The sequence below is a fragment of the Lepidochelys kempii genome, chromosome 1 (genome assembly GCF_965140265.1).
Source record: "Lepidochelys kempii isolate rLepKem1 chromosome 1, rLepKem1.hap2, whole genome shotgun sequence".
In the NCBI taxonomy this organism is placed as follows: Eukaryota; Metazoa; Chordata; order Testudines; family Cheloniidae; genus Lepidochelys; species Lepidochelys kempii.
In genome coordinates, this window is record NC_133256.1 from 179,330,631 (window position 1) to 179,402,719 (window position 72,089).

The following is a 72,089-nucleotide window of genomic DNA, read 5'->3' on the forward strand; positions in this document are numbered from 1 at the left end:
GCAGCTCGCAGAGAAGATAATGAGGTGCTTCTGAACCTGAAAATTAGAAACTGCCTGCCATGACTCAAATAAAAATCTCAAAGTGGAAGCAAGCAAGTGAGTGGGGGGAGAGTTACAAGGTTCATTTTTGTTTTTGATTAAAAGGAAGCTGAGGAAAAGTATTTGGCAATCAGCTAGAAAAACAGGAAGGTGAACAGGCAGTTTGGGAGATAACCAAAGAAGTAAACCTGTACAACTGCCTTAAACAGGGTCATGTGACCTTCTTCAATTATTTGGTAGCCATGGAAGTCATTTTACATATGAGTAACTTGACTGGCTAGGAGGGCAAAACTGCTTACCTTTTTCCTTTCATGTAACTGTCACTCAACCAATCATTTAAGGATGTACCACACAGAATATATGGGTAATATAATGTTGGTATAGTCTTCAGTTTGCAATGGTGGTGTTATAGCAAATAGCAAATAGCAAAGTGAAGTGAATTAGATAGAGCTTCAACAATGAAAATCGTATAGAACCCCACATACATATTGTGTTAATCAAAGTATTTTTTGGCTTTTGTTTTAGTCTCACTTCCCTGTTTTCCTTTTAAGCTACAATACATCAGTTACTATGGAAACAATGGTTTCATTGGTACAAAGGGTGTTTAGTAAAATCCACAAATGTATCTAAAATCAATTTGTGTAATAGTTAAAATTTGATATGATGGGCTGTGAAATTAAGTAGATTATGAAAATGTGTTACTGAGAGATATGTATATGTTATATATACTTTCACTCATACACGCTTGCACATATCTAGAGACTGACTGAAAATAGAATAAATAACATAGTAATAAAAGTGTGAAGTCTACATTGCTTTTACAAACAGACCTTTGACTTTTTTTCAATTCAGGAATGATACTGATGGCTAGAAAATACAAAGATAAATGAATTTCCTTGGAATACACAGACATCATTCTTTAGTAATGATTCATTCCTCTCTCTGACCCTAGTCAACAACACACTTTACCTGCTGATAGCACCAGCACACTAACTCTGTGTCCCTTATAATACAAACATTAGCCTGAATCCCTCACAAATAGATGTATTTTTCCTTCCTTTATTAGCTTTCTTATTCCATAGACAAAGCACAATCAGTAAAGGAGTCATTCCTATTTTTTAGAAAGAAGTAATTAGTCCATTTCCTCCTGGGGGTTTGCAAAGTTCTTCAATAGACGTGACTGGAAGAGGAAGAGGCTGAAGATGGTGGCCTAAGGGAATAAACTGCTGACTTGATAAATCTTTGGGTCTTAAGAGGTCATCACTTGATGTCGAGAAGAAAGATTGACTTACCAGCAAATATGAGCATGAGCTGTTACTGCTTGTAAAATTTGAAAAAAAAGAAAAAGTGATATAGAAGACACCTTCATATAGGAGATACTCATATTTTAAACAGTTACTGAAGCCATGGTTTCATGTGTGACATCTTTAGCAATTCTCATGGATGTATTTATTTATATTTACCAGTTTCTCTGCTCACTGGTGTATTCTTTCATCAAGAAGAGCTGGGAATTTAAATGAAATTTTACCTTAATAAATGTAGCTATGTAATGTAACAAGAAGAGATTTGAAACCTTATGAACTTCAGTAAAAGCTGATAGAAATTAAATAGTACAGTAGCAGTACACTGTGATCCAACTGTTATTAATGAAATTAGAAAACCTCATAACAATATCTGTCTGGTACTTGTTTTACATCATCCAGAGTGGAGGAATCAGTGACAACTAGACTAGTACCAGTGAAGGATCTTACCTATTTAGTTTAGTATTTTGCAAATGGTTTAGTTTTCAAACTATGAAGACATAACAAAACATCATGAGGTAGATACAGTAGAGACTGGTTTGCCCCTCACTGGCACAAGGGAGGGCAAATTATTCACCTCAGACCCAGCAGGGACAACTGTGAACTGGGGGTGGGGGGTTCATTCTCAGGAGAAAATGTAGAGATATGTTTGTAGAAGATTGTAATTGAGAGATGCACCCTCATAAGGGACAATATTATGAACATAGGAATTTGGAGATGTGCCCTGGAGGCAAGGGTTGGGAACACCATGAGGCTGTGTGCCGCAGTTCACCAGAGACACTCTCCAGCTTGTTTTATTAAAGTTCCTTTCTCCTTTACTGGTTTATTATTTAATGAACACCAAGATCGTTATAGACAACAGAACATGTTTGTACTGTCCTTCTTGGATGGAAAGCGACAGTGGTGTTGTGACCCTGTGAGAAGCATTTTGAAGGCACTCAGAGGATGAATGAGCCAGACCATACCCCATCTCTGGCTGTGTTTGCTGGTTGCAAGTCCCTTGATGGAGTCGACAATGTAGCACATTTTGTTGCTGTGATTGGTCCAACTCAGCTTCCTGACACTGGCAGCCTTGAACCCAGAGTATGTCCATGGAACCTGGCTGGGGAAGGAGGGGTAGGAACTGAGTCCAATAGTGTGTTAAATAACTAGGAAGCTTTTTATATATTTACAACATCTGTGTGTTGTCAGCAAATGCCATTATTCCTATTTTACAAATGGGGAGGTGAGGCACAGAGAGACTAAGTAACTTGCTCAAGGTCACACAGGAAGCCTATGTCAGAGCTGTGAATTGAATCCAGATATTATCAATCTCAGGCTATCCCCTAACCACTGGACCTGGCCTTCATTTCAATCTGACATTCAAGAACAAATGCAAACTTACACTGATGGAATGTAGTGTTATGGAAACACAGGCTGACTGTGAACTGGCTCGGCAATCTACCCTATTTCTCATTCTGTATTGTTCTTAAACTTGTGTATTCTGAGGGTCATAAGTTAATTCTGAAATATGGACAACTCTTCCCTATGTTTCTGACAACAAAATAAATGAAGTAGATTGGTATTATTTTAAAATACTTGGTTGTGTCAATGTAGGTGTTTTCGATACTTTAAAAAGACATTTTATAGGTTCCCCCCTGCAGAATGTACATTCTGAGTCCAGGTCGTGACTGCTGTCTCTTCACTGCACTTGCCTCCAACTCTCACGGTGCTCCATGTCAAAGGTTTATATTAATCAGATTGGCAGGGATGTGCTGATCACTCACCGTGCAGGAGAGGACCTGATGCAGTAACAGTAACATGAGGTTTTCTCTGCTTATTTAAAAAAAAATATTGCCAGAAAACAGTGTTAGTCAGCACCATACCTTCTATTTGGAGCTGAGAGGATCAGTAAAGAACAATGTAAAATATACAGTTGATTGATATTTTCATTGCAACCCAGTGAGTGGTTTTAGTGCTGACGGTAAAGCTACAAATGGACTTGGAACAAGGAGATAAAAAGAGAAGTATAAGGAGAACTTATAGTTCATATGAACTCGTAGTTCATTTTAGTCCCATAGCTCCTTGGAAGGTCAATACTAATTTTTGGCTCACCAGAAGAGAGTGCCAGACTGAGGCAAAAAAACCAAAAAAAACAAAAAAAAGAAATAAAAGGGAAATTGATTTTTTTTTGAGTATTGGAAAAAAGAGCATCAATAAAAAAGAGACTTGCATCTACAGAAACTTTACTGAGAAGAAGAGGTTAATTGCCATTTTCAGGAGGAACAGTGTAAAAAATGTAATGGAAATATACGTAATTTGCAAGTGCAATCTGTATTTCTAGTTCAGTAGTTCATTATAGGCGGTATGCTCTGCCAAAATGGTCAAACAATATAATACTTTCAAAAATTGACACATGCAAAAGGAAAAAGAAGTATTAATAGTAAGCATTGCTAAATCAATTTTAGCCTACATGGATTAAGGTCAATTGTTTTGGAGTCTAAAGGTTGAGTTTGATAGATCCTTTTATGATTTTTTTTTCCTCCTGGGCCCTAATCCTGTAATTTGTTGTGTGCAACCAGACTGCAGAGTCCATGGAGAGTCCCACTAAAAACAACAAGTGCACAATAAATTGCAGGATTGGGACATAAGTGGAGAACAGTATATAAAATAGGGCTGGCCAGAAACTAAAAAGAGAAAGAGAAAAGAGTAGCCAACATCTCTATCTGATCTTGAGCAGGAATTTAACACGGGTCTTCTACAACCCCGTCAAATGCCCTAACCACTAGCTTATTGACTCCCTCCTTCCCCTGAGAAATATTCTCATGAAACACACACATTTTCACAAAGCATTTCAGTTGTGCTGAAACAGCATTTTTGAACAGAAAAATTTTTTTGCTGAAATTCTTTTCACCAGCTCGATTATAAAAAGCATGAAGAGGGTTATTAAATCCACAAAATTGTTGCTGCCATAGACTGGGATCACTACTATAGCATGAAACATCCTTCAAATGTTTTTTACAATGCGCACTGTACTGGTAGCTGGTGTTGTATGTACCTATGTCAATATCGGGGAGACATTAGGATTCCGCTTTCTGGGTAGTGCACCTTTCACTGTCAAGAGTCTCCCTGCCTGTCCACTGTGGAGCACCGCTCTGAGTCAGTGCAAGAAGTCTGACACAGAATGAGCATTATTTTTTTATATACTGAGATACCACCTACAGGCCTCAGCCAAGTCAGGAGCCCATTGTGCTAAGCACTGTATAAATAGACAGAAACTGACCATCCCTAGCAAAGAGTAACACGCTGTGCAAACTCACTCTCTCTCATGTGTGCAGGTTCTGGTCTTGTGTACAATAGGGACATTTTGTGCATGTATCCCACTATTACTAATGCTAGTTCAGTTCCATTGTTGTTAGCAAAGTTGTGATTGTAAACTGGCTGCTCTGAGCAGGTGTAAATGTGAAAGTACTTAAAACACCAGCAGCTGGTCTACATTAAGGCTCCCAATATTTCTGACAAAATTTAGCAGAACTGCTGTTACTTATGTTGGAAATGCCTCTGTAAAGGTGAGAGAATAGATTAGTCTCCTTGCCCATTCAATTCTGGCCTCAGAGACTGCCCAGATGGTTGTGGTGAAGTGTGTTTTTGGTAACGTGGACACCCGTACATGGATTGAAACCAAACCAATATTTTTATATGTTGGCCAGCTGATACAACAGATAAGAACTTTTGGTCATTAATCTCCTAGGTTAGATTCACTTGGAGGCTTAAGGATGCATTCTAACCCCGCATATGCCTGTTTTTTTTTTTTTTATACACTTGGTAAAATTCCATTGACTACCAGAGAATAACTAGTGATTTATAGAGGCGTGCAATCAGGCCCATAGTGCCTGGACTTTAATGACTTTATCCAATTATCAATTATCTATACTTTTATATGAGGCTTTTTTATAGTTCTACTCACCATCATTCTTTTAATGTTACATTTTTGTTTTAGGGTAAAAATGTCTCAGTTTTCATGACTGATTGTTGACTTTGTTTAACATAAATCTCCAAGAATTAAAACTTAAAGCATTTAAGATTTTGAGTTTCAAGGCCTTGTCTACACACAATAGTTTTGTATTGGTTTAACTATGTTATGGATGTGATTTCTGTTTCTTCACTGAAACAGTGAAATCTATACCACCCCAGTGTAGATGGAGTTATACTGATTTAAAGGATCCTTATACTAGCATATCTTAGCCCAATAAAGATATGGGAATAAGATATACCAGTGTAAACACCTTTTTACCAGTTTAACTGCATCCACACAAAGGAATGTTGCGCTTTAATGATATTGGTTTCAAACTAAAACAGTGTAGACAAACTCCTAACCTATAATCTTACTCTAAAAGATACTTAATAGGGGATGCAGGGCTCTTCTATTCAGACTTCCTGATACCACATGCTTGAACGCTGTGTCAATGAGCAGTCTAAGTACTACTGAGTCATAGTGCACACCTGGTTAACTCCAAGCAGGGTATAAAAGGAGATCCATGACAGGAGGTAGGTGATGGAATAGAAGAGGTTCTGCAGGGAAACCCTAGGAAGAGCTGACTTTGAGAAAAAGTTTTCACTGAGGTTTATGTTTTGTTACTGTTTATCTGAATTACTATTACAGCCAAGCCTAAGGAAGGGGGTAATTTTGGACTATATACTGTGTGGTGGGGAGTATATAATGTTGGGACCAGGCTGAGAAATCCACTTGTCCTCTTAGTTAAATAGCAAATGAAGGAATTATACTCCTTCAGACATGGACTCAATACTACAGCTAATAGGGAAGAATAGCATTAGTTTAGTATCTTAAACCAAAAAGGTTTCTATCAGTTTGAGGCAGAACACCAGTTTCAGTGGTATTCACCATCTTAAACCTCAAAGAATCTTTGAAAATGGCAGAATTTTTATGTCTGTGACCATTGTACAGCCTCTATTTGGAGAAGGGTTGGACTAAATTCTGCTCCTACAATGAGATACAGCTGATGATCTAATAGGTCTTTTCAGTCTCTTATGTTCTATAATTCCAATTTGTTTTAAATAACTTAAAAGTGATATTTTTATTGCTTACAAAACTTTAAGCTTGTAATGTATGAAACAGCCAAGGCATAATTACAATGAAGTTTGCTTTAGGAAACTATATTTTCTAAGGAAGCTATCCTCAAAGAGAGGAGAACTTGATTCTGTAATGATGCCCTTTTGTATTACTTTGTTTCTGTTATACTAAATGGCTGATGTAGGTGTGAACCTTCTGTTTGATGTTGCTGCAGCAGAATGAAAGTTGATCAATATATCATTATTGATCAGTTTGCTTCTGCTTGGTTAAGCAAATTTGTATGCTATGTTTGGCCCTACACAGACAGTCAGACTAATTTATCCACAAGTAGATTTGAATAAATGTGTCCCTTTGCTGATATAGTGAAAAACATAGCAAATATGTTATATAAGCCAACTGAATAATAACACGATTACTGATGGACCAGAGCACTTGAATATGTGCTTAAAGTTAGGCATGAAATAACGTGACTAAAGTTAGGCTTGAGATTAATTAGGACCATGGTAATCAAATGTCAGTCTCCGTGCCAGTTTCTGAGTCGCCCGATTTTCATTGGCATAAAGAGACTCTTGCCCATAAAACAATGTTTTTAAACCATGCACTGTGTCTCTATGAGTGGGCTGACCTTTAAATTAATATTTTTTTTAACTTCTTGGATTAAAATTAAATATTTTACATCTTTAGCAAAAACACTTCTGGTAAATTTGAATAAACTGCAACCTGAGTAGTGTAATTCTAATTGCATCATATTGTGCATTATTGTTCCATTGATGGTCACAGTCCTATCTGCTTTCGATGTATTCCTCAAGTCTCTCAAATTCTTTCTCTCTTTCTCTCTCTCTGAATCACATTCAGGGAAAGATCATGTTCCTGTGATCTTGTTCTCAATGTTATTTGATGATCCATTTGGCTCCCATGCTTGAAGCAGTCTGAACTTTTTTTTACTGATGGCATGCCAGCTTAGCAATGTGATTTTGTACTTGTACTCCATCATGATACTAACCAGTAAACCACAGTAACTTCGTAAACTCAGAGTGTCTTGTTTGCCCAAGTTCAAATCTCTGGTGGGCACTGGTAGCATGTTGAAAATCTAGTTATGTTATCAATTATGTGTCTTTCCCTGCCCAGTTTCTGTGTGTAATGACATCTGATTAATGAAATTGGGTTGAACTAGTTCTCCCTCTATTTCTTTTCCTATTATCACAGTAGTTCAGAAATGCATCAGGAGGAGGGATCAAGGAGCGGGTGTGCAGCTCAAGTTAAGAAGTCAGATTAGGTTTCTACAACTCAGCTGTCCCTGGTTTAAATGAATGTAATTGCATTTTTTATTCAGTTAGGTAAATGAAAAAAAGATCTCTTAAACTGATTGGCTCTGTGTTCCGTTATTAGCCTGCCTAATCCTCATGTTCTCAGTGTAGCTTTTTATTGGAATATATGTTAATAAGCCAATTTTTTTTATTCTGATAGAGCTTAGTTTTTAGCCACTGTACACTGATTATATGTTTAAAATCATATTTTGGGGGGGAAATGGACATGCAATGGCAAATCCTAAGGACTGATCATTTGGCATCTGATACAGCTGAAAGGTGTTCCATAAAGGAGGTTGTAAGACATTTTGTAGTTTTCATATTCTCTGGTACCAGTCCATTCTCAAGAAGCAATTGAGAGCAGCTGCAGGGCTGCCTCAAGCTGCAGTGGTCCCTGTAAATCTGGTTTGCGCCACTGAAAATCTGGCCTATATTGTATATTTTCAAGTGGCAGGCATTTGCCTGGGAAACGTACAGTATTTCAACACAAAATATATGCATAAAAACAATAATTGTGTAAAGAGCACAGAAGTCTGGACCAACAATAGTTTTTATTTGTAAAAGTAAAGGTCCTTCTAGATCCTGAGCTCTGGTAAATTCACATGACTTATCAAAGTTCTCTCTGGCTCCTCTCCTTCTTTATGTTTTTATTTAGGGCCCAAACCAGTGCCTATTGTGAATGAAGAAAAGGGCTGCTGGTTGTCATTTTGAAGCATCAATGGTTTAATTTGCTTCATTTAAAGTACAGTTCTACTGTAAAATGTGACTACCTAATATGGGTACCTTCTTATACAAACAGAGCTGCTCCTTGTTTTTAGTCAGATTTCTAGTTGCTATTAGTGACAAAAAATAAAAGGCAGTAAAAACTTATTTTTATTAATGAAGTAGAACAATCAGAACTATGGGAGAGGAAAGTGGATTCTATTTCTTCTTGTGCATCTTCAAGAGAATAGTTTACTAAATTCTGCTTAGCTACACTTCCGCAAACCCCTTGAAGGCAATCATCAAGTGACGCAATTTACTGAGAACCTGAGGTATGGGTCTACTCTTTGCAAACTGAAAAAAATTAAACCTAGTCTGTGCCCAAGTACTGTGTGCTATGCAAGTGGGAATGAGGGCGCAGAAAGCGCCACCCTTACTTCCAACACTGTATCTCTAGTATTTCCAGCCCCAAGAGTTCAGAAGTGTTTGGGTATTTTTCAACAAGAAGCTTTTGTCAGAAAATGCTGATTATTGAAACTGAAACCTTTTGTGGGAAAGGATCAGTTCTGATAAACTTTACAACTAAAAAAAAAGGTGTTTTTGTTTTTTTTTACATTTTCTAATGAAAAATACTGGTTTGTTTGGAAATGTAAATGAATTATAGTAAATTTTTATAAAAAACATTTCAAAAAGGTCAAAACAGAATGTTTTAATTGACCAACACTGACTTTCTGGGGTGTGAAAAATTTTGATATTTTGAGTTTTCAGCCTGATTTGGGATGGGAATTTTTTTTCAAAATCTCCTCTCTCTCCCTCTCTCTCAATAACTAACTAACTAACTAAATAAAATAAATATTACGGGATGGAAAAACCATTTCCTTCCCATTGCTGTTCAAAACTTGAGTCAGCACCCAAAATATCATGGAATTGGCTTACACATCATGAGATTTAAAAAAATAATAACTTTTTTATTTTCTGGGTATTGCGCCTTTGGGGTGCACTTGATGCATTTTGCAATCTCTTCTCCATAATCATGTGGAATAGAAATATTTTTTAACTGAAAGTCAGTATTTCCATGTAGGGTTTACTGCCACAGTCCTTACCAGTAGGGTGTAAATTCTAATGTGCCATAGCATGTTGCATACTATCTGGCCCAGGTACAATCTGCTGGCATAAACTGAAAGTGCCCTAGTTCACATTAGTGTAGTCCCATTTCAATACTATGTTAGTATGCACTAGAGAACTTTTAACACTCACCAGCAAGCTCCACATGAACCATAAAAATACCAAAGATTGTGAGATATGATAAAATTATGAGTCTTCTTATTCTGTATTTGTGTTGTCTGTTTGTTGATGTTTGCAGGAAGCCATCGCTAGAGAAACCAAACAAAATTTACGAACACTGGAATTTTAGCCCATTCAATATGTATCTGGATTCAGGTTTTGAAAAGCCTACCTCTAATAAATGCGGTTAAAATAAAGGTCCAAATATACAGAGGTTACCATTAGAAAGCTATAATTTGCCAGCAGTTTTCAGGCCATGCTGTTCCATACAAAGGACGGATGTTTTATTCTTTGTCCACCCAAAAGTTCCACTGAAGTCACTGAGAGATCTGGATGTGAAATATAGGATTGGTGCCTCTTATCATTATCTTGTTTTAGAAGGGGAATTTTCTGTGGCAGCTCTGTTCTCTGGTGCTGTGTAACTAATTGTGTATTCTTTCTGGAGAAAGGTCTATATTGCAACCTAGGCTTAAAGGATTACTTTCTGGAATTTCATCGGTCATTCTCTGAGAACTGTTTAATATTGTTCCACCACCTTTTCTGTCATACAGCTGTTAATCATCAGATATTCCCAGCCACATACAGAGGGCTTGACACGGTAGTGGTAGCAGAACTCTTGCATGTGCAAAAGATGATTTAGTTTTATCAGGGAGCCATAATTGGAGGCTGATGGCCAGCATCAATCACTTCCTGTTACAAGTGGTGTCCTCAGTTTTGGCCACCTTCAAACATGGCGCAACTCCATGATCTGCTGCCTAAAGTTCAATGTTTAGTTGATTTAAACTGTGATTAACCAGAACCATGTGTGATTGTGCCCCCCATAAGGCTTTATGGAAATATACTTATGAATGTATATATGACATAACTAGAATGTGTTTTATGCTACATATACCATGTAACATATCTCTGCAAAGGTTATGATCTACTGAATCTATTAATCCTATTTGTATGTATGTATCATTTTTGTATTCAAAGTTATGAATTTTGGCTGCATAGTTCTTTGATTCTAAGGAGGTTTTAATGAAGCAGTTGGTTGCTTCCTGAGAAAAGATTATTCTCAGTAAGTGCCCAATCAGGAAGCCCTTAAGCCAACAATGAACTTGGAGATGCCAGTCCACATCTGGGCTTTCCCAGGAATGTGGCTTGGCTGGTAAGGAACTCAGTCATGCATGGACATGTGACTTGCCCAGGTGACTCTATAAAACTCCATTTTGTAACTGGATTTTGCATAGAGAGAGGAGGAGGTCTCCATCCACAAGAGAGAGTCTATTTAAACCCCTGGGAGACCCCTCCATTTTGTCTTCAGCTGGCTAAAGAGAGAGCCTCTCCACCCCCAAAGATACCTGAAAGAAACTGGATCAAAGGACAGTAATTACAGGGGGTGTGAGTGATTGCTGGACCCAGACTAGAAGGAGACTAGTCTGTAAAAGAAAGCTTACTGGAACTGGTGAAGTTTTTATCTGTATTCAGTTTTATTACCGTACTAGACATAGGCTTGCGTGCTTTATTTTATTTTGATTGGTAATTCACTTTGTTCTGTCTGTTACTACTTGGAACCACTTAAATCCTACTTTCTGTATTTAATAAAATCACTTTTTACTTATTAATTAATCCAGAGTATGTATTAATACTTGGTGGGGCAAACAGCTGTGCATATCTCTCTATCAGTGTTACAGAGGGCAAACAATTTATGAGTTTACCCTGTATAAGCTTTATACAGGGTAAAACAGATTTATTTAGGGGTTTGGACCCCACTGGGAGTTGGGCATCTGAGTGTTAAAGGCAGGAACACTTCTTAACTTGCTTTCAGTTAAGTCTGCAGCTTTTGGGCATGTGGATCAGACCCTGGGTCTGTGTTGGAGCAGACTGGTGTTTCTGGCTCAGCAAGACAGGGTTCTGGAGTCCTTAGCTGGCAGGGAAAGCAGGGGCAGAAGTCTTGGCACATCAGGTGGCAGCTCCCAGGAGGGTTCTGTGATCCAACCCATCACACCATGTAGCAATTAAAAAGGCACATGTCAAAGGAGCTAGGAAGTAGGTCCAGATTTTAGACAGGATGATTCTGCTTGGCACTTGAAATTGATGCGAGTGCTGGAACAATGGCCATGAGTGAGAATGGTAAGGTTTAAGAGCAGCAGGAGAGTTTGTAGTTGGTAGAGAGGGACTACACAACCTGGGTACTCTGGAGAAGGAATGCTGAATAGGGGCAGATCTCTAGTCTCCATCTGGTCAGCTTTCAAATTCTATTTCTCATTGTTGCAAAGACAAAGAACTTGTGTTGTACCGAACATTGGGATTGGCAGGGCATATGTAAGGACGATGTTTTCATAGTGATTCCAAAACTGAACCTTCTCCCTCCTGCCTAACAGCTACCAGCACAGGACAGAATTGTCCTCCTCAAGCAAATAATCACTGGTGCTTCACCTCTCAGCAGAAACATACAATCTTCCTCTGACAATGAGAAGCACCCAACAGACCCAGGAACTGTGCACTCCCAGCAGGAATCAGAGCAGGGTCCTCCTCTGGTGTCAGACACCAGTGCCACCTCCGTATATATGATGGACCTTCTGTGCCCATCTGCACCTAATGAAGCACAAATGCTTACATCTTTCAAGCTTACTTCCTGCTACGCAGGGACAGAGTTTTGCCCCACCCCACTGTGACTTTTGGAGATCACCCAGACCAGTAAGGGGTTCTATCATCATCTGCCCTGTAACCTTGGTTGCCTTAATGCTCTGTTGCTGAGAGCTGGAGCCCTGACACCTATAGCCAGCCCATAAGTATAAAAGTCTTACCCTGGCTTCTTCCAGCCTAGTTACTCCTTTCAGTTCTTAACTACCAGACATTCAGACTTTCCCTTTGGTTTGTCACCCTTAAGGCTTGAAGTCAGCCTCCTCCCGGTTGTTATCAGTTCACTTTGGCACGCTCACACTCCACACAGTTTACGCAACAGAGACCTGCTTGGGGTAAAAATAAACAAAAGGTTTATTTAATAGAAAAATCACAGATAAAGTAGTAAGAGCAAACACATAGAAGTTACACAGAAAATAAACACTAAGATGCAACTTTAGACTTTACACTTCTACATTAGATAAATTCACTTTTCTACTACAAGGTACCTATTGCCTTTAAACAGTTTCATTTCATGGAGTAACCCTTGCCCTAGAGGAGATCCAGCATTTCACCTGCTCATGTTTAATTGCAAGCATTCAAACCATTTTAAACCCATTATAGCTGAGCTGAACATGGACACATGTGTATTGTATATGAGGCCTTTTGCAGGAAGGTGGGTGCAAGTGGTATGTAAGACAGGAAAAGTCCATTTCAGAAACTGATTTAGATGGATCTGCTCTATGTGTTTCTTCCCCAGCCCTCCACATTGAAAAGAATTTTATAAATGAGCCACCAAGCAATGCAAACCTATGAATGCCCCATACATCAGACTGAACAGTTTACATGGCAGCTAGAGTCAGACTCACAACCTGACTTCTTTCATTTATTCTGGAAATGAATTTGTAAATCAATGTTTAGCTAATAACCTGCCATTAAATCAACAAAGGATATCACTTCATCTCACAAATGCATGAGAAATAAGACTATTTCTTCCCAAATTATAGCAGCGATTTATGCAATAAGATAGCCATTTGCTTGATAGCACTCTGCAGAGATGGAATTGTATATTTTTGGCTGTACAATTCTTTAACATCACTTTCCTGGTATACCTTAGTACAGATGGTGAAGGCTAGTTATATCAGAAACTCACCAGCTACAGGATTATTGTCAATAAACCTGAAAATGTAATTTGAGCAATAATGAAAGAACATTTCATTGAGAACCTCCAGCGAGTCTGTTTCACAAGATATAATTGGAATTGGGCTAAAAGCCTCCTGCACCAATTTCCAAACAAAGCATTTTGATGTGTATGTTTTAAAGATGTGTATGTTTTAAAGCTATCTAGGGACAAAAAGGTAATATACTCAATAACAAAAGGAGATTAGACTACAGTCAGGCATCTGTCTGACTTATGAAAGGACACCCTCCCAGCCCCCCAGCCTTTGCTTGAACCAAAACTGATCAGAGAAAAGACTTGCAGAGAGCAGTGAAGGGCAGTGGGAGACACACCTAGACCCCTCCTGACAAGGGTGATAGGATTAAGGCAAATCCCTTAGCCTCATCTGCATCAAAGATGGGACAGGGCGGCATTTCCATTAGCATACAGAATGAAGAATGGAGATTCCAAGGCAAGAACCACACTGAACTCTGGGACCAGAAAAGCAGGGAAGAACTGCATCATGGGGAATCTCTGCTCCAGATGTTAATGAACCTATGCCTGCACACACCCAGCTCAGCAGTTATCAGACCAATTCTAGTAATGAATCCTTGATTGATAACCAAAATACTGAAGCTGCCTAATTGCATTGTGAGCTCCCTGGAAGAAACACGACCCATAGTCAAGAGTGATCAGCTCCTGTTGTCTCGCCTAAAGAAAACCCTTGTGTCATCAGTTTACCCATAAACAAATTTAGTGTTCTCCCTTGAACCATTGTTATTTCCTGACAAAAAAACCCTAACCACACTCAAGTACGTGTTCTGATGCACGGATCCAAACTCTTCATCAGTTCCACTGGGATTTCATCTCCTGACTGATTGTGCTGGGGGCTCTGAGCTAACACCATCACCTTGGAACCCCGACCAGTTCAAGCTTCATGGAAGCGGTGAGATCCCTCTCTCTCTGTGTTTTCTTTTCTACCTCAGGTATAATTTTCTAACCTGGACTTGTTTGATCAGGTACAGTTTTCTAAATATGACTTTTTTCACCTTTAATAATGTAATTATTATGTTGGTTTAGGCTCTCCTTGTGTAGTTATCACTATTATTCAATAAATAACCTTTATGGTTAAGCTGGTTGCTTCCCTCTCTCTCTCTCTCTCTTTCTCAACTTTACTCTTTTGTGTTTTTAGCTTCCCTATTTTCTCTGCAGCAATGCTTCTCTTTCCTAAGCTAAAGATCCCTAAGCTAAAGATCCCTGGAGCACCCAAAAATACTGTGGGGTTTGCTCATCAAGGGGGTTACTGCCAGTAAAATTGTAACGTGAAAGTGGGGATAGGGATGTGCTGAACCTGTGACATACGAGGGTGGCAGCTTGGAAGTGCTGCTTGACCCAAACTACTGAGTCCAGGGACATAAAAGGGTGACAGCTTGAAAGTGCTGATTAACCCAGTCCACGCAGACTTGCTCTGTTAATGTGTGTGTGTGTGTGTTCATCCAGTTCTGGGGCTGGAGGAAACCAACCCTGGGGAACCTAGGTCTTGCAGGATAGCTCCATTGCGAGGAGACTTGCAGAAGGGAGAAGTAGAGCTCCATATGAAAACACAAGTGACACAAGCAGTGCATTAATAGAATTACAGAGTAACCCTAATAAATGAAGCGTACCCCAAAGTAACGGGAAAATCTGGTAACAATGTAGCTATCCCAGTTTACACTAGCTAAGGATCTGGCCTTTAAAGTTTCCAGCCTGTTCAGCTTTTGTTCTAGAACTGAGTTTGCATATTTCCTGGATGGTTGAAAAGGAAAATTGAAATAATACAACAAAGATGTGTTCAGAAATGTTCTCAAATATTTCTCCTCATTAGGATTTTCTGTGATAAAGGTGTTTCATTTTTGGATCAAAAAACACTCAGCAATAGCAATATTATAAATAACAGGTTGGATTTACAATTTTAAAATGAATATTTTGCATTTAAAAACTTATGTTTTAGCTGAAGGTTATAAAAATAAACTGCCAAAATCCCTGCTAAATGTAGAAAATATTTGAAGGAGGAGACATTGTTTATTATTACCAGTTGGTAAAGATATTCTTTGTTTAAGATACTGAAAATCCAGAACACTAGATTTCTTTTTAATAGTTCTCCATATTATAAGCAATGAATTTCTTTCTCCATAATCCTGATGTCCCTTTTCCCCATTCTGACTTCTTGTGGAAAGAAGTGGATGGTAGGAAATGGTTGGAGACAGAGTTGACACGTTAATTCAAATAACAACTCAACTATTGTACCTAGCTACAATGCTGGTATATTTCTGAATTTGCATTTGAACACCAAGAAATAAGTGTTCAACAGTGGGGCTCAGTCTTTGCTAGATGGAGAGCCTCTGTGTGATTGAATAATGTTGCAGAAAGCTGCAAAATATTCATAGCACAATGACCTCATATTGGCCATCTTTCTATCATGTCTTCCTGTCAATATATGTGATGTTACAGCACTGGAAGTCAGCATCACCCATCTTACTGCTAGATCATGTCCTTTGTGGAATTATTTACACATGAGAGGTATGAAAGTTATCACAGGCCCTTTTATTGGTTCCCAGGACAGTGTTCTGGTTCATAGCATGGCTGCTTTACCCTCAAGCTCTGCAGCGTGGTGTTGAGGATTTTGTACTATAAGGTGTAACCATGCAGCCACACACATTGCATCAAAGCACATTAACTTTTATCTTGTCTACTACACGATGCTATACTATTATTTTTTATGTAGTTTGTAATTGAACATATGTCTATGGCACTGTAGTTGTGTGTGGCATTTTGCATTGTGAATAGAACTATGATCCCTGCCTGGAGGAGTATGTAATTCATTCACAGATTCATAGAATTTAAGGCCAGAAGGGACCATTAAATCATCTAGTCTGGCTTCCCATATATCACAGGCAATTAACTTCCACCCAGGTATCCCGTACTGAGCTGAATAACTTGTGCTTGGCTAATGGTATCTTCCAAAGGCATGCAGTCTTGATTTGAAGACATCGAGAGATGGAGAATCCACCACTTCCCTTGGTAGTATGTTTCAAAGGTTAATCACCTTCCCTGCTAAAATGTGTGCCTAATTTCTAATTTGAATTTGGCTGGCTTCAGCTTCTAGCCATTGGTTCTTGTTATACCTTTCTCTGCTAGATTAAAAAACCCTTTAGCTCTCAGCATGTTCTCCGCAGGAAGGTACTTATACACTGCAATAGAGTCATCTCTCAATCTTCTTTTTGATTGGACACCAGATTGGATGCGGTATTCCAGCATTGGTCTCATCGATGCCATATACGGAGGTCAAATCACATCCCTGTTCCTCGTCACTACTTCCCTCTTTAGACAGCCAAGGATTGCATTAAGTTCTTTTTGCCACAGTGTCACACTTGGAACTCACACAGAGTTGTTTGTCCATTCTGACCCCTAAATTATTTTTCAGAGTCACTGTTTTCCGGATTACACTCCCCCATTCTGTAGGTGTGGCCTGCATTCTTTGTTCCTAAATGTATAACTGTGTATTTGGCAGTATTAAAAAAAAAAACATTTTATTTGAATGGGCCTAACTTCCCAAACCATCAAGATCGCACTGTGGGACTGTTCTGCCCTCATCACTTATCACTGTGCCAATCTCTGTGTCATCCAGAAATTCTATTGGCCATGATTTTATATATACTTTCATTTCACTGATGAAAATATTGATTGACAGGCCCAGCACCAATCCCTGTAGAACCCCACCTGAAATACCCTCACTCAGTGATGATTTCCCATTGACAACTACTTTTTGAGGTCTCAGTTGTGCAGTCTTTGAAAGTGATTTAAGCTAAACATGAACAAAACACTCTTATTTCAGAAGAAGAGCATCCACACATGGAGTTGTTTGGGAATAGCTCTTGTGCTTTAAATTCACACCCTACCTTTAATCTGAATTAATTTAGCAAGGCCTGAGAATTTTCTGTTTTATTTTGTGAATTTTCATAAGTGAATGTGAAGAAAAGTGGGGTCAGACTGATATTTGGGAGGTAAGGGCTCTGACTGACTTTTTTTTTTTAGCATGCCCATCACATTGGTATGTGAAAACCTGCTCAAACTGGATAATTAGTTTACAGGATTTTTAATGGTATTATTTTTATGTATTTGAATTATTGTAATGCCAAGGAGTCCCAATCCTGGACCAGGACCTCACTGTTCTAGATGCTGTACAAATACAGAACAGAAAGACAATCTTTTTGTTCTGTTTCCCCAAGGAACGCTGCTCCTATTTTATCCATTGGAGACTTACTTTTTTTAACACTTTTTTTTCACCCAGGTTTTGCATACAATATACTTTTTACATATAAGAGAGGCAACAGTTTGGTTATTGAGTTCAGTTTCTTCACTTTATAAACAGCTGACTTCCCTTTGCAACCCCAGTATTCATTAATATTGGGATTTTGTTTTCTTCATAGTGCCACTCAGCAACCTGTGGCCTGTCAGACACTGTAGGGGCACAAAAAGATCTATTTATCGTTCCCTGTCAGTGGCGATCAAACAGGACTTTCCATTGCTAAGACAGGGAAGTCCAACATTGTAACAGATACTTGAGAATAGGCAGCTGTAACAAAAGGAAAAAAATCCCCAAGACTCATGAGAAGGAATAGAAAGGCGGACTAGGAAAGAGGTAAGCAGACAACTTTTGTTAAAGAAAAACTCAATGTGGGAGAAGGGGAGGGGGTGGGAGGGAAGATCACTATAGCTAACAGCTCTTTGTATGAGACTATATTTCAGTGGGCAGATGGAAGTATGGTACTATTCAAAATACATTATTAATCATTCTAGTTTTCCCAGCAGCAAAGCTTTGATACGTAAGATAAAATCATGTTCTTAGAATGGAACGTATTCATGGTCAATGCCTCTCTCCTTTATTTACTATACTTCTCTGTATTGGCACCATTGTGTGATAAAATGTCTCCTAAGTGGACGGTGGATATTTTCTTTCTTAAGGATCTCTTCAGAGACATGGGAAGTAGGGTCAAATTCCCTTTAACAAAAATAAAAATGAAACATCACTAACTCATTGATTGCCTTCCCACTTTCAAAATGAAATTTTTTTTCTACCTCAGCATGATGATTCTAGTTTACAAATACCTCCATAATAGGAGTCTAGTGTGCAGGAGTATAATGCTTCATTTCAATGACATCCTGGAGTAAGTTTATTATACATTCAATTCACGGCTGTGAGTCTGTGGCTACAGTTACTGGGAAGAGCTCTCAATAAAGGATTTGACTCTGCATGGAAAATCATGGACCAAATTAATCCCTGTTGTAACTCAATTGCCTTCATTAGACTTACATCAGGAAAAGATTTGGCACAATGCATTCAGCCATTACTCTGCAGGGGGATGCCTTTCATAAAAGCTATTTTCCATTTTGTTTCTCTGCGACTTACATATTTCAGTCTCTGAGTAGTGAACGTGGGTGATGATGATGGATATTTGGGGATTTATTCCTGTTACAATGAAGTTCTTGTGCAAAATAATTTCATAACCTTTTGTCATAGAACAAGGTACCATGCCTAATAGACTCAGGTTCTGCTGAAGCAGTGTCAGGCTTTACTCCAAGAACACAGCACCTAGGAGGTAGCAAGACAGGCAGCCATTGCATTGGCTGGCTGACTGAATTCTTCTATAGCCAGCATGGGTGGCCTCTGTTGGGCAACAACCAATAGTGGGTAAGCTGCACTAATTCAATTACAAGCCCTACACAGGGTGCCTGAGTTCCTTACTAATAGGATCAATTATAGGTCCTGCATAGGCTGCATGAGTTCTTTATAGCCTGAAGATTCTGATATGAATCACAGGAAGTGCAAAGAACAAAGTAGAAATTCTCGTGTAAAGAAAGTGCAAGGTACAGGAGGTAAAGAAAAAATCAAACAAATGTGTTATTGTATAAAAATATCTCCACCAATTCAACAGAAAATAATATTACCTAGCATTCAGAAAATCGGAGGCGAAGGAGGAGCTGCTGATAGTACCCAGTGTTTAGGAGGCTCATTCAGGGTGTGGGAAATACAGGTACAATTCCCCACTCTGCCTGATGTTGAGAAGGGATTTGATCTTGGATCTCTTGTATCATTGCTGATTACCCCAAGCGCTGGTCTACAGAATCACTCTCGTTCTCACTCTGGTTAAATGAATATTTGATTAGTTATACACAGTGGAACAGCTTAAAGAGTAGAGGCTGAGAAAGCCCCACACCAGTCTATCCCAGTAGTTAGGTGACTCTTCTGTAATGAGGAAGACTGAAGTTCAAATACATTCTCCACCTCAGGCAGAGTAGGGAATTGAATCTAGCTTTTCCACTTTGGGTTAAATGCCCTACTACTGGGCTAAAGGCTACAAAGATCATGTGGCAGCACCTTCTCCACCCAAGTCCTCCCCAAATTCATGTCAAATTCACTATTTTTTTCAGGTTGTCCAAAACAGCAATATTTGGTATATAAACTAGTCTTCCAGAATATTTCCCCCAGCTCTAGTTGGGATCAGTAGTATATTCACAATAAACTGCTTTCATGTTTATTGAACACTGGTAGGTTGCATTTACCTAACCTGAGTGCCATGTATGGCATTTACTCATTAGCAATATGTCAGTGTGATAATGTTTTCTGTTGTAATAGCTTTGACCTATTTTGTTGTTTAACACATACATCATCATACAATTAATTCTCCAAGTCAGAGAGAGTTTTTTAATGAAAACTGATAACAGTAAACTTGCTCTATTTGATGTTATATTGTATTTTTTTCTCATGTGTCTGAAATAGTCTCCCAAATAATCAGATAAGGGTATCCTTTTCTTCCAACATATTTTATTACTTTTACTGCAGATGGTGCAGTGCAAAATTTTTTAAGAGATTCATTCAAAGAAAAAAAATTAGGTCCGAAAAATGTGAGCGATGTTGTGTTATATAAACAAATGTGATTGATGGGGAAACAACCTTTTTGTATACAACTATAGCTCTAGAAAATTATGTTTATAACATGTTTGTTCTTTCTGTAGAATTTGAATTAAGTTACAAATTGCAGCATCTGCTGGGAAGGTTGCCTGACAATACCATTTGTTGGTATCCAGGCAATAAAAGCTAAGGAACCATGATTCTGATTAAGCACAAGGCTTAAGCATATGCTTATATTTAAACAGATGAATAATTCTATTGGATTTAATATGACTATTTACATGCTTCAAGTTAAGTATGTATTTAGCTGCTTTGGTGAATCTGGGCATTGGAGAGGTCAAAGTTTGAGGGCCTTTTTCTCTGTTGCCTTGCATAGTAATTTACAGCAGTATGAAGCTTGAATAAACCACTGCCATTCTGACTGGTAGCACTTTACACTTGCTTTGCATTCACTTTTAGTTGGTGTGAATGAGTGCACAAAGTTCAGGGAAACTCAGAATCAAATGTTGAATTTTTGGGATAGAGATGCAAGCCTTTCTGACTCTGTAATTCCTGTTTCCTTAGTTCCCCCAAGTACTAAAGTTGAAAGATGTCACATGTGTAGAAGTTGACAGGCACTAGAGAGTGGGGGAAGACAATCTTGAATGAAGTGGTGGACACAATATATCCATGTTCAGAAAGGTCTGAATTCATTTTATCCTCCCATTTGGATAGCTAAAGTACATTTGGCACAGAACCCAACATGAGGTGGTTTATGTGGATTGAGGGGGAAAAATGTCCTTTGATGGTGGAGTCTACTTCAGTGGCAATTTTTTTTAGGGAGAACATGAAGATTGCTAAAAGTCCGAGCTGAAGCCCACTGAAGTCATTTGAATGACTCAGTTGATTTCAGTGGTCTTTGGATCAGGCCCTAATTGAGATTTACTATAATATGATGATGAATTTTGTAAATAATTTTCTTCAACACATTTCTAATTGGTAATTGAGCATATTAAAAGGACCAGATACACACAAAAGATTAAAATGAAACATAGTGATATAAAGTGTGTTGTAATATGAAGTAGTACTTATATGCTGTATCAGAGAAGGAACATGTAAAATGCAAACCATCCCACATATAAATAGATGACTGGGATGGAATGCATTGAAATGTTAATAATAGATCATATTAGCAAGTTGTATGTTGACATGGAGCTTCCATCCCCATGGTATTGATTTTTATTTCCTCTGAAGCTCTCCCAATGAGTTGTGACTAATCTATGTTTAATTTGAAATATTCAGTTAAATGTCCCACATCTCTATTTCATGAAGTCCCTCTCCTTTTTCTGCAGTAGCTTTTCCATACTCTATAACCACACAGATCATAGTTAAACATGCTGTACATGAGCCCTGGGAGAGATCTTTCAAATGACTCATAATTAGTTTGATAGCCAGTACTATTAGACCATCCACAAGATTTTCTCCCCTACTGGTTAGTTTCATGATCTGTGACACTTTCACAGGAATTACAGAGACTGAGATTGTAAAAGATGCATTTAGATTAAATTGAATAATGTTTTCTACCTGTGACTGTAATTGCTTAAGTATTGGTATCACATGACCAGCATGAATGCAGCTGTCTGAAACCTGTTCTGTTCAATATAATTATTGCCTCCGTGGAATATAAAATAGGAGGACAGCACCAGTTTTAAATTTCCTATATTTTCCTAATTATTTAATTAGAAACTGTTTGATAAATCCAAGCCCTATAAGTACAACCGTTTGTAAATGGGGTTCTTTTGTTTGCTCATTTTTTCCCCCATTAAAATGTTGACCTTTCTTTGAAAGCCCAGAAATATTCAGCTGTAAACTGAAAAGTTGTTTGTTTTTTTCAATTGAAAAGTAAAAATGTTCCTTGAAAGCAGTCATTCTCTCCCTCCTACCCCTGCACTCCTCCAAATGAATCACAAAGCCAATTAGTTTAAAAAAGTTTCAAAAGAATTATTTTATTAGCCCTATTTATAAGCGTGCACTGCTCAGCTTGTCATGAACATTTAATGCTTCATAAATTAGAAAGCCTTGATGTCTCTTGCCCATAGGGTGTTATAACACAATTCAACATTTGACACTTCATGGTATTGAATTTGTCTCTGGAAGGATTTTTGTTTTGACGTTATTGATTTTTTTAAAGTTTTGTAGGTAAAAAATGGTAGGGTTCCCAGGTTTTTGCCATCCCCCATCGTATTCCTGGGGCTTGATAAGGCTCAAATGTTGTAACTTGCACAGGTGGATAGCAGTGCCTAAGTGGCTGTTCCATTGACCACAGACACCAGAGAACAGTATGTTTCATCCCCTCCCCTTCCCTCTCCCAGCCAACCTTAAAATGCTGCCTATACTAAGGAATAGGGAATCTAGAAAGGGCTGGATCTACACTAGCTGATTATTCTTCTGTGTGAGGAGAATCTTTCACTGCTTCCTTAAGGCAGCTTTGTATCTTCTTTGCACTGCTGCTGCAGCACAAACAGAGCTTAAGAGGGCCTGAGTATCTGGTCGATAATGCTTGACCCAACTTTCTAGGTGTCAGACAGTCTGGAGTTGCTCACGATCATTGACTGCCAATCTCAGGGAAGACTTTCAAGAAGCTGGGCAAAAACCCAGATGGGTTGTATGTTCTGTGATTAGATTTCATCAACCCAGTCTATCTTGCCACCCAGGCAAGCTGGATTTTTGTTATCGATTTTTTTTACACCAAAAAATCACATCAATGTTCTGGTTACTCCCAGTCCCAAAGGACTAGTCACTTACTGCAGATCAGCTGTACTTCAGATCTCAAATCAAAGACAAAGCTTGTAACCAATCCTGTAATGAATTAACTAAAGGTTTACTAACTAAGAAAAAGAAATATGAGAGTTATTTACAAGGGTAAAAGTAGGTAAAGATATACTCACAAATGAGATACGGTCTTAGGTTCCAAAAGATGATGGTAGCTGCTATAATATGCATGCTTTGTAAATCCCTTAGGGCTAACACAAGCTAAAGACCTGGGGACTCCTTACTTATGCTTAGAAATCCTTACTCCTCAGAGCCCAAGCAGAATAGAAATAACAATTTCTCCTTAACAGGCATATTTATTCCCTTCCCCCAGCATTCAAGCTGGGATGAGAAGACATGTGCATGTACCCTCTTCATGGATCTTGAGGAAGCAATCAACAATGTCTTTTGTCCACTGTGGCTTATCTGATGTATGCAGATCTTCTCCTGTTGGGGAGGAGATAACACCTCTTGCAGTGATGTAGTATTTCACACTTGGGCCTGGTCTACACTGGGGGGGATCGATCTAAGATACGCAACTTCAATTACGAGAATAGCGTAGCTGAAGTTGACGTATTTTAGATTGACTTAGAATCACTTACTTCGCATCCTCGCAGCGCGGGATTGACGGCCGCCGTTCCCCTGTCGACTCTGCTTCCGCCTCTCGCCATGGTGGAGTTCCGGAGTCGACGGCAGAGCGATCAGGGATTGATTTATCGCGTCTACACTAGATGCGATAAATCGATCCCCAATAGATCGATCACTACCCGCCGATCCAGCAGGTAGTGTAGACGTGGCCTTGGTAATGCTTCTCTCCTGACTGTGGGGGATTTACAGTCTTAGCAGATATTTAAACATTACTTTATAATATGGAATACAAATATTATAAGTAGGATTAATACATGCAGCTTTCTACGCTAAACACATTCTTATAACACTAATATGTATCTTAACAGTACTAACACAGAGGTGAGCCACACTGGTTTCCAGCTCTGCATTTGTCAGTATTCAGTAAGGCCTTGGCATGAGCTGGCACCTAGTCTGGCAGCATCACATTAGGCATTGCGAGCATCTAGCACGTAGTTTGGTTCAGTATTTTGGGAGTTGGTGTCTTGTAGCAATCAGGAGGAAGGGAAGATGGATAAACAAGTGTAAATTGTACTACATACGTCAAACAAAAAGGGCTTTACAATAATTGATATAAGCTCCAGAGCCACAAGACACAATGATCGTTTTCTCTGCTGCTTCTATGGGGGAGAAAGGAAAGGGACAGTTCTGGCTAGCTTCATTTTCATGAATTATAATGTTGCTTATCCAGAAGTCTGCACATTGAGTTTTATCGCTTTGGTTAGAGCTTGTTCATGTTTCCATTTGTAAATGTTATTGTGATGTTCTGACCAATGTCAACTCTGAGAGCTGCTTCCTCCACTGGAAGTGGCTCCTCCCTTCTCATCTCTGGAGACACACTGTCTCCCTGTGCTAAGCCCAGGCCAGGTATGACTCCTCCCCTCCCAGCTGTTCCTCTCTTCTCACAATTGCTTCTGGGATTACCGAAGCAATTTTCCTTTTTACTGCAGGTTACGATATTAACAGCTTTAGATATAGTTAATATATCAATACCAATGAGAATTTCTGCTGGAAAGTAAAGCAACACACCCACTTTTAAAATGCTATCTGCACCTTCCCACTCCAAGTGCACTTTAGCCAAAAGCACAGTGGTGTTAAATTTTCCCAGTGCCAGGAGTTCTACACTTTCCCCATGCATCATATCAGTCTCCCTGACCATGCCTTCTCTATCTGGGCACCTGTTTCTCCACCCTTGGCATTCTTTAATGAATTCTTCTTATAAAAGGTCATCAGGAACACCTGAGCATCTCTGTGGGTTCTGTGTATGACAGCCACATTGACCAGGGCATAGTGGGGTATAGGTTTAGATTCCCTTTGTTTAGGGCAATTGTCCCTCAGGTGCTTTGTGAAGTTACATATGAAATTACTTCTTGGACTGTCCTAATGTGAAGGGGGGAGGGGGCTGTCTGCAAATATGATTAGCAGGAAGAGGTCGCTTTTAGGGAGGTGAGTACCTGGGCTCCCAACCACCTTCCTTTTTCCCAGGGATAAAACAGGGTACCCCCTTTACACAGGGCTTGCACATAGGAGTCAGCCAGATCTACTGCTTCCGGTACAGAACCTAGAGTTTTATCCCAAATATCTTCTCTAATCTCCTCTAAGCATATACTCAGGAGACATTCCGGCACAAAGAGTGAAAATAATTGGTCATCATTCTCAGCTCCTAGCCCCTTTGCTCATTTCCTCATCAAATCACACATTTTACACACATTCTTTATGACTTTATCACCTTTTTTGAGGTTTCTAAATCTCATTCTCAGGAGTAATTTGAAACCTTTACAACACAGCCTTTTAAAAGTCATCGTATTTCAAAGACTGATCAATTTCTATTTCATTAAATAGACCTTTGCCATCAGTATGGGGATTCTGTGGGTTTCTGGAATTCTGTGCAATTCAGAGTCTTTCAAAAACTGTGAGGTATTCTTCAATACAATCCACTTCCTTGTACGCAGGGCACATCTTAGCCCCTCTGAGTGTTCCTTGTGGAGAGGGAATACTCAGGAACTGTGGGATCAGCCTCTGCCTTTCCCATATGCTCAGGTTATGCTGCCTTTTCTTCTCTTTTTCTTGGGTTTCCTTCTCTTTCAGTTCCAAGATTTGCAGGTGTTCTTCTTGCCGTTGCTTTTGGCCTCCCTCTCTTCAGCTATCTTGTCAGCCTCCCATTTTTGGTATTCTCATTCCTTTTTTTCTTTTTTTGGTGCAGCTTCCCATTTCTGATGCTTTCTTTAGCTTTTTGATCATCCTCTTATCTGGCTGGTTCTAATTCGTGGTCACTTCACTTACACATTCTTCTTTTCTGTTTAGTTAAATGAAGTAAACAAACAGAAAACAACAAACTGTAACATTTTCTGACCATTCCCAGACATTTCACTTCGAATCACTTAAAAAATCTAGTTGTCCATTGCTTGAAGGGTGAAGCTCACTCAACCGGTCAGCTGTGTGTATATCCTACAACTGCTAGGCCACTGTGACATTCTGTTCACTTGTTCAGGATACTCAAATTGTAAGCCACTGTGCTATCCCTCTGCATTAGCGGGTTGAGGGCTTTGCTGGCAATTAGACCATGTTAGTCGTGGCACACATTTTGTTCTTCAGCCTCATGGAATATGCTTCTCTGAGACAGCGTGCACTGCATTGACAAACTGGTTGTAATTTTTTGGCATTGGCTCAATCCTTCTTACAACAGGATCGAGGTTGCTGGTGAAGCCCTCCGATTCTGCATTCTTAAAATTAAAGCAGTTCTTGAATGGTACTGAGTTTGTTGTTGTGGCTGCACTGATCTGGATGGCAACGGCAAGGTGCTGCAAATATGGAATCAGACCCAAAATAAGCTTATTACATGAACCAGTTATGCTGCTGCCCCCAAATGCCAGATCAGGGTTTTAACTCCATTTCCATCAGCTGCTGCTGAAAAAAGTGAAGAGCTTAAGGTGATGGTTTAGTGGTTAAGGTGATGGTTTAGCCCTCACCCCAACCATCTGCCCCAGCCCTGAGCCCCTCCCACACCCCAAACCCCTCATCCCCAGCTCCGCTGGGTCGCGGGCATCAACAATTTTCTTCAACTGGGTCGCCAGAAAAAAAGTTTGAAAACCACTGCCGTACAACACACACAGTGGCCTGGGTTGGGGTGGGGATTGCCCTTGTAACTTTTAGCCCCCTGGTGAAAGAACTCAGCCAGGATGTTGGAAACTGCAGTTTGATTCCCTTCCTCTGCCTGATAAGAAGAGATTTGAACAGTGATCTCCCACCTCTCGGGTGAGGGTCATAACCACGAGACTATAGAGTCATTCTCATGCTTTCAGCCCTCCAATGTATATTTAATTATTTCTTTAATGTGGAGTGGCTTGAGTGGGAGAAATTGAAAAAATGTCCCTCCCCTCCATCAGAATACCCCATAACAATGTGGTTAGGGTATGCACCTGAGAGCTGGAAAACCCTTTTTCAGGGGTGAATTGAACCAGGGTCTCACAAATCCTGGTTAAGTCCCCTGGATACTGGGATAACGGTTATAAGGGAGAGCCTCCCTTTTGCTCTGTGGGAGTTAGACATGCCCAGAGCATGCCTATTGGATCAGGCCCTGCAGGCAAGATAGGCAGGGGAATGCCCTTCTTCACCTAGTCTGAGGATCTCGTTGGTGCTTAGGCAAGATATAGACATAGGTGCTGACTTCTGCTGGTGCTGGTGGGTGCTCGACCCTCCCTCTATCCCTGGCCCTGTCCTGACTCCACCCCTACCACACCCCTTCCTGGCCCTGTGTCTCTCCCATTCCAACCCCTTCCCATAAGTCCCTGCCCCAACTCTGCCCCCTCCATGCCCCTATTCAACTTCTTCCCCAAATCCCTGCCCCGGCCCTGCCTCTTCCCTGCCTCCTCCCTTGAGCATGCCATGTTCCCACTCCTCCCCCTCCCTCCCGGAGCTTGTTACTCCACGAAACAGCTGTTTTGCAGCGGCAAGCACTGGGAGGTAGGTGGAGGAGCGGGGATGCAATGCGCTCAGGGGAGGAGGCGGAGGTGAGGCGGTGGGGTGGGGCTGGGAGCTTGGCTGCTAGTGGGTGGAGAGCACCCACTAATTTTTCCCCGTGGGTGTTCCAGCCCCAGAGCACCCACAGAGTTGGTGCCTATGCATAAAAGTGTTCAGATGCCTGCCCGAGGCACCAGTGTGCATGCCCAGTGGCAGAAACTTAGGTGCCCAGAAGCTTTTACAATGGAAATGTAGGCACTTAGTGAGTTTAGGCATCTACAGGGTAGGGTGACAGCTGATCAGGGATTTTATGGATTTCAGTGGCACCTGCATCTGGGAGTTAGGTAGCCAAGTCCCTTTGCAGATCTGGGCCCTGGTTTTCTCCTTACCCTTAGAATTGTTTTTGACTGACAGCCAGTGAAACTTAATCCTTTACTGCCTCCAAAGCCAGCTACAGTGGAGACAGTAGCACACACCTTCCCAACGGTGTGCAACAGCCCATTATGTAATAGCTTTAGTATCAATCATTCTCAGCATAGCATTATGTATGTATATGTGATAGGAACAGGCTTTTTCTTTTGGGATGAGTTTGCAGTATTGCCCTTCTTTAGTTGAACAGAGACAATGGGGTATCCAGAGAGGAAGGTTTCATTGGGATCTTTTTGTAATATTACATTTTGCCAGTTGTAAATTAAATGTATCCGGCTAACTTTCAGGGAAAGTTAAATCCTCTGGTTACTCAGAAGCCAAGTACAACTGGGGCACTCTTCCCCTCTGAGTGTGCCCAACCCACTGCCTAGTAACTTTAACATGAGAGAACCACCTGGTAGGGTCAGAAGAGAGGTTTAAGCCCTTGCCTATACAAGAAGGGTGCAGTGGTTTCACTTAAATAGTTTTTTAATCACAATTAGTTAAACCAGTGCAAACCTTTCGTGGAGACTCTTATTTAGGTTTGAGTGGCTTATTTTGATTTAACTCAAGTTGACTTCTAATGGATTTAAGCTAAACTGAAACCAATCTGCTTTAAACCAAAAGAAGAGTTTTGCACAAGTTTAAATCAGTTTAAAATAACACCTTAAAGTAAGCCAGTGTAATATTCCCAGGTAGGCAAGGCCTGAGGCTCATTGCTTATTCAGTCCATACATACACTAACCAGGGAGAAAGAAAAGGAGTACTTGTGGCACCTTAGAGACTAACAAATCTATTTACAAGTCTCGAAGGTGCCACAAGGGCTCCTTTTCTTTTTGCGGATACAAACTAACATGGCTGCTGCTCTGTAACTAGGGAGACTGCCAACAAAAGTGCAGTTAGTGCCAGACACAAAGCTTCTATCTGCCATTAATTGTAGTAATTGGCAGACTCTGCAGGCAGACTGTAGACTAAAGGGCATGGAGATTGAACTGCTTCTCTCTCCTAGAGAGGGGAGAAGCACAAACCTGCTGTAGTGTCAGGAAGTTTATCCTTCTATTTCTCTTGCTGTTTCGATTCTCTGAAGTGATGGACAATTTCGCTCTACAGTGCTTTTGAGCCAGCATCTTCAACATACTAAAAGAAATTCACTTTATTAAAAGCTACTACTTTAAAAAAAACAACTATAATGTTGACTACAATAAAGCAAATATTCCTTAAAAGTAGCAATCAATATTACATGGAGAAAGACAGTCACTTTGTTATTTGTTAAGAATAGACTCAATATTTACTGAAAACCCTGCATGACTATCCATCGTATTATTTAGAAGACATACTGTATTCCCTTCTGTGAGCAGATTTGAAAGAGTTTCTAGTAGAGAAGAGAGAACTTATGGTGTATATGAGAATCATTTATATAATACTGTTAATATCTGTCTTACATAACTGGACATGAAAATCGTATCCTGTTAGTTGCTTTTGCAAACTGTTGCTGATCGCTAAAAAAGCAATGGTTTAATCTATGTTTTTATATTGCTTATTGACTATATATGGTTCAATATTGGTTATAACCATTTTGTTATATTGTACACTTTATTAATATTGTGATAGGAAAATACAGTTTCAGATATATTTGGATACATAAGGCTAGATGTCTTCTATATTGTTTCTTTTATTTTGTTTATATTCAATCTCATTTAACACTTGCAGATGTCCCTATACCTTGGCACGTTACGGGAGGTGAAATGCACCCCTGTGCAGAGATTCAGCACATGGCCTGTGCCCACCACTTTATTCCCACTTGATCCCTCAGAATTGGCCTTGTGTGAGATCTCTGTACAGGGACAATTCTTTGCTCAGTGAAAAACTGAGCACTAAGAGTAATCCCATTTACCAAGATGTGACATGATGTACGGAGATAGTTTTGAAATGTACACACAGGACCCCAGGTGAGATATGATTATGCAACAGCAAAAAATGCCTCCATAATTAGTGATGACGGAAAACTGGGTTTTTGATTAAATACAATTTTTCATGAAAAATATCTGATTTCTGCAGAAATTTAAAGGTCCAAGAGCACTGGGAGCTGTTAACTATCTCATAGCTTCCCCCACCTCAACCCTAAAGCCTAAAGTGTTCCGTGTTAATTCTCTAAAGCCCTTTTATTCCAGAGAATTAAAGGTTTGTCAGTTTACAGCCCAGGGAGGAGATGACGCTGAGTGGCCTGCAGGTGTCTACTATGAAGGAAAAAGTGACAGTGGGTGGAAGAGGTAAACCTCTCCGTGACCCTTGGATGTATGCAGAGACAGCAGATCAAGGAGCTGTGTGCTAGCTTCACACCGATGTTCTCAGCCACCCCAGGACAGACCGAACGGGCATACCACTCCTTTGACACAGGTAATGCTCACCCAATTAGAGCCCAAGCTTACCGGGTGTCTCCCCAATACAAAACTGCTATAGAACGGGAGATCCAGGACATGCTACAGATGTGGGTAATCTGTCCCTCAAAAAACTGTCTGAGAGGGAAAGCCACTGGTCAGTCACTGAAAAGGAATGTTACGTCATTGTGTACGCTCTGGAAAAGCTATGCCCATACGTTTGGGGACGGTGTTTCCACCTGCAAACCGACCGCGCTGCGCTGAAGTGGCTTCACACCGTCAAGGACAATAACAAAAGTCTTCGGTGGAGTTTAGCTCTCCAAGATTTTGATTTTGAAATACAACACATTTCAGGAGCTTCTAACAAAGCTGATGCACTCAGTTGATTCCCAGAATCAACTGGTTAAAATTGTCCTTGAAATGTGGAAAATATTGTTAGTTTTTGTTTAATCAGTAGTATATCTAGAGGTGCATGTGTCTTATTAACTCTGTTTTTTCCTAGAGCTCCAGGAAGAAATCGCAGCCAGTGTGGAGTAGGCTGTCCAGCACCATCTGTGATTTGGGGGGGCGTGTCATAACCATACAGCTAAAGGGTAGCATACAATCCCTCCTTTACCTGTAAGGGGTTAAGAAGCTCAAATAACTTAGTTGGCACCTGACCAAAAGGACCAATAAGAGAAGAAGATCCTTTCAAATCTGTGGGGGTAGGTTTTTTGTTTTGTGCTTCGATGTTGTTCTCTTGGGACAAAGAGAGGGACCAGGCAGTAAAAAAAAACAAACCCTCTCCTAAAACCATACCTGAAATAAGCCTCTAAGATTACAAATTGTAAGTATAGCAAGAGAATGCGTTAGTTTATCTTTTGTTTTAGCTTGTGAATTTTCCCTGTGCTAAGAGGGAGGTTTATCTCTGTTTTTTGGTAACTTTGAAGTTTTGCCTAGAGGGGAATCCTCTGTGTTTTAAATCTTATTACCCTGTAAAATAACCTTCCATCCTGATTTTACAGAGGTGCCTCTTTTACTTTTTTTCTTTATAATAAAGTTCTGTTTTTTAAGAATCTGATTGGTTTTTAGTGTCCTAAAAACCAAAGTGTCTGGTCTGTGCTCACCTTGTTTATCTGTCTGGTTGGTAGATTATTCTCAAGCCTCCCCAGGAAAGGGGGTGAAGGGGCTTGGGGGAATATTTTGGGGAAACAGGAACTCCAAGTGGTCCTTTTCCTGAATCTTTGTCTAACTCACTTGGTGGTGGCAGCAGTACTCATCCAAGGACAGGGAAAGATTTGTGCCTTGGGGAAGTTTTTAACCTAAGCTGGTAGAAATAAGCTTAGGGGGTCTTTCTTGTGGGTCCCCACATCTGTATCCCAGAGTTCAGAGTGGGGAGGGAACCCTGACAGTCGTCATTAATCATTTTGCATCTGATCAGTTTATCAGAAATATAAAAAAAGTTAATATGCTTCTGGTCTCTTTTTATGTAATGACAAGCAGTGGGTTAGGGTGTAGGGGGGCAGAAAATTGCTGTGGCATAAAATGAGAAATTCAAAGCTCCCTCCTCCCAAGTGTAAAGTTGCCTCTGACCCTGCCTAAAAGAGGAGATGCATCCTTTCCATAGTACTAAAGACCTCATTTGCCTCCTGGATACCACTTTCTACTCCCTTACCATATCAGATGCTAGAAGCCCTAACTGTCCTCTACCCAGATTCCAAAGATTCCAGCTTCTCCCCAGTATCTTCTCCCACTGCCAATCCTAAAATCTGCAGCATACTGTCAATTTGTGTGAACGTAAAACTAATTGAATTTAATTTCAAAATTAAAACCTTACACAGAGGAAATTATATTGGTCGGACTTGGTTGAGAGGCCAAGAAGGGGAACTTGGGAAGAAGGCTTGCAGGGGTTCAGTATCACACAATCCCAGAGTCTCTGCTTCACAACTTGTTGTATCAACATGGGGCTTCCAGAGACTGATCATTTCTAAGGCCAGAAGGGATCACGGTGGTCATCTAGTCTGACCTCCTATATAGCATAGGGCATAGAACTACCCTGAATTAATTACTGTTGGAACTAGAGCATATCTTCTAGAAAAAACATCCCATCTTGATTTTAAAATTGCCATTGATTTATGGATAATCCACCACAACCAATAGTAAATTGTTGCAATGATTAGTTACCAGTACTATTAAAAATGTGTACCTTGTTTCTATTCTTAATTTGTCTAGCTTCAATTTTCTAGCCTTTGGAATAAGTTATACTTTTGTCTGCTAGATTGAAAAGCCCATTATCAAATTTCTGTTCCCCATGTAAGTACTTATGCACTGTGATCAAGTCATCCCTTAACCTTCTCTTTTTTTAAACTACATAGATTGAGCTCCTTGCTGCAATCACTATAAGGCAGGTTTTCTAATCCTTTAATCATTCCCATCATGGCTCTTCTCTGACCCCTCTCCAATTTATCACCATCCTTCTTGAACTGTTGGCACCAGAACTAGATGCAGTATTCCAACAGTGATCGTCATGTGTGTAGTTTGTGGGGGGCTAGACAGGACATTGCCCCCCCACAAACAGAGGCAAGGCATGGGGGGGCACACAGGGTCATATGCCTCTCCCCCCAGATTTCTGCAAGTGCTGAGTTGCCGAGGGATTGCTCTGCTTGGCCTGCCAGGGGCTCAGTCGTTCCCATGCTGAGCCTCCCCCCAGCACATTTCCAGCTCACTTGGCCCCTCTCCCCGCAAGCCAGGCAAGGGCCAGGAGTGGAGGGAGTGGGGCGGAGTACTTCTCCTGCCAGGGGAGGGAGGGTAGCCACTCTGGGTTGCTGCCTCCTGGGTCCTAGTGCCAGTTTATTTCCCCTTCTGTGTGTGCTGGGCACCCTGCATGGCCACCATCCTATTTCCTGTATAACAGTGAGTGCCTACGGTAGGGCAGGGCAAGGAGGCGGGGTGGGGCAGGGGAAATGAGAGAGCAGTGATGAGGAGGTGGAAGAGGCAGTGGGGAAAGAAGGGGGATGGTACAGGGGCAGGGCAAAGAGAAGGGGGTTGGAGAATGTGGGAGTGGGGGCAGTCGGGAGAGGAAGGCAGAGGGGATGGGGAAGAGAAGGGGATAGGGGACTGCAGGGGAAGCGGGAGCTCAGAATGCGTCAGCTGCTGAGGCTCCCCTGTTAACCCCCACCCCCCAGCACTGGCAGCCAAGTACCATTTCATGTTGGTGGTGGTGGGGGGGAAGCCAGAGATCCAGGCTTCTCCAAATATAGTAGTCAAACTATGCCTATGGTGATCATTCAGTGCCAAATACAGAGGTAAAAATAACCTCTTTACTCCCACTCTAGACTCCCTGTTTGTGCATCTCAGGCTTGCATTAGCTCTTTTGTCCATATCATTGCATTGTGAGCTCATGTTTAGCTGATTATTCATCATGATCTTCTTTGTTTTCACATCGTGCTAGGTCCTTGTTTTTATTTTCTTTGTCATGATTTTTAAAAAAGTAAAAATAATTTTAGAATGCCAGGGACTGTATGTCTTTTATGTACACTTGTATTATTGTCATTCTTTGTTAGCTGGGTTTCTCCATTGCTTGCAGTTTGTTCAGAATGTGGCAGCATGTTTCTTTGCTGTTCTGAGCCTGACTTTGATGAGTATATGCCCTCTGTTCTCAGCTGCATTTTAGGGATGCAGCCATAGCATTTTAGGTCAGCAGGTGATCATGCCTTTGCTATGATAGTCCCCAAAGTGTGGGACTTATTCCCTCTTGAAAGCTGTATAAGTCACTGTCTATCAACTTTTAAGAATCATTAATCATTAATCATTTTTTTATTCCAGTGGTGTTTTGATTCTGACCACCACTGGTCTCAATTTTATTACCTCCCTCTCATGATTTCCCCTCCTTCTCCCTTTTTTTTATGGTCCTAAATTTGGACTTTGTCAATAGATTTAATTTACTTCAATAACATTTACTTTAATGCTTATATGTTGTATTCTGAATAGTGTCATGGAAGTTGGAGGTGAGGTGGAAGAAGGGAAGAGAACAAAACTATTATTGAAGTGTAATTATACAATTCAATAAAATTCCATTTTTTTATAATGGACAAATGCCATCAACTGGCACTGAGCCAAAGGCCAAATTCTGAGGTTCTCATTGAGTTTATTCAATACACTCTCTGATAAATTGAAACTAAAACCAAGGACCTCAGGATCTGATCTGCATGTTCAGCACTCAGGCCTTATAAAAATATACAGGAATAAGGATAGTACAAACAGTCTTTATGAAACCTAAGGAAAACTGACATGTGTATTCCGTTGCAGGTAAAGAACAACTTTTGTAAAAGTGTACTTAAGAACAGAAGAATGGCTGTAGCAGATCAGACCAAGGTCCATCTAGTCCAGTTCCCTGTTTCTGAGAGTGTCCATCACCAAATACTCAGAGGCAAGCCAAAGAACCCCTGTATATTATAATAATTTTGCCGTGGGCAGGGTGAATGTTGGGTGACTCCTCTGTATGTGAAAAATCCAGCATAGCAAATTAGGGATATGGGGAAAAAATCACTAAAAGAAACATAAAAATCAATACAATTCTAATGTTTTAAATACTGGACTGTTAGTTTAGAAATACAAAATAAGGACTTGATTTTACAAGCCCATCTTCACATGAATAATCCCTTACACACAAAAGTAAAAGTGAGAGAGAAAGTTGGGAAACACAGCTCCCGCTCTTCTGCTAATGTCAGAGGGAGAATTCCTCCTTTGCCTGCGCTGGCCTTGGAGAGCTGCCATATTGGGTGGGCTGGGGGTCTCAGAAGGAAAAAAAAGGCAGTAGTTTTGAGGAGAGACCTTCCCTGCAGGAATGTGGCCACACACCTTTGATGGTTGCTGTGTAGAGCATGGCGACTTGATTAGAGCCCAACACCTGAACACAAAGAGAACTAGCAGATTGATAATAGCAGAACAACACATAGAAATCATCCTTGAAGGGTGCAGTCTTAGATGTGTTGACACCGGTCATCTTCAGCAGCACCAGGAGGCATATCTGGAGAGATAAACGATTGTGGTCAGGGCTGCCTACTAAATCTCTGAGACCGTCAGTTTGTCAAAAGGGGGGAAAAAAGGACTTTGTGACACCAAGGGTGCGATGGGGAAGAAAAAAAAGACAGAACAAAGGGGGTGGGGGGACGCGGCACAGGTCTGTGGTGCATGTGTGTATTTTGATGTGAGAAAATTAGGGCACATTAAGAGGTTTTCTTCTTATGGAGATTCAGACTGAATGATGTCAGCAGTTCTTTGACATTCAGGGTGTGTACTGTGCTCATACACCTGGGACAGATCATGGTCATCAGCCTGGTGCCTTAGTGTGTGGGGAAACTTAGTGAGAGTTCAGCTATATTCCAGGAAGTGGAAATTTACAAACATATTTTGGGAAATAATCACTGGCTAATTCTGGAATTTTTCCTGGTGCTTCAGGGGTCAGCGTAGACACAATATTTGGGAGACAGCATATCTCAAGTGCTAATGGGTTTGGATTATGTGAGGTTCAGGTTAAACTGTCTCACAGCTTTTTTTCTCCAAAAATGCTTGTCAGTATGCGGGAGTAGATAAAGCATTTTAGTGGTGGATTTCAGTGAAAGACAAATGTATTGTGCTGCTTTCTGGAGCAGTGCCAAGACAGTAGTCAAACATGATGCCAAATTGCAGCACAAGGCTACTTTGAATGGCAGCCTAAAGCATGTATGAGGATGTGAAAACAGGTGGTCTGGGATATCTGGTATCAACAGAGCATCTGGTCACTGAAGTGTGACTGCATTATATTTTGTTCTCCTAATCCAGAATGGTATTAGCAATGAGTGAAGTAGCTGGCATCTCTCTGAAACCTCTCATTTTGTAATGTACCCCACTATCAGTATACACTAAAACTGTATTTTATGGCTAAAAAAATTGTCCTTCTATAATTTCTCTACATAATGGGCATTTCTTACATCATTGGAAGCCATATTATCTTCACATATGCCAGAGTATATGTACAATACAGCTTCGCTTTCATTTGTGAAGACGCACATCTGTTACAAGGCTTATGAATGTTTTTGGCCTCTTTGTTCAGCTACAACTGATGAGCTAAAGCAAACAGATATTTATTCCTACTTATTGTTACCAAATATATTATTATTAGATGTGTTCAGATAGTAAAATGACTGTAGTAGTTTTTATAACTGGGTACCCTCCTCCCCCTTTAAAATATGCACTTTTATACTAATATGTATCCCTAATGTAAACCAAATAGCTGCAAAACTTCCTATCAGAGGTTGGCAATGTTTGCCTGAGACACCCCAGCCTGCTAGCAGGATTGATACAGCAGGAAAACTGGTAAGTATTTTTGTTTTTGTTTTGCTAACTCACTGTGCAAATGGTTTATTCTCCAGTATAAGGCAGGTAGGATTAACCCTTAGGCAGAGAACTAACTAGTGTGTTAGCTGGGATTTGGGGACAGACAAGTTTTGAGGGAAGGAATCATACTAGCAGTGCTGTCTGGGGAGAAGGCTTATGCTGTGTTTTGTTGTGGTAGCATTTTAGAATTATAATTGGGTTAATAATGAGACTCCACAAGGTATGTATTTATTCATACTCTGACTGTGTAGTATTATTTGGAATGAGTTGATGACTCACACAGCCTGGACAAAGCACCACTAACTCAGGAATTCTTCATAGAAGCAATGGACAGTGTTGCAAGTCAAGATGAATGGATTATCCCCCTGAAATCAAATGGGACATCTATTGATTTTAAGTTGGATACAGGTGCACAAGCAAATGTGGTGCCAAAAAAAAGAGTGATATTAGCTCTGAAACAAAAGCCACAGGCAGTAAAAGCCGAACAGGTAAAACTCAGACTCACAGTAGAAAGCTTATTCCCACGAAGAGAGTTTGTGAACTAAATATACGGGCAAAAAACAAACCTGAAAAGATAAAATTTTTAATAGTACCAGGGAGAAGAATGCCCATTACTGAGTTAAAAACATGGCAATCCTATGCATGATCTCATCAAGAGGATCTACACTTTGGAGGATCAAGGGACCAAATTAATGAAGGAAGAGTTTGAGGACATCTTCCAAGGGATAGGGAAGCTCTCAGAGTACAGGATAGAGCTGAAAGAGCTCAATCATTTCATGATCTGTGCCCCTAAAAAAGTTCCCCTCACCATAACACAGAGGCTAAAAGAGGAGTGGATAGGTCCATTGCTGTGGGAATCATAGAACAAGCAGAAGAACCAAGAATGGTTTTCTACAATGACTCATTGGTCTTATGGAAAGACACAAAAGAATTAAACATTTAAAGAGAAAACATTTTTCACTACCTAACTAGGGAGAACTTTTAGGGACTCTGGCCGGTGCCTTTAGAAAAACAGAGTGCACATTTATTCACAGTCAATATTGTGGAGATAGTGTTTCCACAGACTACATTATGTTGTTCAGCACCTGTGGTGTTTCAGTAGAAAATACAAATTTTTGATAGTACAGCTAGTACTAAGGTTCTCAGATGACGCTATGATCTGGGGAAAAGCATGAGCATGACTAGAGGCTCTGAGAAGTTTTGGAAAGAACCACAACTGCTGAGCTAAAGCTACCCAAACAAAAATGTAAATTCTGTATAAAGGAAATAAGGAGAGAAGATGGGAGAGAAGTTAGCACAGCAACATGTACAGGTAGATCACAGTAAGCTAGAAGCAGTCATAAACACATCTGCACTGCTAGAAATTGATGTTAGTCTCTGGGGACTTAGACTTATAGAGAGACAAATAAGGAAAAACAGAAAATTCATGGGAGCTGCCACCACTATAGGAAAATGTTACTGTATGTTTGTGTATGACGGGAAATAATAGTCACAAGCAGAAGTGGTATTACAAAAGGCTTCGAGCAGGGGGTTGGACTAGATGACCTTCTGGGGTCCCTTCCAACCCTGATATTCTATGATTCTAAGGTAGCCTTACAGTTGTACGAAGTTGTCACCCCACACATACTGTCATCTCCAAATCCCAGAAGGGAGGGAGATGAGGAGCATTGAAATGGCCATCTTGCCTGAGAGAGTCTCAGACAGGCAAAAACCACAGTAGGCTAAGACAACAGAGTCCCAGGTGGAACAATCAGCAGACTTGCTACCTCCTGACAGAAGTCATGCTGATGTCTCAGGGAGACCCACAGGTCCCCGTGACAGTGCAGGGCACTTTAAAGACTAATTGAACATTGTTAATAAGTTTAGTTATTAGGCTGGTTAAAAATATTTGTAGTTGTGTTATAACAACTTTGGGGGGGGTGTTAGTGTTGTTGTTATTAAGTTTTAGCTTGGAAGGAAGATGCGATATTAGAGGCTGTACCTTTAAGGACTGAGCTTCCCAGACAAAGAGTCTGGGTGGGTTGCTGTGAAACTCTTGTTATTATGCACAGCCAGGTGGAACAGGACTCAGAATAAAGCAGAGTCTTACATGTGCATTAAGCACTGATTGATCACAGAACACCAGAGAAAATTTCTGTTTTATTACAATGGGAGTCTGAGAAGGAACTCATAATTTTTTAAATAAAGTTTCCAATCAATTTATGCAGTATCCTTCTTACAATGCTTCCCACTTCTGTTCAAGAGCACACGACCTGCAGGGATTCCAGGAAATTACCTGGGATGCCCTTGGCCACATCTAAGCACAGATTTTAAAATTTCCTCTGGTGTTAATCAGGCCTGTCTCTTTAAAATGTATATTCATCGCATTCTCTCTTTTCCCAGGGGGCCCATGGATGCTAGCTCTGTACCTTGGAAGCTAACAGCTTGTGGACCCAGTGAAAAAGAGACCCACAAGGACTTGTGGTGCCATTACCACTGTCTCCTTCTGTGAGGCCTAAGTAGAATAATGTGCTTAAATAAGATGGTGATGAGCATGGTATAAGAATCTATATAGAATAGAACAAAGGAACTTAGAAGGAAATCAGCAACACCAGCTTCCGCTGTCACTCTCCTCTCACGTTGGGAAGAACATAGTCAGTAGAAAATGGCCAGCAAGCTGACAAACTTGCATTTGCTTTTAGGAGAAGGTAAGACTTGCTGTACAGTAGCTTTCCTAGAGGGCTAGATTTGCAGCTAGTAAATCAGTGTAACTCCGTTGACTTCAACAGAGCCAGTTTAAATCACCTAGAGATCTGATCCAATATGTTTAATACAAACTTTGGATTCTGTATATTAAGTATAGAAGCACTGTATATACCAGCGATCGGCAACCTTTGGCCCGCGGCCCTTCAGGGAAATCCACTGACGGGCTTGGACAATTTGTTTATCTGCAGAATCTGCAGGTTCGGCTGATCACAGCTCCCACTGGCCGCGGTTCTCCGTTCCAGGCCAATGGGGGCTGTGGGAAGCGGTGCAGGATGAGGGATGTGCTGACTGCCACTTCCCACAGCCCCCATTGGCCTGGAACAGCGAACCGCTGCCAGTGGGAGCTGCGATTGGCCGAACCTGCGGACGCTGCAGGTAAACAAACCGGCTCGGCCCCTCAGCAGATTTCCCTGATGGGCCGCATGCCAAAGGTTGCCCGTCCCTGATAAATACCATGCTATGAACTCAGTGCTAGGAGTGCCTACAGGGTGGGGCTCAAGATATGTTAGACTCTGTAAAATGCTGAGCAGGAGTGGGGTCCTAGCCTAAGTCTAATCAACTTTTGGGATGTTCTTATTAAGAAAACATGAATTCACTTCTTTTAAAGATAGCACAAGGTGTCAGGACTACCAGAGCAAAACAATAGGGTGGGGAGTGGAGCTTAGAGTGAGGTAAAGGAAGGGTACGTACTATTGCCTTTATTAAGGAATCCTTTCTAAAGTTGCATTATAAATAACCATGTCTTGTTCTGAAGGGACTTCACTGTGGTACAATATCAACATTAAAAAGTCAATAATTCACACATGCTTCCGCGCACTCAGAGCAATATATTTGAAATAATAGTCTTAACCTGTTCTAACTTCAGGACTGTAACACACTCATATGTCTTGGATACAACTGTGCTTTCATGTAAATGTTTTCATGATTTCTGCTTTTGGTAAGTGACTGACTGAGGTATTGCATATCATTCCCTGTTGATGGGTTCCAGGCTATTGTGTCAAAAGCTGGGTATGAAATGTTTTGTTCAAACAGAAAATGTGCTGAAATGCAGTTTGGGAGCAACCCAAACTAATTACAAATTTGGGTCAAATTCAACATAGTTTCAAATGAATAAAAAATGAGGATTTAGTTTTGAAGAAATGCTTTGGAGAGGAAAGCAAAAAAAAAAATCAGTTCTCTGTTCAAAATGAAGCACATTTTGGATTAAAAAAAAATCAATGATTTACTCACCTCTAATTGTGTCTCATCCTATGTGGAGTGCAACTTAATAAATGTAACCAAACTAATAAAAGGTAACACAGCTTATAGCACAAGGAATATTATAGTTGTAAAGGCTATATGAGCAGCTCTATAGGAAATGCACTATTCAGATGTACAGTAATGGATACAATAAAGAAGTTTGAACCAAATCATGGGACAAGTCCCTGGGACTGTGAACAAGCTGGAATCAAGTGCCACTGTATGGTGTTTGCCTGAAATATACTTTTCTATCCCACAAAGTACAGTGGGTAATTTATTGAAAAATAGACACACTGGGCCAAATTTTGGCATATATTCTTGCCCCTTTGCACTATCAGAGGCACACAAAAGAGTAATAAAGCTACCTTAACTGGTCATCTGGGAATTCTCTTTGTAAGCCAGTTCTGTGCCACTGTCTACAGCATAGGATCTGCATTTGGGGCAGGAGGAGGTACGGTTGAGGCTTGCTGTTCTCCAGTGATCCCCAGCCAGTAGAATGGCCCTTTAGGATCTATTTCTGCACAAACTGGAGCAGCCCTGAAGATCTTCTAATTTATGTCTATGAGCCAAACTAGTCCCTGACGGTCCAAGGAGTCGACAGGGGTGAAAAGAGAGCTAAAATGAATGTGTCCACTTCTGCTTCAAGAAAAGGAGTACTTGTGGCACCTTAGAGACTAACCAATTTATTTGAGCAAAAAGCTTTCGTGAGCTACAGCTCGCTTCACCAGATGCATACAGTGGAAAATACAGAAGATGTTTGTTTTTATACACACAAATCATGAAAAAGTGGGTGTTTATCACTACAAAAGGTCTTTTGTAAAATATTCTTCATTAATTTTGCTGGAATTGTAGTAAGAATTAAAACTTGCATGGAAATTTAACAGCCAAAGTAATAAAAGAGTGGAACCAGAATCCATTTTCACTCCTAAATGGGACTTCTGTAATAAATGGTAAATTGTAATGCCATTACAGAAAGGTTACCATCTTTTATTACACAAAGTTAAGAACTTAAATTTTACTAATGGTGCAATTTTCTCCCTAATTCATCTTTTACTTAATAGCATATAATTGTTTAAATAATGTTTTAGACTTTGTAAAAAGAAGGCATTGTTAGCAAGGAAAATTTAAGTCTTAGGTACTTTAGGAAAACCACTACTCCTTTTTTTAGATGCTCAGAAAAATTACATGAGTTTGGCTCAGTTTAAATGTTTTTTTCTGCTGCAAAAGTTCATATAAGTTTAGTGGATAATATCTCTTTTTTCTCATTTTTCTTCAAACTTTATTGTTTCTAATTTTTTCTGAAAAACTTAATAAGATGTTGTGAGTATAATGTCTAAAATGACTAAAGCTTAAATTTAAGTCCGAGAAGAAAACTCCGTGAAATCTATAGCTGTGCATGGTAAGTACATTTGTTCATCATTGGGTATTTGTTAAACTTCCAGTCTTGAAATCTTCAGTTCTAAAGTCAGCTCTGCTCTCAGAGGTCTCAATTCTGATGTCTTGCAAGTTCTATTTTCCAAAATGACTTAAGGCCAGTTTTTTAAAAAGTATTTAGGTGCCTAAAGATTCAGATAGATAGGTTCTTATGTGGTTTTGAAAATCCCCCTATGCACCTAAATTCCATGAGCCTAAATACTTTTAAAATCTGGCCTCAAGTCACTTGGAAAAATGGAATTTAGGCTCCTAAGTCTGTTGGCATATACAAACCCCATTCTGAACCCAAAGGAATTAAAAAGGTAATACTGGGCCCAGGAAGCCCTGCCCTGCCTTGCCCTGTACCTCCAGATCTGCTGAGCCCGTTTCAATTGGAGGAGCAGGTTGAAAGGAGCTCAGAAGCCCAGCCAAAAGGTGGTGAAGAGACTGAAGGAGTTTCTGGTGTTGCTTTCCACAGGGGTCTGGGCTGGATCCTATTTCACCCCCATATGGGGTGAGGCCCAGGTACAGGTGGAGAGCAGAAGGTCCTCAACCGAGGACCAGGCACTGCTAATGACCTGACTGGCAAAAGGCTGGAAGTTGGGTGTGCTAACTGCTAAGCTGCCTGGAGCATCCTATCACAGAGGCTTTTGAAAATTTTACCCTTGGTCTCTTACTTTTGATAGGAATTTAACTGGGGAAGGGCTGCAGGATGTGGGATACAGTTCATATGTAACATGCTTTTGCGATTAATGCTTTGCATGTGTAGATTGAAGGGTGAGTAAGCATTTCACCGGAGTTTAAATTCACACTGTCATTACTGACCTCACAAGCTTTGATTCGAATAAGTATCCAAATGTCTGGCTGTTTACCTGGATGACTTTGGGTTATAACTGCTCTGGAACGGTCTTAAACAGGTTTTCTTGAGCGATTTCTTGTTCTCACCAGGACATAAGAAGTGCAAGTATAGCTTTTCGAACAGCATTTTGTTAATTTTGGATAATGGAGAGATAATGCAAACATTAGATAACTAAACTCTTTAGACCCTCCAGGATGTCCAATTTCAGCTTAGGGGAAGAGTCTGTGTTTTTTTTAATGACTATTTCATTTTATCTGCTACAGATCACTCCTTCCAAATGTTCATCGAGGCATGTCTGTCTAGCACCATTGAGGAAATATCCCTCGCACAGTGTTCGAGATTTTGTTTTGTTCCCAATTGGAGTAAACCCCTGAATTTCCACATTTCCTGCAAAACGGAATATTCCAACCTGGGATCATGATGGTGCTACCGCTACTTGTCCCAGGACTCTCTGTCCACTTGTGCTGCTTCTGTGGGTAGTGGAGAATCCCATTGCTAATGATGAGAAGGTACGGGGGTGAGGGAAACCTCTGGGCTGACAATAAGAGGACAGCACAGAGAGCTGGGGATCCCTGGAAGGAAAGACTTTTGGGGGCCTACACTTCCCAGCTTCTGGCCAGGTGAGCTGCCATGGATCTGGGAATATGAAGCTCTTCTAGGTGAGAGGCTGAGTCAGAAACCTTCTTGTTTCCATTGGAATTGTGTCAAAGTCACCACATTCCCACACAACATTTGATTTTGATGAATCAGCATTTTTGATGGCAAAAAATTTTGCCACAGTATTTCTAACCAGCTCATTTTAACTCACTGAATTCTGTAGCATTTCTATTGCTGTAACTTTTGTTTGTTTTGGTCTGTGCCATTTGTCTCTGACAATCTGTTCATTTCATTTCTACCACCTACTCCCTCTGTTTGGTAAAAACTATATTGTTTAAGATTAAGATGCAAATGCAGAATCTTTCTACTCATGAGCTAGCATTAATATAATACTACAGAAGGGCTGCAATAAATCATTTGTCAGACTTTAGTGAACTAGCCCCTCCTTCACAAGCTTGTTGTCACTCACATACTAAATAGAGACTGTTTCAACTGACACATGCATCACTGAGCGCTGTAGTCTGGTCACATCCTGCTACACTTGTATTGTGGTGTCAGCTAAAATTATTGCAGTGGAATGCAAATTAGTCCTGGACAGCAAAGATGCATGTTGGCTTTTGTATCTTTATATTCCTTTGAAGCAGGAAGGTGGAAGGAAGAGGGATGGAATGGTGCTGGTTGGTAGGGATGGCCAATTAATATCACTATTCTATTTTACATCTATTTGTTAATCTAGACTTGGGTTGGATTCTTCTGCAGTGAGTGGAAGAGCATCAAAAAACCTATTTCAGGCTAAATGCAAATAGCTTTCAGGGCTATGAGTACCATTCTGCAGCAGAAGGGGGGGAAATTTCTAATTTATGTTGAGACCTGTTATAGATCAGGGTGAGAGTCTATCACAAGTTGATGGGGAAAGATTCAATCAATTGGGTGAGATGGTGGAGTTCTGATGATAAGGGGTTGAGAATGGTGTATTTTGGGGCCTGTCACTCCATTAAAATACAGAGATTTATTATGAATTACCTAAGGGCCCGATCCAAAGTCCATTGAAGTCAATGGAAAGCCTTTCATTTAACTCATTAGATGCTGGATCAGGCCCTAAATGATGCTTTGCTTAGATAGCAGTTTCTCTTCATATTTATGCTGGTGTAAATCAGGAGAAATTCTATTTACAGTGAGCAGGCTTACTCACTCTCCCATATTTGTGCAAATAGTACATCTAATTTTCAGAATCATTTTAACCCACTTCATATTTTATTGCAAATATGTTCACATCTTAAAATCATTAATTTTCAAACAGCTGAAAAAACATCTCTTACTTGACGGACACGTATTAAAATGTATTTTGGCAGAAGTTCTTAAATTAATTTAATGAGAAATGGCACAAATTTGGCTCTCTTTCTCATTGGTTCTCATTGCAATCTGGTATGATCCCCTTCCCCTACTCTACCGTACCCTACCCTACTTCACCCCAGTGATTGGCTTAGTAGTTAAAATGAATGGATGAGAATTACCATCAATACAGAGAGATATACAATAACCCACGTGCTTAGAGCTCTTTGTAAAGCTTTTCTCTGATGTATGGCTGTATTGCTCTGCATCAGAACTCCACAGAATAAATCCTGCCAATAAATGAACATTTCTTAGCTGCTAGTATCAACAATGTAGAGACTGAAGCACAGTAATTGAGATGAAACAGAACTGCACAGTTTAACTTTTGATAGTAGATGTTAAATGAACAATGGATGGCTGTTTTAATGAATGTGTAGTTCTTTTATGTAGCTGTTCATTGCTTTTTTAGTTTAAACTAACTCACTAATTATGTTCCTTTGTAGATGTATTTATGCATCCTCATTGACCTTCTCCCTTCTATTGTTTGAGATCTAATTACAGTACTTGTCAATATAGGCAAGTGTTCTGAAGAGTGGAATATATTTGACTATGTGAAAGAGTGAGTTTTGATCTTGTGCTACTGTCTCCCTTTTGGTGCCTCCTGGTTGACCAACAGTAGCATACATTTTGGAATTGCTGTGTCCTGAAGGTGATGCTCCATTGAATGATAAAACAGAAAAATATGTAACATGTTCATACTACATTTGTATAATTATATATACATATCTTTGTGTGTCTATTGAGGCTAGTGCAGTGTTAGAGGAGCTTTCGTTGGTGATGGTGGCAGAATTCGATAGATACAATGGCTGGAGACATTATACCTGTATAGTATACAGGTTGGCAGAATGCATACCTGAGAAGTGGCACCTGTACAGGATGCAAGGTGCGCTCCCCCTTTCCCTACAACGGTTGCCCCCTCCCAGAATGCATGACCTATGTAGAGTGTCAAGTATCAGAGGGGTAGCCTTGTTAGTCTGGATCTGTAAAAGCGGCAAAGAGTCCTGTGGCACCTTATAGAATAACAGACGTATTGGAGCATAAGCTTTCATCTTTGTTCAATATCTTCATAAATGATCTGGAGGATGGTGTGGATTGCACTCTCAGCAAATTTGCGGATGATACTAAACTGGGAGGAGTGGTAGATACGCTGGAGGGGAGGGATAGGATACAGAAGGACCTAGACAAATTGGAGGACTGGGCCAAAAGAAATCTGATGAGGTTCAATAAGGATAAGTGCAGGGTCCTGCACTTAGGATGGAAGAATCCAATGCACCGCTACAGACTAGGGACCGAATGGCTAGGCAGCAGTTCTGCGGAAAAGGACCTAGGGGTGACAGTGGACGAGAAGCTGGATACGAGTCAGCAGTGTGCCCTTGTTGCCAAGAAGGCCAATGGCATTTTGGGATGTATAAGTAGGGGCATAGCGAGCAGATCGAGGAACGTGATCGTTCCCCTCTATTCGACATTGGTGAGGCCTCATCTGGAGTACTGTGTCCAGTTTTGGGCCCCACACTACAAGAAGGATGTGGATAAATTGGAGAGAGTCCAGCGAAGGGCAACAAAAATGATGAGGGGTCTAGAACACATGGCTTATGAGGAGAGGCTGAGGGAGCTGGGATTGTTTAGCCTGCAGAAGAGAAGAATGAGGGGGGATTTGATAGCTGCTTTCAACTACCTGAAAGGGGGTTCCAAAGAGGATGGCTCTAGACTGTTCTCAATGGTAGCAGATGACAGAACGAGGAGTAATGGTCTCAAGTTGCAGTGGGGGAGGTTTAGATTGGATATTAGGAAAAACTTTTTCCCTAAGAGGGTGGTGAAACACTGGAATGTGTTACCTAGGGAGGTGGTAGAATCTCCTTCCTTAGAGGTTTTTAAGGTCAGGCTTGACAAAGCCCTGGCTGGGATGATTTAACTGGGAATTGGTCCTGCTTCGAGCAGGGGGTTGGACTAGATGACCTTCAGGGGTCCCTTCCAACCCTGATATTCTATGATTCTATGGATGAATACCCACTTCTTCAGATGCATGACAGTACTTGTCAATGCATCTGAAGAAATGGGTATTCACCCACGAAAGCTTATGCTCCGATATGTCTGTTAGTCTATAAGGTGCCAGAGGACTCTTTGCTGCTTGTGTAGAGTGTGTGGTGCTTCCCTTCCACACCAGGGACTAGATCCTCCTGGTATTGCCCTGCAACTTGTGAAGTCATTTACACCTGCACAAAGGAAGTGTAAATGTGACCATTCTGATCTGGTAGCATCTTATATCCATTTTGCCCTGGTGTAAATGACTGCACAAGAGAATTGCGCTCAAGCGGGTCCTTATGGAATTTTAATATGTAATTAACCCATAACATCTAAAAGTAAGTGATTGTGTTTCGAGGTATTTACTAGATATGTATTTACAGATATGGAATTTATCAAGAACAGTTATGAACCAACCCTGTTACAGGAAATTCTATATCATAATGTTCATTGATTTGTTTGTGCTACAAGCTACTTCTCAAGTTCAGATCTAATCTGGACATGTGATGTGTCATTTGAATTGCATGTTTCTACATAAGTTGATGCTATCATGAAATATTCATTTTTAATTTAAAAAATGATCTACACAATTTGAAATAGAAAGAGGGAAGAGGAAAGGAGAGAAACTGGAACATGGATAGAAGATGAGATGGTGATGTTTGGAAGAAGGAATGCTTATACGGACCACAAAGCTTTGGAGTTCTTAAAATATATTGAAAGAAATCATTCAGAAAGTACAAAATGATACACTGTGCTCTGCAGAAATAAACAGAGGATCCTTCAGACCTACTGGATATAAAGAATTAACCATATAATTCACCCACTAAAAATAGAATAAGAAAAGCATTGTCCAATGAGCTGTGTGAGATGTGTATGACAAGCAACTATAAAGTAAACAAACCTTGAAACATAAATAGACAAATCTTTAAATCCTGGCTTCAGATCAGTCTCTCTAACAAAGCAAAACAGACCGAAGGTCAAATCATCAGGTTTTAGGTTTATATTATCACGCACACACCATGCACTACTGCAGCATATGCTTGATTGGAATCCCTTGTGTCCCAATTAAATAGGATTTCCTTATTAACAGAAACCTACTATAATATTTTAGTGCTGGGTCCCAACTAAAGCACATAATCCAAATTAAGCAGAATACCATGGGGAGTGTTTGAAACACACAACAGCCCATATAATATTTCCATTGAGGAGGGGCAAAGCCTTGCTGCCCCTTGCCTCCCCACTCCTAGTTCTGCTGCCCTTGGAATACTATATCCATTAAAACACAGTGGATACTGTGGGTGCAAACTAGTTCACAATAACATAGTCCTGTTTGAAGAGCACTACTGGTCAATATCAGCTTGATATACTAAGCTGCAAGAGTGGCCATTGTCACAGGAAAAGCAACTGCAATCAAAGGAAATTATAGTTAGTCTGCCCTAGCTTGTTGTCATATTGTTTTGCCCGTTCTTGGATTTGGTTGTTGTGGTGAACAAGGGACTACATGGAACTGGAACAAGAAAATCCACAGAAAGGCTGCAATGGTACTTAATCTACTCTGGCAGTTACATGTAGCAATGATATAGATAGCGTTACAAATGTATCAAGCAGAGATGAGAATGAGGCTGCATCTGTCATTATCCACCACTGAATCCAGCAGCTGCATCTTGCTCTAGGCAATGGGAATGGTGCTGACAATTGTGGCTAGTTGTGCTGCTATCAGCCCAGTTCATTTATGTGCTTTGCCTACCTTAGCCCTTCATTTTCAAAAAAGAGACAACAAAACAGAAAATGGTGTTTGGCGACTGTCTCTATCACTTCACAACAATCAAAAGTGCAAGCAGCCAATTTATTTTATTTGTATTGGGTGAATTTCTTGTTTTAGTTTAGAGACTTTGTTTAGATTATAAAAAATCCTATGACTGGCACTAGGTGCCACATGCCTCTTTGGGAGCAACATACTGTGCCTAATTGTAACTTTCAGCTTTGTTTCCTTCCGGAGTAACCTTCTAAATCAGTTTTGTTTACAAATACCATCACCAGAAAATTGGAGGATGGAAATCTTTCCATCCTAAAGATGTGGGGCTTGCTTTCATAAATGTTTGTGTTGCTGTAGGTGCCACTATTGCAACTGATCTTTCACCTGTTTCTTCAGTATTTATTTGCTGCCCCTGTAGTTGGTCTGATGGAATAATACAGTAACTTCATTTATCAGGAGCTCATCTCTTTTTTGTCTCTGCTATGAGGACTTTTGTTCTACTCCCTATTCAGTCATATTGTTGGATGGACGGTAAGATCAAGGAGATGGACTCTAGAGATGGGCAAAGCAGGTTGGATAAAAGAATGAACCCAACTGAAACTGAATCAACCTGTTACTAAAGTTCAGGGAAGTCTGACTTTGCACATTAGTCTGAATTCAGCTACTCTCAAACAATATGGTCATGGTTTAACCCATTTTTATTTTTTTGGCACTTACGTGATTCTCTAATACACATCCCCTTACCATTCAAACCCCTGAAATGATTTTTGATCTACTTTCACACCCACACCAGGCTCCCTAGTGATTTCTTCACCTGCAATAGCACTGACAGATTACTTTATTAATTGCAAATAGCATTATCTGAAGATCAAAGCAATAGATATTGAAAAATGAAAGGTATATGATTGCCTAATTTTTCATATTCTAATAAACCTCTTTGGAATCCTAGATAAAATAAATTACCCAACCCTACAATATACTGACATCTATTTACTATAATAGTCTCTATCAGCAATTTCCATACTGATGTGAGGTAACTTCTCACACACTCTATGGAAAAATGGAACACAGTGTTAGTGAGGAAGCATGGTCAAGCTGTTAAACTACAGGACTGGGAGTTAGATTTGGATTCTATTCATCACCTGCCACAGTCTCATTGTGTGATCTTGAGCAAGTCACTTGTCCTTCAGTGCCTCATCTTCCCCAGATGTAAAATGTGGGTAGTATTAATTTATTGCCAGAGGCATTGTGAGGCTTAATTCATTATTGGTTGTCAAGCACTTCAAAATCCTTGAAGGAAATGTAGAATTTAAATTATTATATATTGCATGTGAATAGTATATACTATAGTATTTGTTATACCTGAATACTCTGGCATATGGAAAAGAGTAAAAGTAAAAGGAGTAAAAGCAAAAATTCCATCAATGAACTATCAACAACTCGATAAGGAAATCTAGCCAGTCTAGCAACATTTGTAAAAGGCTGAAGAGCATTACCCCAGACCTATTTTTTCCCCATCCTAATAAGTCTAACATTACAAAACATTACAATAGAGGCGAAGCTGATAACTTTTCACTTCTTGTTTGTTGCTGCTGTTTTCTGTGTTGTCTCCAAGTCTAAATTAGGCCTGAGAAAGGGGATTAACCTTTCCAATCATATTTAAGGTGAAATTGCTTAACTACAGCACACAATGTCATGCTGCAGATAATCCATGTCCTTGATTAATGCGTTTATAATCAATTGCTATCTGGAAGTGACTCCTTCCCATCACAGTCTTCACAAAAAGAGCAGATGGTATTTAAAAGGTTATGGCAAGAGGGCATTTCAGAGGTCAAATAGAACATCGATCAAGAGGGCAGAAAAATTGCTTTTTTCCTTCTCCTTCCCCTTCTCCTCAGAATCCATAAGGGAATGAGGCCTATGAATTATAGTTTGATCTATAGTTCAAGCACTAAAATGTTTTCTTGTTTCAAATTTCTATGTTGTTTTGGGTAATGAACCTAGAAATTGGATTCCTTTTGTGCCAATAAAAAATTGTGCCAATACACACATCTCAGCAGAGTAATTCTTAGACCTAAAGAGATTTTCTTGCCTCTGCCCTTAATGCACCCAGAACACAGAAACTTAATAAAGATTGTATTAATATCTGTGGTTCCTAGATCAGTTTCAAAAATGGTAATGATTCTGTTCTCGAAAAAGTTACACACCATTTTCATGATCTTTTATCTACATTTTATTAATGTAGTATATATTACATGGAGTATATTCTGTGATTTATTCAAGTCTATCTTTGCCCTCTTCACAGTTGGCTACTATTCAATAACCCAGACTAAGGCGGCGGTCTGTTCTGTCCTTGATTTGTGCATTCCCATTAAGGCTAAAGGGAGTAACGACCAAAGAAAGACTTTACCTCCAATGGTACAATGTCCAAGAAACAGAAGTCATGTCAAATTAAAAAAAAGGTTGTGGCATTCGCCAACATATAAAGTGTGCTGGTGCCATTTTTTTCTCCTTTTTCCTTTCACATTTTGAGCACAACTTCTAAACAGAGACAATGGCAGACAATGCTTGTTGAGTACAAACCATGGTGACTTGAAATTTCACTGTCTAAAAACAAACATCTACACAACATTTTGGAAGGTACTGTAGTTATCTTGGCTTGAAAAGTAAAGTAAGTTCTTGGGCGCTATTGTATTCTAATATATAGTCCAATAATTATGATATATGCTTTGTTGCACAAACTATTAAATAGGATCAACTTGCAACTGGGTCTGTAGGAAGGGGTGTGTTTCATGAGGGGACAAAAATACATCACTTCTTTGTGGAATGAAATGGGATTGCTCAGATAAGAATCATTCAGTGCTACAATTTACATCTTGGGACTTAAGCCTACAAATCCTCTCTCATATGAATAGTCCTGGTACACAGCATGCGAGTATCCCCAATGGAACCTTATGAGACTAAGCTTTGCCTTTATTCAAGAACAATTAGCAACAAATGTGTATAGAACTGCTGAAGCAATTAACCAACCACCTACATAAGGATAATGAGACACACCCTAGTAATCCTGTTAAAATGACATTTAAGGTGCCTGGCGAACCAAGAATAGTAGGAAAACTAGCACCTGAGGCTAAAACTCTATTAACTCACTCTGATGTGTCTATGTATTTGCAACACATAAAATAGATAACACTCAATGTATTTCCAACAGTCTGATAGTCATTTCAGCATCAGTTTTGTAGCTTAATTTCCTTTGATTGTTTTCATAGAAAGGAAATAATAAAAAAGTTGAACTGGCAAGGCATTTCAACCAAGTCCTCGTTATTAGTCTTAAATATGAACAATATGGATAGGTATGAATGTGGGAGTTTGAGAAGCAACATATTGCTCCAATAGAATATAATACATTTATTAGTACTGAGACATTATTTAACTGCCTGCTTAGAGCTTCCTTTAGGAAGCTGTACACTGATTAGACATTGAAGTGGATATTTCCAGAGTAAAGCATAAGGCAGTAGCCCGTGGCTTCCCACTAACGTTCACAGGATTCACAGAGTCCCCTGAAAATTTAGTTTTCATGGGCTAGCTGTATGTAGGGATATTCTTCACACTTGGTGTCACAGGGTCCACTCGTCCATAGAGGTGCCTCCTCCTTGCCTCTCTGGGGATAAAGCTCCTTCCAGGTATGGGGCCCTTCTGCTGTTCACTCACGCCCTGTGGTGTCACTCTTTGTGTCTCTGCTATTCCAGGTGCTCCTTCTTCATGACTTGGCCCTCTGGCAAGGTCACTATACATGTCCCCCACCCCCCGGGGGTATCACAGTCTTTCAGGACAAACTGTCCCAGACAATCCACACTCCACTGCTTGGTATGTGCCACTTCCCCAGTGCCTGGTAGAAAAATTCAGATCTTCCCTCTATGCCAGCTTCCAGCTCAGGGACCCTCTAGGCAGCAGCCAAAGTCTGTTCCCTCCTGGATCTTACTGGTGAGTTAATTGGCCCATAGCTAGAATTAACCCCTTCCAGGCTTGTGTGGGGTGGACACCTCTTCACACTTGGATGGGTGGCCCAATAAACTATTCCGGCTCCTCAGAAGACAGTGTCAATTGTCTCTTTGTGATTAGCACCCAAGTGCACTAGAATTGCCATATTCAATGCCTTGGAGGAATATACAATGAAAAATAAAAGCATTACTACATATGTTCAAGACAAAAGGGCTGTGGAAATGATAAGATGTACTGACACAAGATTTAAAGGATGCACATAAGATATTTTATATAAGGTTTTTTGATATTTTCTTTAATCCTTTAGAAATTTGAAAGTAAATAATTGTGTTCTCTATTATGTGGCCACAGATTTGTTAGTGCTGAGGGGTGCTCATAAATGATGATTATTTTTGGAGGTGGCGTGATTAGAATAGAAAACCTCAAAGCATTTTTTCAGATAGTTATGGATAATAAAATGAAATTGCATAAGAAAAACCTCAAATCTGGGGCCTCTTCCTCTTGAGTTTCCCATTTATTTATTTTCAGATTTATACTAATGTCTAAAAAAGAATATACCCCTGATGTTCTTTGGATGAGTGGACATAACCAGAGCCATTGATTACCTTTTAACAACAGCAATGTTCTCAGGCACAAGTATGTCATTCCAAATACTGTCTCTTTCCAAAATTAATGTAGGACATTCCTGTTTGAATGATTTTTAAATACCACTTTTGGATAAAATGTTATCACCTTCATTTTATAATGCTGAAAATACTTTTAAAAAAAGTGTGTGATGGGACTTTCAGACCGTTGGTGATGGTCTTTCCTAACCACCTTTCCCCTAACCTACCCTGTTACTTCTTTCTCTCTCTCTCTCTGTTACTTTCCAAGTCATAGTTCGTTGTTCTCTTTCATTACCTTTCCTAACCATTCACAATTAAACCCAAACATTTTTTTCCGGCTTCATACAATAGAGGGAAGCCTTTGTGACTCCTAACATTTTCTGTTGCTGTTCTTAGACACGGTATCAATCATAGGGTCCATTGTATATATCTGCCAGGTGAACTCCCTGCTATACCCAGGGTATTTTCTTGGCCCACATAAGCAGGTGTGATGGGGTGGAGTGGAAGGGGTTAGAGCCATGCTCTTAGCAGCAGAAGCCATGCCCCCCGACCCTGCTGGGCTTGCGCCAACTGCGGCTGCACTATAAAAGGAAGCAGCCTAGCTCAGCCTGGGCTGGCTGCCCAGGAGAAAGGACACACCTCGCCAGCTCTAGCCAAGGAGCAGCCAGGATCCCAGCCCGTGGGAGCAGGGGATACTGAGGCCCAGACATGGATGCCCAGGGAAATTGCACTCACCACCTGAGAACCCCAGAGACTCCAAAGACAACCTGACTTCAACTGCAGGAGTCACGGTAGGAAGTAGCTTTGGGAGGGACTAGCCAGTGTCCTGGCAGAAGTCGGCATGTTGTGGACGGATTCCCCACAAACTTAGTGGTTAGGGTGACCAAGACAGCAAGTGTGAAAAATCGGGACAGAGGGTGGGGGTTAATAGGAGCCTATATAAGAAAAAGACCCCAAAATCGGGACATCTGGTCACCCTATTAGTGGTGAACCCATTTGTCACTAACAGGGCCCTGGGCTAGGACCCAGGGGAGCAGTGAGGTCCCGGGGCCCCCTACCCAGCTGCCCCCTTTAGGGGATTGCCAACCGAACCACCTCACACTGACTCTGGCCAGTAGGCTGCACTTCCTTGCAACCAGGGAGGAGCCCTACAGACTCTGGCCAGTGGTGTGCACTTCCCCGCAGCCAGGGGGAGCCCTATTGGCTTTAACCACAGGCCTACCCTGTCCTTGCCCCACCCCCAGAGTGACGGGGTGTACTGGCCTCGAGACAGCAGGGCTTTCAGAATGGTGTCTGATGTGTCCTGAACTACCCTCTTTGAGATTATGAAAATCTTTATATATTTAAAATTTTAGAGGGTCTTTTTAAGTGTGATTTTAATGAGCATAAAAGGTGCCTAATAACTTTGAAAAATGAAATGTTCTTTCTTACTGAAGAACAAATACAGTGTAGACTATGGTAATTCAGCTTCCCCATATTGCCTTCCCCATGAACGTCAGTGCTTATGAGGAGAGAATGCCTATAGGATTAAGCCGATTGTTTAGACTCCATGCGCATTCAGACCTTGAACCCTCTGCTGAGAATGACAATATGTCAATTAGTTTTAGTTGTGGTGGCAGTTCTGTGATGTCAAAACTTGTCCAGTGGGAATTGTTCTTAGACCACCAAATTATTTTCACATAGGGCTCAATTAAAAGGAAAGTGGAGCAAAAGAGAAAGCTCTAGAGACAACTAGGAGTTAGTGAGGGAAATGGGACCTAAAATAAGAGAACAGAGAAGAACAAGAAGGAAAGTCAGAAATGAGACTTAAGAAGAAAGCTTCATTCCAGGGATGAAAAAGAGTTTATTATTCAGAGACCAAGCTGGAAAAAGCCCTGTTTTGCTAGGAGCTGTATAAGCAAAGAAAATGCCATAAATACTCTTTGTTCAGCCCCAAAGACTGGATATAAACGAGCTCACTACAACTTAAGTTTACATTTATTTTTTCTTCATGGTCCACTTTCTATCTCTGTTCCTTAATATCAGGACTATCTTTGTGTAAATAATGGAAGTACAGTACTACTTATCTGCCAATAGTGTCAACATTTACTCAGACAACAAATATAGATACAGAAGCCAGGATGTGCCTTTCTCCCTTGAGATTATCAATAGCAAGCACCAAAACACTACAGCCATGAGCACTTTAGAAATCCATATAATGTTAATGATGAGTTATTATTAATACCATCATGCATCAGGATTACAAAAAGCATTCCTTTATAATGCTTCCAGATCCCTCTCTCGTTTGTTTCTGCTGATGGAACCGGGAGGCTTAAAAACAAAAATGCCTCAAATACACAAATCCTTCTGAAATTAATACTTAGACGTTTACAAACAGCATTTAAGAAATCCTCAGCATCTGTGTGATCTCACACTGCTGTGCAGCTGTTGTAGAATTATGCTACAAGTGTTTTGATGCTGCTTAGTTTCCTGAGCTAGTGAGTGAAGGGAGCGTCAGACTCCTGCTGTTTGCTGAGCAGGAAGCATTAAGTATCTAACATGAACTGTCACTTACACAGTCCTATCTACCACAGACTTTATAGTCTGAAATGAGGCACCAAATATCTATAGTTTCCTAATAAATTATTAAGGGCCTGATCCCAAGCCCATTCAAGTCAATAAGAGTCTTTCCATTAACTTCCATGGGCTTGGGATCAGGCTCTATGAATATAATTCCCTATATGCCTGTGCTTTGGGATATAGTGTGTTAAGACTTTTTTGTTTTGATTGCTTTATAATTTGGCTGAACTATTTCCATACGGTAGATATTATATACCTGCTTACATGTGTAGATAAGGTTGTTGCAAAGCTTGTCTGGCGTGTCTGAAGAACTTGTTTAGGACCCACAGTGTGCTTTGATGGCCCTACACATTTTCCATTTAATTATAATAAATAAAAAATATGAAACTCTTGCAACATGAATGATAGGAACACAGACACATGGGACCACGGCATATACTGCCGAGAACAGTGGAAACTAGCGAGGTATACGTTAAGAGAGCACAGTGTACTTTAGTACTTGGAAAACTTGGGTTCAAATCTGAGTTAATTACAATAATCAGATTTTTTGATGCCCCTTTTGAATCTGCCCTTGTAAATCTTTCTGGTCTATTTTATTCATAAACAGGAATGAGCATCACATTACCTGCCTTATCCAAGTAACTTTAGCAATTCTAATTGAAAGCAAGATCCTGGTTCCAATAAAGGCAATGGGAGAATTCCTATTAACTTCACTGGGACAAAGGTCATGTTCCAGTTGCTATCCAATATTTCTGCACTATCTGCCTCCCTGCAGAAAATCAGGCTTAAATAGAGACTGGGAGTGGCTAAGTCATTATGCAAGGTAGCCTATTTCCCCTTGTTTTTTCCTACCCCCCCACCCCCCAGACGTTCTGGTTAAACTTGGATTTAAACTTGGAGAGTGGTCAGTTTGGATGAGCTATTGCCAGCAGGAGAGTGAGTTTGTGTGTGTGTGTGTGTATGTCCCGGGGGAGGGGAAGAAGGGGGGGGTGAGAGAGCCTGGATTTGTGCTGGACATGGCCCACCTTGATTACCATGCACATTGTAGGGCGAGTGGTCACTTTGGATGAGCTATTACCAGCAGGAGAGTGAGTTTGTGTGTGTATGGGGGTGGGAGGGTGAGAAAACCTGGATTTGTGCTGGAAATGGCCCACCTTGATTATCATGCACATTGTAGGGAGAGTGGTCACTTTGGATGAGCTTTTACCAGCAGGAGAGTGAGTTTGTGTGTGTGGATTTTGGAGGGGGTGAGGGGGTGAGAGAACCTGGATTTGTGCTAGAAATGGCCCACCTTGATTATCATGCACATTGTGAAGAGAGTTGTCACTTTGGATGGGCTATTACCAGCAGGTGAGTGAGTTTGTGTGTAGGGGGGTGGAGGGTGAGAAAACCTGGATTTGTGCTGGAAATGGCCCAACCTGATGATCACTTTAGATAAGCTATTACCAGCAGGACAGTGGGGTGGGAGTAGGTATTGTTTCATGATCTCTGTGTGTATATAATATCTGCTGCAGTTTCCACAGTATGCATCCGATGAAGTGAGCTGTAGCTCACGAAAGCTCATGCTCAAATAAATTGGTTAGTCTCTAAGGTGCCACAAGTACTCCTTTTCAGTTAGGGTACTGTCACTTTCTTAACTATTAAAATTGCAAAAGTTACTTAATGAACACATGTGATGTGATATTTTAAATGAGCTAATTTGAAGGAGTCATAATAAACCATGGTATTAATTGGAGCCTCTGTGTGCTATCAAAGTAAAATAATAATAATTGGTCCCTATTCATAGCCTATATTTGTAAAATAAATAGCTGTGTGGTCTGTGTGACTTGTATTTGCTATATATTTTGTCATTTCTTTTTGTCTGCTTTTGATTAGTAGTGATCAATTCTGCATGAAATATAGAATTTTGCTTTGCAAGCAAACATTCTGTGGGGGGAAAATTTCACTCCTTTTTTTTCACCACCTTTCATCAATTCACCAGACAAGATATGTAGATAATTTCACTGTCACCTTCTGTGCAATGTCAATTAGACTGCTTTTACTTATGGTAAAAGCTTATAAATGGCACCAGTGAAAGTTAGTTGTTGTTTTTTTTTGTTTTTCACCTTTTCATTACATTGTTGAAAAGGCAAAATTCATCCCCGAAATACAATGTAGTCATTTTGTACAGCTCTGTAGACCTCTGTTCCTTCTTTACTTGCATTTGACCATCTCTTCCTTTATTTTCAAACATTTAAACTAAATTTGAAAACAGATTTATTGCACTATCAAGATAAAATCCTGAGCTGGTATAAAGAATAGCTATTTTTATATAATGCTTTATATCACCAGATATCAAAGAATATCACAATCTTTAATGTATTTATTCTCATGACAACCCAGTGAAGTAACCAATTAGTTTCCTTGTACCTTAATTCCCATTTGTAAAATGGGGATTAATAATATACTGGTATTATTTTTATATCACTATAAAAATGCAGCATATGTCATGTCAACTGACAGAATGTTGGCTTTTGTCACTAGCAGAGTCACATGCAATGTATATAAGAATTTGGCACCATTTTTCCTGGCTTTTTGAATACCACTGATTATCTATGAAATGTGTTCCTTTCCCACAATTTGGTTTTGGAGTTGTGTCAGCATCCTAGAAGGCACATGTAGAAGTAGATTATGATATGTGGAGAAAGTGTTCTGTTAAAGCCCCATCTTTAGTGTACTTTCCAGAAATGGTCTACAAAGAGTATTATGGAGATTCATGTTACATGGATTAGGTCTTTATATTTACAAACACAGGGCCCAATCCTGCAAGCCACGCTATGCAGGGGAAACCAGCTTGAGGTATTGGGTCCATAGGGAACAGAACTACAGGAACAGTCTATTGTATACCATTGTATCTAGCCAAAGATTTCATATTTTTTTAGAACAATGTTGTATTCACAGTCTATAAGCCAGTTCTTCAGTAATAGCACACTGTGAAACTTCTGAAAGCCATTCATGGACAATCAGGATTTTGCCATTGCCTTATGATTACAGAAAATTGCAAAAGCATAAACAGCATGTAGATTTTGTTTTGCTTGCTTCTTTCCAGCCCCACCTTCTCTGCCCCTCGCGCCCAAAAAACCCCCCTCTCTTGTGTGAACCTCTGCTACACATAGAAAGAACCTCTGTTTTGGAATTGCTCTGGTTCCTCTGAATCAGTGCCCTTGTGGCTGTGGAGATAGTAGATTCTGGGCCTGAACTGTCAGCTCAAAATATGCAGGTTCTCAGCCAGATCCTCAGGTGACTTGGATGGAATCTTTTCACACACAGCATTGTCCCTTCTTTTTTTTTTTTTTCTGTTCTATATCAATATATTTCCTAGTGTTTGTCCATTTAAACCAGCTAAGTAAATGAAAATGACTGAATGCATCTGTAGGTATATAACTTTTCCTAAAATGAGACAATTCTATAGCAGGTATGCGTGTGTTTAGCTCTGCTGCAGTCAACTGAATTGTGATGATTTATAGCATCTGAGGATGTGTCCCAGTGTGTTTGTATTGTCCAAGTATAAATGGCTTGTTGTTTTGCACATAGTTAATTCATATTTCATTAGCTAATTGTAAATGTATTCTGACATTAGAGACGAAAGAGCTATTTCAGCTAGTATTAAATGGGAGCTTTTCATGCAAACATTTTTCCTCTTTGTTTTTGATGTGGTAGTAAAAACGTTAATTGCTTTTTAAATGATTTTACTGAACACTGATTACATAAGTATGTTTAACTAATCGTGGTGGACTGGGGGAGATGGAGGAGTTTATGATGTATTTAATTGAGGCTGGTCATGGATGCTGAATGGTAACTGACAAAATTCCAGAACTGTTTCTTCAAAATAAATCAGTCAGACAGTTGGCAGAGGTACTACAGTTAGAAAGCTTAGCTGTACCTGACCAAACAATGTTGCTATACTTATCTGATTTAATTAAACAGTGACTACTACATCTAGTTGTTTTTTTTTAATTTGTTGTGAAGAAGCCCTTCATTAGCCTCATCTTGCTTAGAATCAATGCATGGACCAGAAGATTGTGACTTTTTTTCTGTAATGCAGGGGTTGATGCTGATACCCTCCAATTAGTGGTATTTATAATGTTTTGCTCACCAGCTGTGATGACACTCAACTTCTATGCTCTTCCAAATATTTAATATTTTCCCCTGGTTCATATGATGACTGTCTTTGATTTCTCATAAGGGCTCACTACTTATCTATCTGATCTTATTCCTTCTTCTTTCCTTGTTGAAGTGGTGCCATGACAAGTGTTGTTAATTTGAGTGCAGCATCTGAGCTCTCCTATGACTTTCAAATATATTTTAATTGCACCTGCCTTAAACAAATTCAATTATAATTAATTTAATATATTAATGGAAAAGAGGCTAAAGACTGTAAATATTCTGTAGTAGTAGATAATTTCTATATTTTCCAGGTATTTTGGGTTTTTTAAAATGTCTTATTTTTTACTATCTTCTAGAAATAGTAATCAGTTCTGTATGAAGTTATTATCCACCCAACTCCCCTCATGTATAAGTTTTTCCAGTAGGTAAATATCCAATAGCTACACGAGATAATATCAGTGGGCTCCCTTCTCTTCCAAAATTCTACCAGATAAGACTCTGATGCTATCAAAAGGTGTCAGAGCAATTTTCTGTTATGCAGTATATAGGCTTTCTTAGCTGTGAGTCCGAAAGTTCTACCAATGCATATGTTGGTATTTTCACTTCTGTCATATTCTTTAAGAGGCTTAATATCCTTGGCCAATATTACTGTGCTTTGGGACATTGTCTCCCCCCGCCCCTCCAATAGGGATAAAACCAACTTTCAGTCTACATTTACCAGCAGACACGCAACAAACCTTCCTCAATGTTATTTAAATAAGAGGCATGTCAAATACCACTGAAAAAGTAGTGTTCTTCTACTATCTTACATGAAAGAGAACATCCCTGTGCCACACAGAAGACCAGTGGTCTAAGGGAATATCCTTACGTAGAGGCCATTCCCATTCTTGATGTAAATACATTTGTCTTCCCTCTGTAGGTTAACAAATGCATTCTCTTATTTTGAAATGTTGCCTCTTCAGTTCATTATCACTTTTCAATTTCTTCAAGTGCTCTCAAAGCATGCTGTTTATCAGGGGTTGCAATACTGGGCCGGATGCTCAGCTGGTGTAAAACAGGACAGATGCGCTGGAGTCAGTGGAGCAATGCTTATTTATACCAGTTGAGGATTTGATAATTTGACTCATTTTACCTAAAATATAGGACCAATGTCTCCTGGGCAGAAGTTTGGACTGTGCCTATTTGTTAAGAAATGCAGATCTGGCCCTAATTCTCATTTTGGCCACATTTTTTAAAGTAAGGAAAATTGCTGATGATTGATGCTCTTCTGAGAAGGTCTCAGCTGTTGTGGTTAGAAAATTATTGACCCTCAGAAGGTAGTTAAATCTTTCTGCTCTGTCTTTATTGCTACCTCATTGTACCATTCTATCAAACCTTATATTTGCACTGCCCAGTTATGTCCCGGAAGGTTTGGGGCCATTAGCCCATTACCCAGTAGAAGCCTATATAATGCTTTCTTAATTAACCCTATGGATTTTGTTGCCCCAAATAAAATTTAAATGGAGGCTTGTAACTCTAATACCTTGATATGGATTTCCAGTGAAGGAGCTTGAAATGAGAACATAATTTTAGCGAGAAGGGTCATATTCTACCTATGACAGGTTTCAGAGGAACAGCCGTGTTAGTCTGTATTCGCAAAAAGAAAAGGAGTACTTGTGGCACCTTAGAGACTAACCAATTTATTTGAGCATGAGCTTTCGTGAGCTACAGCTCACTTCATCAGATGTTTACCGTGGAAACTGCAGCAGACTTTATATACACACAGAAATCATGAAACAATACCTCCTCCCACCCCACTGTCCTGCTGGTAATAGCTTGCTAATAGCTTGCTATTACCAGCAGGACAGTGGGGTGGGAGGAGGTATTGTTTCATGATTTCTGTGTGTATATAAAGTCTGCTGCAGTTTCCACGGTAAACATCTGATGAAGTGAGCTGTAGCTCACGAAAGCTCATGCTCAAATAAATTGGTTAGTCTCTAAGGTGCCACAAATATTCTACCTATGTAATTCTAAGAATTCATCACAATAGTCATGTGTCCCACTTTTATTAAATCTTTCGAGATATGTAATTTTCATGGTAAGTTTTTCAGATGAAAACTGTGCAGACCCCTAAGCATTTTATAGGAATGTTTTTGGAGGGGGAGGAAGGGTTTTGGTCAACAGAATCTGGGTTTTCTTTACGATGATTTTTGGATGTATTGTTTTATTCCATTGATACAGATGACTCAAGTCAATGGCTTCTCTGATTTCTATCACTTCTATTGTAACAGAATGCTTACTGTGTTAAGAGCATTATAATTAAAACATTGCAGGTACATTTCACAGCTTTGTTCTCCAAGCCTCCTGCCCTTCTTCCCAAGATACTGTGATTTTCCACTGTTCCATTCTTACCGTGTCACAAGAGATGTCACTTGAAGTTTCTTTAGGCCACCCAAATAATCTGAAGAAAGTAATACTAAATAGCTATCAGCAACTTACTGAAATATCAGTCAAAGGACTCAAAGTTGGGAGTAGTTCCCACTACCCAAAACACAGACTTCCCGAATCCCCATCCTTAATTGGTGGCAATACTAGATCATTTTCTAGTTTTATATTCTCTTCCTATAATACCTTTTATTGAAATACATTTAGGACAATATGTCCTAGACCTGGACTCTTGCACTGCTACCTCTCCAGCTTCAGATTGGCCTACTCAGCCACCATACTAAGCAGCTAGTACAACTAAATCTGATTTATTAAATTTTTGTAAATATCTTTCTGTGGCTAATACAGCTGCTTTGCCTTCAGATTTCATTTAATTAAAGATAGCAGTAGCATTTGATCTTTGGATCATAAAATGCTTTTGTCAGTTTTCAGTGTCCCAGGATTATGCGTGCTGTCTTGGAATGAGCCATGGTTCCTATTGTTTGTTGTTTTATTTTCTCCTCTTCTACTGATTTACTGGTGGGTTTTGTTCAGTGTTTGCTACTTTTCACTCTAAGGCCCAGATTCTTGGGTCTAGCTGAACTCACAGAACATCGGCGGGGAGGAAGGTGGTCTTGGGCTGCTGCAATGGTCCAGGATTCAAACCCTGGTGATGATAAATGGAAAGACCTTATTGTTGCATTTGTTTTCTCCTCCAGTATGTTTTAAACTGCCTTTTTTAACTCCCACAGTTGGGGAATATCCTTAAGACGGTTTTATAGTTAATAAACTCTGCTTTTCAACTGTCATGTGATGTAGAGTAAAAACCAGGTGTTACACATCTTGATAATTTTCATACGTTTGGATTTCTTGTGTCCCATAATTGTGGTAAGTTTGACACCCATGTGTTCTCTCATGCAGAAAAAAATATGTGGAAGCTAATTATTCCCACCGAAAGAGGCAATGCCACAGAGGAAAAGTGTACTCCAGTACACCGTTGCTTTAAGGTATGGGCCATGAGTAGCAGTGTGAAAAAGGAAACTGCAGCTCTATAGGACAATGTATGGTAGTGGTACAGTACATGGAATCTGTCAGAAAACCCATTGATCATTGACTGGATTCGCTCATTCTGTGAGCCTGAGGGTCACAGTTTCTTTTTTGCATGCCCGAAATTTCTGTAGGGCAATGACTCACTGGCAGAGTTTTCATGCACTTTGATCACTTCACTGTGATCATTCTTCATCACATTGCATATTATTGCTGCTAAGGGCATCAGTAACTTAAAATTCCTTTTATCAGTGTCCGTTTCAAATCTGGTGGGCATCAAATGGTGCAAGCGTCACAATGGGTGAGTGCTTTTTCTGTAACCCTGACAGTGTCCCCAACATTCATACATCTTTTCCGAATGCTGCAGGAGTATTGTGGATCCTGTGCACCACTGCTGTCTGGAACCACAACTGCTGATGATATCCTCTCACATGTGCCTTTAGTTCATGCACAAGTGCTTCCTGTGCATTTTGGTCAGAATTTATGACCAGTTGCTGCCCAAAGTATGCGATGAATGGTAGTATACAGCTGTAAGCGATTACCTGAGTAGAAAAGAAGGGGAATTCCTGTTGAGTAGGATCCGAGTACAGTGCAAGGTTAATAGGATGTATGTCTTTCTGTAACATAAGATTTTAAAAGGGGTGAGAGCATAGAGTAGTGGCTAACACAACAAAGTAGGAGTCAGGATTTCTGGGTGCTAATCTTGGTTCTGGAGTTGTCTCACTGTATAACCGAGGGCTATTCACTTAGTCTCGGCATATCTGTTTCCCACTGTGTACAATGGGGATAATACAACATTCCTCCCTTTAAGATGCATTGTGATTATTAATTCATTAATATCTGTAGAGCATCTGAGATCCTCCACTGGAAAAAATTACATAAGTGCAAAGTAGTAGCTTTTATTTAAGGTTGCCCAGATGTAGACCATATCAAGATGCTTTTTTTTAAACAAATCTCCGCACTGCAATTAAAGGGGAATTTCTGCTTCATCATTAATTAATAATTAATTGAGGCACACTATGCCTCAATTTTTTTTAAGAAAATCTGCTGAAAAATATGGTTCTTGCTCTGTCTGAAATAAAATGAGATAATTGGGCAAAATTCTTGGCTAGTGTAAATTGGAATTGATCCCCTGAAATGAATGGAGCTGTGGACATTTACACCAGTAAAAAAAAAAACTTTGCTCATTTTCTTTTTTTTAATCTAGAGATGACAAAAATGTGGATTGTGTAACGAAACTGTTAATTCTTTTATGTGCAGAGGAGCAGAAAGCGATGCCATGGAGAGATACATACTGCAGAGCAACAAAAGTGGTAACCACAGAACTAGAAGGAATGTAAGAAAATCTCCTTTTACTTTTTTTAGCAGTGTTTCTACAAACTCACTTAGATGTTAGTTAACCTGTAATGGAGTCTCCCAGTTGCTTTACTTGGCTAATAACCAATGTGTCACTTGTGTGTCCTTTCTATATCCTTTGTCTCCAGCCTGCCACAAAAAATGCGGAGGGAAAGATCGAGCCCCCATCCTGTATAATCTGGTTATAAAAGTGGACAGGAGAGGATGAAGCCAACTGTACGCAGTTCTTCCCTGCATGCCCACTCTACAGCTTCTACAACTACAATGAATTTACTCACTGAACACAGGTGCCAAGTAAGAGATTGATGTTCCCACAGGATGTTCCGGGGCTTTAAAAAGCCAAAGGATTTTTTCTTATTAGTCTAAGATAGTAGCACAAAATCAGGCACTTGCTGTAGTACATTTCTCACTGTCCATGAAAAGATGGATGGATAACCATAATTATGCCCACTCACTGGTCTAATGAAGAGAATTAGCAAATGGATACACAATAGTTGTGCAGGAGCGAGGATCCATAATTGGAAACTATTAATCTAATGGTGAGAGACAGAAATGGGTGAGGATGATTAACACATGCCAGAAAGCAATCATTTGCTATAAGGATGACTGAAAAGACAGTGACATTACTTAGCCTTACCCACTGGCAACAAATGCAGGAGCAAAAATAAAATTAAACCTTGAACATAGCAGCAGATGTATTGTAGCTGCTTCACAGTGCCCACTCTTCTTTTATAAAGAGGTATGGCATTTCTCCCTCCAACCTAATAGTTGTTTTTCCTTCCCAATTTGAATTATATTATTTGTCTTTTTTGAACTTGTAAAAAGTGCTAAATGGGAGCGTTGGAGACCAAAGCCTTAAACTTTTCAACAGAAAAGCTTTCTTGCACTGACTCTCTCTCATGGAGAATTATAGAAGTGATGGGAAGTACCTGTTAAATCACCCAATTTGTCTTCTTGCCAATGGAGATTTCTTTCCTACCATACATTTTTCTAGGGTTTTGTCCAGTTCACCTCTAACATTCCTAAACAATAAGGCCTCCACCTCTTTTCCCATTGATGGTCCATTTTATAAACTAATACATGATACCCAGGTAATTTAAAAAAAATATTTTCAGCATATTTCTCCCAGTCTTTATTTTCTCACTTAACTCCTGATTATGCCTCTTTGTGCCTTACTGAACAATTCTTCTTCCTTTATATTTACACTCCTCAGATTATTGCTGCTTTCACCTCCTACCTCAGTCATCACTTAGACACGCTACATGTTTCGTTATTTTAATCTCGTCTCATTAATCTTTCCAATCCCCTGCCCTGATAATTATTCATGCCATTCTTGAAATGAAGTTCCTAGGTTTCTCCTTGTGAGTCACTTCATTTGCACAGTGCCTGAGTAATACAACTGTTTGTGGGTGAGGACAGTATGAGTAGGAGCTAATGTGGCCTACTATATACAACACTTGAATGGGGGCCAGGACACCTGATTTCTAGATTTGCCGGTGACCTTAGGCAGAGAGAGGGAAGTTACTTGCCACAGTTTCCCGATTTGTAAAATAGGGATAATGGCACTGACTGCCTTAAAAAAGCACTTTTGAGAGCTGCGGATGAAAAATGTCATATAAAACCTAGGTATTATATCACCACTAAACATGGCCTGTTGGAGTTCACTGGAGTCCATTATTCCTCCTGTAGCCAGCCCTATTGCTCTGTGTGGTCACTCTTCCTGCATACCTCCATACTGCTCAGTTCATAATCTGCAGTTTATATGGTGCTAAAGCACTGAGTGTCTGTATTATATTAGTGCCCCTTCCACATTTTCTCTCATCATGGATGCCTTATTTCTAAAACTCTGTGGTTTTTCTACCTACAGTAGACACTACGGATCTCTCTACACTACTACTTTTTTTGGGATAACTTTATGTTGCTCAGGGGTGTGACATAGGTTACACCAACAGAAGCACTGCACTCATGTAGACAGTGCTACATCTCCTGCCGCCATAGTGATTGCTGCTTATTGGGGGTAGTGTAATTATGTCAATGGGAGAGCTCTCTCCCATCAGCATACAGCGGCTCCATGAGAGATCTACAGTGGTGCGGCTGTACCGCTGTAAGGTCTTTAGTGTAGACATAGCCTTAGTTAGATGGAGGGGCAGCCTCCAAAGATGGCAGTTTCAACTGCTTTCAACAAGATCACTAGTGGAGTTGGGGATATAATGTTTACTAACCATGTACTTTTCCAGATTGAAGATCAATTTAAGGATAAGGAGGGACATTTTATATATATCACCAAGAAGCCATGTAATGTTAATAACTTTTGTTCATGATTGATTTGGACTGTATTTAAACCAGCCGCCTAGAAATAAGGGAGTGAACCATCTTTTTCACCTACCCTTTTTTTTTAAAAGGAATTTCATATTGTGGAAAAGCACATGCCACCACTACACTCAGTCACATCTTAAGTGTCCCAATGACCTCTTCAAACAAATATTTACCGATATTAAGTTCAGCATTGTATGTCCAAGATATGAATATTTTTTCTCACTTGCTTTATCTTATATTTCTTTCGACCAAAAGGAAAACATTGCTCTGCTCTTGCAAATGATTTTATGTCTCCCACTGACCTGTAGTAAAGTGTTTCCTCCACTAAACTAAGGAGTGAGACACTTTTAAATGAACATCTGTATGCAGGCCACCTAGTCCAGCTGTAGGCTTCTTATGGCTGAAACACTGGTAATTTTGTAACTGTACTGCCTGTTCATATATAACCAAGTTTATTCAAGCAGGTTTTAATTGAAGTGAAATCTGATTTAGTGCTCTGTACTACGATGATTGATTATCTTATGGACATTACTGATTGAGGCAGTAGAAAACTGCTAAATATTTTAATAGCATCCAGCTTTAATACAATTATTAATTAACAGACTTTGGACACAATGGTTTATTTGAGCTTTGATGGGGCTGATTTCTGTGTACTTCCTGCCATCCCCCGCTTATAAAGCAGATCACCACAATTTTATTCCTTGCACTTAACAGAGCATAGGTTATATTCCTAATGAACATTGCTAGCCAATCCGACGGAGCAGGGAGGAGGTGAAGGTTCTTTTTCATTCTTGGAGCAACACTGGCTGGCCATTAAGAGGAGTGGAGAAGCAGTAGGCACAAATCCTAGAACCTCCTTCAAGGTAATACTGCAGATCTAAAAAGGAGGTGTAGCAGCTACCTGGCCACACAGTCCCCCTGCATCCTTAAAGCATTCTACCTGCCCTTGTGCTACAGATAGAATACCTCCACATGCTGCCAGTTGAGAAGAGTCTCTTTTGCCCTCCTTTCCTTCAGTGTGACTGTGTCATCTAACAGAGTTGTGAGCCCTTAGCAGTCATTGTAGAATGCATGTTCTTTCAATTCAAATTCCAGATCCTATAAAAATAATATTTACTTTGTTAATAAATCACACACTGAGCTTATCAGTTGTAGAGGGAAAGTAGAGTAAGGGTGTAGGCTTATTTTTTTCCCCGCCAAACTGACATCAGCTTAATATGTAAGTGCATAGGAGATCAAAAACTTGAAAATCTCTGATTTTCTCAGGCCCTACAAATCAAAGAAAAATGAATTGCTAATTAGAACATGCTCACATTTTTCCTCCTTCAAGTCACCGCTTGAAGGCTTCTTAAAACTGGTGTGCTATTCTTTTCTTAGCAACACATTGCTAGGGTATCTGAAAGGTGGTGTTCTGCTCAGACCTTCTCCTTATAGCTATGGACACAGACAAGATTTCCGGGATCATATTCCAGTATTTCTTTGCAGTGTTTGACATAGTAGACCACAATAAAATAATAATGCTAACCCATCTTCATAACATAGGATTAGATTGCCCACCAATACAGTGAATCATAGAATCATAGAATATCAGGGTTTGAAGGGACCTCAGGAGGTCATCTAGTCCAACCCCCTGCTCAAAGGAGGACCAGTCTCCAACTAAATCATCCCAGCCAGAGCTTTGTCAAGCCTGACCTTAAAAACCTCAAAGGAAGGAGATTCCACCACCTCCCTAGGTAACACATTCCAGTGCTTCACCACCCTCCTAGTGAAAAAGTTTTTTTTCCTAATATCCAACCTAAACCTCCCTCACTGCATCTTGAGACCATTACTCCTTGTTCTGTCATCTGCTACCACTGAGAACAGTCTAGATCCATCCTCTTTTGAACCCCCTTTCAGGTAGTTGAAAACAGCTATCAAATCCCCCCTCTTCTGCAGTTTAAACAATCCCAGTTCTCTCAACCTCTCCTCATATGTCATGTGTTCCAGTCCCCTAATCATTTTTGTTGCCCTCTGCTGGATGCTTTCCAATTTTCCACATCCTTCTTGTAGTGTGGGGCCCAAAACTGGACACAGTTCTCCAGATGAGACCTCGCCAATGTTGAATAGAGGGGAACGATCACGTCCCTCGATCTGCTGGCAATGCCCCTACTTAAATAGCCCAAAATGCCATTAGCCTTCTTGGCAACAAGGACACACAGTTGAGTCATATCCAGCTTTTCATCCACTGTAACCCCTAGGTCCTTTTCTGCAGAACTGCTGCCTAGCCATTCGGTCCCTTGACTGTAGCGGTGCATGGGATTCTTCCGTCCTAAGTGCACTTGTCCTTGTTGAATCTCATCAGATTTCTTTTGGCTCAATCCTCTAATTTGTCTAAGTCCCTCTGTATTCTATTCCTACCCTCCAGCATATCTACCACGCCTCCCAATTTAGTGTAATCTGCAAACTGCTCAGGGTGCGCTCCATGCCATCCTCCAGATCATTAATGAGTGGCTCCAGTTGTTCCTCTGCAGTAGAGCTCAGCAAGTGGTGAGGGGTAACTGCTCCTCATCTCTGAAAGCCCTCATCTGCTGAGTCCTGCAAGGATCCTTTCTCTTCAATATGTTTGTGAGAGAGATAGTGAGACACCTTGGGCTCATCATCTGCCAGCAACAAGATAATGACATTCAACTCTATATCTCATTCTCAACCAACGCTTCCACTGCCACCACTAAGATGTCAAAATGCCTACAGGAACTGAGCTCTTGGGTGAAGAGCAGCTGGCTCAAGCTAAATCCAGGCAAGCCTGGAGTGGTGGTAATTGGAAAGACGAAACTCTGAAGAACTAGGACAGAAAACATCTCCACCTTCTTGTGACTGGACAAGGTCCCACCCCTGTCTTCTGTTCTGTCTATGCAGACAATTTGGAGACCTTTGATTGTTGAACACCATAGTGCAGTGTTTGCTCTTACCACCTACCTTAACAATCCATACACATTTTTTTAGTTTCAGTTTCTCCTCAGTTCTCTACCAGGGATGCTTTAATTATTCACTCCTTCCTCATGCCCCCATAGTAAATTTTCTGGCCAGACGTTCAACCCTCCCCCGTAAGCCAGGGCCCAGGAGCAGGGCAAGTGTAGAGAGCCCTTAGGACAGTTCTACTCTAGAAAGATAGGACTTCTGTGCAGGAAGTGTTCTTGGGAAGGTCAGGAAGGGGCATTTCCGCCCTGTTATGCTGCCAGAGCAACAAATAAGAAATAGGATTTAAGGTCCAGCAGGAGGCCAGATTAACATGTCTGCCTGAAACCTGATGACCCCCAAAACCTACTAAACTTCCCAAAATAAATTAAAGCACAGAGTTACAGAGGATGGATTCTCCAAGAAAATCTGAATGTTTAAAAAGATACTTCACTGAGAATATTTCTGGCTCACAGCATGGAGAAACAGCTGATAGCAACAGAACACATGGCAGCCAAAGCAGGCAGAAATGCCAGAGCTGAAGAAACTCAAATGGCTTCCAAAGCAAACATTCTAGGGATGATTTCTCAGTTTACTGCCATGAGAGATGATCTGATGACCAAGCTCCTCACAGTAAAGAAAGAAATTGCTGAGTTAGAATAGCAAGTCACAGTGTTAGAGACTGGTCTAAGAGAAGCAAGTGAGAGAGAAACAAAGCTCCAGAGCTGCATGGCACTGATGGAGGAAAGAGAGAGATGCAACTTAAATTGGACAATATAAAAAAAAAGAAGGAACAGCATCAGAATCAAGGGACTGCTTGAACATGTTGAAGGAAGAAACCCAATCCAATGCGTAAAAACTTTAATTGTGGACTTGTTATATCTGAGCTCTCTGGAAGAGGTAAAGCTGGCGAGAGCACGTAGTACTCTGCTTCCCCTATGCTCCTTCCCCTACCTGGGCCTCATAATAATAATAAACCCAGAGACTTAATTGTGAAAATTCATGATTATCAGCCAAAAAATTTAATTATGAAAAAACCCAAAGAACATTCAGAGCTCATACTCAAATGCTACAAACTGCAAATTGTCCATGACTTTTCTGCCTTAACTTTAAAAAAGAGGAGAGATCTGGAGGAAATTACAGCAGCACTTAGGAGGGTAGCTGTTCACTGCAGATGGGGATTCCCACTTAAACTCTCATTCAGCTTCCAAAATCAGCATTATACAATAAAATACTATAAACAGGAAAAATGCTCCTTTCACTTGGGACAGAAATCCAAATCTCAGAAGTACAGGAAGACTCTCCATAGGTAGTATCTACAGATAAAGCTGGTGAAACCCAGGAAAAAGAAGACATGGAAAGAACAGACAAAAAACCCTGGTGACCATACTGACAATGGCAGAAGTGAAGCTCTACAAGAGAACTCAGATTCTTGAGTAGTATTCAACAGCCTAACCATGAAGAGACTTCTTGGGAGTCACCAGGAGCAAACAGCAAAACAGTAACTATATTAATGTTATAAAGAAAATAGTGTAGGGTTTACTTTAATTGGTTTGAATAGTAATAGCTGTGTTCTGTATTTTAAAATGTGGAGGAAATAAAGACTAATAAGTGGGAAGTTGTTGGGATTTCAAGGTTAGAGGAGATTAGAGAAAATAGAAAGGGGAAGGAGAGTAGCCTTTATGGATTCTGTTAACCCTTCCCATAACTCGAATGATCAGATGGCAATCTATCCCTAAGAGTGAGGGTTAAGGTT